The following is a 61,127-nucleotide window of genomic DNA, read 5'->3' as shown; positions in this document are numbered from 1 at the left end:
GTCTTGAAAGGTGTAAGCCCCTATGGCAATTTTGATGTACATTTTATATTACAGTGTGCTGTTAATTATTACAATGAACTCGAAGAGGAATACATGAGAATGTGACAAGTTTAGTTTATTGAATGGTTATTGTTTATTTATTATTGCTATGAATGTCATGAAATTGGACAATAATAATGGTTTGGTAACAAATTATATAGTATGAATATCGGGGTGCCACAATAACTAATTGGCTCAGACTTCCAAGATTCACATGGTGGATGATGGCAAGAGGTTCAACAAAAGGAAGCGTAAGCGCGACCCCTAACTTGAGAAAGATGCTAAGAAGCCGAAAGACGCTTGGTGGCACTGTGGCAAGCCAGGGCACTTCAGAAATGAATGTTGGTCATATAAGAAGAAGCCAGAAGCATCAAATGCCAAGAACAAGTTCGTGGCTGTTATATCCGAGGTAGATGCTGGTGACTGGTGGATTGACTCAGGAGCAACAAGGCACGTCTGCAACGACAAGAGCCGTTTTACTACTTATGAACAAGTAAGTGATGAAATAGTTCTCTACATGGGCAACTCTTCAACTGCTGCTATGGCAAATGGATGGTGGATCTAGAGTTCACATCTGAAAAAGTCTTAAGTCTTAATGATGTTTATCATGTATTTGATGTCAGGAAAAACCTTGTATCTGGAAGCCTGCTTAATAAGCATGGTTTCAAGTTAGTATTTGAGTCGGACAAATTTGTCCTGTCTAAGGGTGGAATTTTTGTTGGGAAGGGCTACATGTATCAGGGAATGTTCAAACTTAACATTATCAGTAATACATCTGTTTCTGCTTATATTGTTGATTCTCTTTCTTTATGGCATGCTCGTTTAGGTCATGTTAATACTAGGAAAATGCGTGATATGGTTAACTTAGATTTAATTCCAAAGTATGATATTGATATGTTCGAAAAATGCAAATTTTGTGTGCAATCTAAAATCACTCACATTCCATTTCCTAAAGTAGATAAAACCACATCTCTGCTTGAACTTGTGCATAGTGATGTATGTGACATGCCTAGTACTTCCACTAGAGGGTGTAAGAAATATTTTGTAACATTCATTGATGATTTTTCTAAGTATTGTCATATCTATATTTTGCATGCAAAATTTGAGGTGCTTGACAGATTCAAGATTTTTAAGATAGAAGTAGAAAATTAGTGTAATGTCAAAATAAAGAGACTTAGGTCTGATAGAGGCGGTGAATACCATTTTCTAGAATATTGTGAAAATGTTGGTATTATTCATGAGAAGTCTGCACCCTATATACACCACAACAAAATGGTGTAGTTGAAAGAAAGAATAGGACATTAACAAAAATGATTAATACTATGCTTTCTTACTTCAGTTTAAGTTCTGATTTTTGGGGTGAAGGCATGTTCATTGCTTGTCACATACTCAGTAGAATTCCTCTTAGGGGAAGAAATGTTACTCCTTATGAACTTTGGAAAAACAAGAAACCTAATCTAGGTTACTTGAAAACGTGGGGCTGTGGAGCAATAGTTAGATTGCTTGAACCTAAAAGGAAGAAATTAGGTGAAAAAGAAATTGAATGCATATTCCTTGGCTATGCTATACATAGCAAAACATATAGGTTTCTGGGAGTAGAGCCCAATAGTTCAGTGGAAACAAATACCATAATTGAATCACGTGATGCGGTATTTTATGAGAATTGTTTCACAACCATTCCAAGGTTAGATTCTAATCAAAGAAATGAATCATCTCCTTTGATGTCTACAGAGAAAAGTGAACGACATGAACCCATTGAGCTTAATGAACCTAATGAGTCTATTGAACTTAATGAACCTAATGAGGAGTAAGAGGGCTAGGACTGAGAAGTCATTTGGCGCTAATTTCATTGTTTACCTTGTAGAAGGAACTAGGAAAGCTTATTTTAAGCAAACAATGATTTCTTTGAATATGGATTCAGATCTATTAACCTTTGAGGCGGCTATGAAGTCTCAAGATGTTGCTTTTTAGAAAGAAGCAATAAATGATGAGATGGATTCTATCATGGGTAACAATAGCTATATACTTGCTGATATGCCACTTGGATCTAAACCAATTGGTTGTAAATGGATTTTCAAAAGAAAAATGAAAGTTGATGGCACAATTGACAAGTTCAAAGCAAGTTTAGTTACTAAGGGTTTTACTCAAAATGAGGGTATCGATTATTTTGATACATATGCTCTGGTGGCCAGAATCACCACCATTTGAGTGTTGATTGCCTTAGCCTCAATCTATGTCATGAGCTAAACTCGTCCCTAAAAGTTTGGATCATAACCATCCAGTAATCCATAGATTACCGGAGGCCTCAAACGAACGTACAAAATGTTTATACTAATGGGGCCATAAACGTAAGAATAACATAAATGACGAAGTCTATTGTGCTGTATCATTATGATCAAAAACAATATACAGTTTGTATCCAAGCACATTCATCAATCCACATGGCCATGCAAAAACTTGTGTACCAAGGAAAATTCTATATGTATGGTTTACGTAACCCAAGACCATAATGACAAATTCGAAAACAAAAGTTATAGCATGATGTGAGTCGAAAGCAAAAGCTCCATCTTGGAGGCGTGACTCGACTGGTTCGCAAAAAGACTCCTGAAGCTGACTCTAAGGGTGAGATCCATGCTACGGATCACCTACATGTGCACACATAAAATGGAGTGAGCGAAGCTCAATGAGTAATAATACAGTAAAACAGTGTAAATAGCGGAACATAAGGTTCTCACAATTTTCATAGTCATAATATGGAACGACCTTGGGCCCATCATATAAACAGCATGGCCTTAGGCCCATTACGTAAATAGAATGGCCTTAGGCCCATTATATAAATAGAATGACCTTAGTCCCATCATATCATAACGGTCTCAGGCCCACAAAAGGTACAGAACGGCCTCGGGCCCACAAATTAACAGCTGTTTAGAATGACCTCAGGTCCAATAACATATTATTATGTCATTAACAGAACGGCCTCAGGCCCACTTATGATACAGAATGGCCTCGGGCCCAAACATGTCATAACATAAACAGAATGACATTGGATCCACATTGCACATGTCATATAACATTTATGAAGTTCGTTCATTTCGATCAAAACACAATGTCGGCACAATTCACCATTCATGGCTCAAAGTACACAATTAAGATCATATATGTACGATACTATTACTCACAGTGCGTTTGATCTTGCGGCGTTTCCTCTGACACACAACCTACACAAAACATGTCACACACACATTCGATAAATAATTTGTTCATTATATACACTTTTGTTTTGGCGATTCACAACCTTTTCCAATGGTTTTAGATCATCATTTCATACTCCGGAGGGTCTACATAAGGTCAAGAATACATTCAAAAGGTCGGAAAGGTCAACACAAGAAAGCAAGATTTTCTCTCCTGCCTGGTCGCACGTGCGGCCGGTCTAACTGCTCGAGTGGTCATGCTCCGCTCGTGCGGAAGTGTGAGCCACTTGAGCGTGAATAATTAAATTCACAAATTTTGTTCGTGTTCTACTCGTGCAAAGCTCATGGCCGCACTAGCGGCCTGGGAAAAAACCAGGCAGTCCAAAAATGGTACAAAATGGAATCCCCCAAACTTATTTCCAACCCCAAATTCATGCAAAACTAACCTAAAAACATGATATACTAGCATGATAAAAGTGTAATTTCACTTCAAACATATCAATCTTGCTCCAACATCAAATTCATGATCTCATCTTTTTCATATATTCATAAATTACATCATCAAGCTCAAAACACATATGAACATGGTGAATCTTCTAACAAAACTGGGTTGTATAAACCATCTAGAGTTTATTTCATGCATCAATCATAAGATTGATCTCAAAGCATACAAGGTTGAAAAGATTTCATAATTTTATTTTAAACCATTACACAACCCAAAACCTTAACTCAAAATTCCTAATTTCCTCTTGATTTCAAGCAAAAGATGAGATATATACTAAGATTCCAAGTAGATTACCATACCTTAGTTCAAATCTAGGGTTTGCCCCTTGAATCTCTTGCAAAATCCTAGCTTCTTCTCTTCCTCTCCCTCTAACTCACTCTCTAGCAAGTCTCTCAACAAATATGATGAACACAAGAGCTAGACCCACATATGACTTAACTCATAAAACTTAACTAAATCATTATGAATCATAATTTTTCAAAATTTTCATATCAAACACATAAACACATGTATAATTAAGCATAAAACGGGTTGGGTTATCACAATATACAAGCTTGAAATCCGTCAAATGGGTGTTAAGACCGCTTTCCTAAATGGAGAGTTAGATGAAGAAATCTACATGCAACAACCGGAAGGATTTGTTGTACGGGGTCAAGAACACAAAACGTGTAAACTCGTGAAGTCACTATATAGATTGAAACACGCTCCAAAACAGTGGCATGAGAAATTTGACAAAGTAATAGTGTTAAATGGTTTTAGGATACATGAATCTGATAAGTGTGTGCACAGTAAGTTTACCGACAATAGAGGTGTAATCATATGCCTATATGTAGATGACATGCTTATTTTTGGTACTGACAATGATGTCATTGAAAGTACTAAAAGTTTCTTGTCGTCTAGCTTTAGTATGAAAGACATGGGCTTGGCTAATATAATTCTGGGTATTAAGATCAAACGAGATGACAATAATTTGATTCTTACCTAGTCGCACTGTATTTAGAAAATTCTTAAGAAATTTAATCAATATAATTGTACACCCATGTCTAAACCTTTTGATTCAAATTTGTAATTACATCCTAAATACTAGAAGGGCTGTTGATTAGCTAGAATACTCAAGAGTGATAGGTAGCCTGATGTATGCCATGACTTGCACTAGACCTGATATTGCATTTGTAGTGGGAAAACTTAGTAGATATACTAGTAATCCTAGTAGTGTGCATTGGCATACTGTTAACCGAATACTTGGTACTTGAGGAAAACGATAGACTATGGAATAATCTATAATGGCTATCTAGCAGTGCAGGAAGGATTCACGGATGCTAGTTGGATAACTGACCGTGAAGATCACTCATCCACGAGTGGTTGGATTTTTACTCTTGGTGGAGGAGCTATCTCTTGGGGTTCTAAGAAGCAAACATGCATAACAGACTCAACCATGGTGTTAGAGTTTATAGCATTGGCTTCTTGTAGCAAAAAGGCAGAGTGGCTAAGGAATCTCATGTTAGAGATTAAGATATGGCCAAAACCTATGCCACCAATATCTTTGCATTGTGATAGTGAAACAACTTTATCACGAGCCTATAGCCATGTCTATAATGGAAAGTCCAGGCATATAGGACTGAGACATAGCTATGTCAGACAGCTAATCACAGAAAGTGTGATTACCATTAGTTATGTAAAGTCAAGTGAAAACTTGGTGACCCCTTAACAAAAGGACTTGCAAGGGATTTGGTGTGGAAAACATCAAAGGGGATGGGTCTTAAGCCCACTTACCATAATCACTCTTGGTAGAAACTCGACTCAACGCTTGAAGAAACATCAAGTCTTGAGTTTAATGAGCCCAAGTACACCATATGTTGTGATTGCAAGTACTTAGTTTTATTTCATTTTCACCCCAAGGTTGAAGTGCTTGGTACCTGTAATGTGAAAAGAAGAGAATGAGTTAGCAAACTCTTAATAAGCTTATAACTGGGTTGTTAGGGTACTGTAAATTACAAGGGTACTCTCAGTAAGCTTACCTATGTGAGTGTATGAGGTGGTGCCGCTTCCTATGAGTCTAAGGGCTTGATTCTAGAGCGCTCGTGAAACAAGATATAGACACAAGGCCAATCCACGTGTCGGTTTGTTTGAATACTTGAGGTAACCTGTACTGTGTGTGAGACATGTCCGGTTAGTAGTATAAGATCACTAGTTCAACGACAAGTCTACCATGCCATCTTGACTAACTTTGAGGTGTCTTCACTATGTGAATGATTCAAATCCTAAGATATCTTCACCTATGCATAAGGCTGCCAAGTGAACCAAGAGTCATCATCTGGTATTTTGAAAATGGTGGGGGAATTTTCAAAATGATTTTCAAAATCTATAGTTTAGTTTTTGGGTGTTTTCAAAACCTTCCTTGTTTTTCTTTGGAAAGCTTGAAATAAGCTTGGGGAGTTTGTCCCACATTGGAAAGAGAGCAAAACATGGAGCACTTAATAAAGTGCTACATAGAATATTCCTTTGAATATGGAATTGTGGGATGGATGCTAGTGTGCATCCACTTACACCGTAAGGATGGTGCTTTGCGCCATCCGCACACGCACACGCACATACGAGTGCGCATGGTGCGTGTGCAGTGGGCTGTGTGGCATTTCATGGCGCACTTTACACTTAGCACGGACTCATTGGGGCAATGAGGGAGTTGTCCTATTTGCATTGGACATGTTAGAGCGATGACGTGGACCCAACAAGGCATGGGTAACATGAAATACAGTCAGCTCAGCGTGGCAGTGACATGGCATCCGTTGGCGTTAAGTTAATCAACCGATCAAACGGTTGCGTGTCTGATCTGCATATAGTAACAAACTGAACTTGCATGCATATACATAGCGATGAACATTCCCAGGGCTTGGCAAATAACTTGTCCACAACAAGTGGCAAAGAGCTCAGTTAGTACAAAGTTATTGACATGATTCCCAATAACAAACATGTTCCAAGATGTCATCTTAATACATGATACAAAAGTATAGGATATTCATTCATGATAAAACAATAGTATAACTTTCTAAACATATCATATGTTTACATTTTGAATCATAGCTTTAAGAACATAACTTTACTACACTACTACTCATAATTGGCTTCGTGAACAAGGGTTTAAACGTCCTCAAGCTTGACCTATACAAGACAAGAACAAAACATGAAGCATTTGGACAATTCTTAAACTTCTTGTACCAGTTATCATGCAATTAGCCTTTAATTCTCTTTTCTATTCAAACATGTTTCAAGTGGGTTCCTAGTGTAAGGACATCCAAATCACCAAAAACCAATTCAAAAGAGTTGAAAATCCTAAGTTTCATCACCTTAGCTAAATTTTCTTCTTTCCCTCTAAGTTTTTCATTCCTAGATCATTTTCATCCTAACTTTTCCATGATTCATGATACTAAATGAATCTGCTACAAGATTTAGGATAGAAATCTCACCTTAGAACACTTTTAGGATGAGTTCTTAGTTGAATCTTCTTAGGTTCTTCTAAAAGGATAAAAAGAATAATTTGGCTTAACCATGAATGAGGTAGAGGCCATGTATATATAATAGATTCATGATACAATTTAGAAAACGATATAAAGAAGGAAACAATAACTAAATCAGTGATTGACATAATCACAAATTATATACATAATACTAAAAAAAAAGATATTCCATATTCAACACTCCCCTTCAAGCTGGTCTGAAGATATTGAACAATCGTAGCTTACCAATGGATGATTGGAGTAATGTTGTCCTACAGACTTTATGAATATATCTACTAATTGCTGAGGGGAAGAGACAAATGATGGACTCACAATACCATTCCGAACCTTTTCTTGAATGAAATGAATATTAACCTTTACGTGCTTAGTACGCTCATGAAAGACAGAATTAGGGGCAGCATAATAGCAGACTTGTTGTCGCAAAATAGGGAGGCAGGATCAGTTTCCTCAAAACCCAACTCTGCTAGGATAGAATGAAGCCATAGAATCTCACATGTTCCCTATACCATAGCTCGATACTTAGCTTATGCAGAAGATCTAGAAATAACTACTTGCTTTTTATTCTTCCATGATGTAAAATGATCACCATAGAAAGTACATAAGCCAAAAGTAGAAGACCGATCAGTTCTAGATCTTGTATAGTCAGCATCAGTGAAACAAGAGAGCCTAGATTGAGGAGCGCCTGTAAAGAATAATCCCAAGCCAGGAGAGGTCTTCAAATATCTCAAAATGTGATGAACCACATCAAGATGTTCTGTATGAGGTGAATGCATGAATTGACTAACAACACTGACTGCAAATGTCAAGTTAGGTCTATTTAGACGTCCAACTAGACACTGATACATGCCTGGGTCCTCTAACAACTCGCCAGACTCTGATGTGAGCTTGACATTAGGATCCATAGAAGTAGAAGTAGGTTTACACCCTAACATACCAGTATCCTAAAGTAAGTCAAGAGTGTAATTTCTCTGAGATAAGGAAATTCCTTGCCGTGAGTAAGCCACCTCAATCCCAAGAAAATACTTGAGACTCCCCAAATCCTTAATATCAAAGGTGTGTCCCAAATCCCTTTTTACTTGATTAATGCCTACATAATCATCACCTGTGAGAATAATATCATCCACATAAACCAACAAGACTATACACTGACCAGTTGAATTACGAAGGATGAAGCAAGTATGGTCGAAGTGGCACTGAACAAACCCCATGGAGATGATGATATTACTGAAATGACCAAACCAAGCTCGTGGAGACTATTTCAAGCCATATAATGATTTGTGCAATCGATACACTTTTCCTGAATACTCCTCCTTAGCCCAAAAACCAGGAGGAGGTGTTATATAAATCCTCTCAAGAAGATCCCCATAAAGAAAGGCATTCTTGACATCAAGTTGATGAAGAGGCCAAGAATGGAATCCTACAAGAGAGATGAGAAGACGAACCAAGGTAAGCTTGGCAACAGATGCAAAAGTGGCTCCAAAATCCTTTCCAAGAACTTGGGTGAAGCCCTTGGCCACCAAGTGGGCTTTGTAATGGTCAACGGAGCCATCAGCTAGATACCTAATAGTGAATACCCATTTGCAATCCACAATACTCTCGCCAGAAGGTAAAGGAACTAGATCCCAAGTATGATTTTGTTCTAAAGCTGTCATCTCAACCTGCATAGCCTCTACCCATTTTGGATTTTGATGGCCTCTAATACAGAACGAGAAATGGCCTTGGATTCAATTTTGCCAAGAAAAGAGCGATAAGTAGGAGATGTATGCAAAGAAGAAAAAGTATTAGGAAATGGGATGATTAGTACTACTCAAATAACCCTAACGGTTGGGAGGATGTCAATCCCGAGGGGAATTATGACGAGGAGGTGGAGAGGATGTATGTAAAGGAGAAGAAGTACCTGACCCAAAGACTGGAAAGATTGGAAGGGGGAGTTGAGAGCGAGGGCAAAGAGAGTATACCTGCAATGAGGGGGGTGAGGGAGGCAAAGGTGGAGAATGAAGAGAGAGGACAACCACATCCGTAACCTTGTCCAAAACAGGAATATGGCGAACACTAGAAGGAACATGAGTGGAAGCCTACAAAGGAGGGTTATTACCAAAAAAAGGGATATTCTCACAAAAAGTAACATCCAAAGTGTGGTGAAAGGCACGAGACACAAGATCAAAACACTTATACCCTTTTGACATGGAAGAATACCCCAAAAATTAATAGACATGTCATCTAACTTGGTACAAGCGAGACTCCGATCTTGAACAAAATGGGTACATCCAAAGACACGGGGTAGGAGTGAAAATAGAGTAGTGGGGCATAAGAACATGAATCAGAGTAAGACCATGCAACACACGACTAAGGGTCCTATTAATAAGATAGACAACGGTAAGGACAACCATATGCCAATAGGACTTTGGGACACTCATACCACAAAGGAGACACCGCACAACAGATATAATATGACAATTTTTATGTTCAGCTACACCATTTTGCTCAGGAGTCTGTGGACATGTAAGTTGTTGAAGAATACCAGTCTGATTAAGATGGGAGCGAAAAACATTGGAAATATATTCCCCACTATTATTAGAATGGATATTCCTAACAATTGTACGAAACTGAGTGTTAACCATTTACAAAAGCTAAGCAAAAATGGGAAACATGTCTTACTTACGACAGAGCAAATATACCCAAGTGTATTTAATGTGTTCATCAATAAAGGTGACATAATATCGATAGCCAGAAAAAGCAAGAACAAGAGACGAACCCCAAACATCGGAATGTATAAGGTCAAAAGCACTAGGGACACGAGTCATATGAGGTATGTAACTAGTACAAGTATGTTAAGATAATTCGCAAACCACACAATGAAACTCAGAACCTTTGCAAGCTTTATTTAATAAAGGAAAAAGTTGACATAAGTGTTGAAAATTTACATGACCTATATGTGCATGCCACAATTCTAAAGTTTGAACGTTAAAAACACAAGATATAGAAGCAGGCAAAACAGACGCCCGAAAACTAGCTAAAGTAGAAGGAGGTTGGTTTGGTGGATCCCCAAAGTAGTAAAGTCCATTGCACTTATATCCCCTGCTAAAAATTCTCTTCAATCTCAGGTTCTGTAATAGACACGAAAAAGGTAAGAAAATAATAGCACAATTGAAGGACTTGGCAAGCCGACTAACGAATAGTGGATTATATGCAAAATTAGGAATATGCAAGATAAAGAATAAAGTAATATCAGGAGATAAAGACATTTGACCCTTATAATGAACTGAGGAGAAAGACCCATCAACAAGACAAACATATTGGTCTATAGTAGAAGGAACTGGAGATGAAAGAAGGGAAAACTCACCTGTCATATGATCATTAGCCCCAGAATCCAAAACCCATGAGAGACCAGCAGACCGAACATGAAAAGCAGTAAAAGTACCTGTAATGAGAGTAGCAGTAGTAGAGGAGGATGAGCTAGAAAAATTAGTAGTCAAAGTCCTAAGTTGAGTCTGAAGCTGGCCAATCTGAGCCTATAATTGCTATAAAATAGGAATACTTAGAGACCCAGAAGCATGATAGGCCTCCACTGAAGCAGCAGTGCGAGGTGTGCCAGAACCACAAGGGCAAGAAGATTGTTGCCTCAACTCAGGATAAAGTTTGAAGCAGCGAGCCTTGACGTGACCAAGAGCTCCACAATGATGATAGGTAACTGAACCAGCAGAATCCCAGGAACCAGAGTTTGCGGCAAGGGCCATTTGGTTAGATAAGATAGGAGTCACTGGAGTAGTGGTGTGCGGAATCAAACGTCGAAGACGCTCATCACTATCAGTGGTGGCAAAGGCCTTATAGAAGGATGGCATGGGCAGTGTGTTTAAAATCTGAGTTTGAAGAGATTCAAATTTAGAGTTTAAACCCATCAGAAACTAGTAAGTGTGCTGGCGAGCAAAGTGACTGGACACAAGAACGGCGACGTTTGCTGGTAACTCAGTCAAGGGCTCATATTGAGCCAATTCCTCCTAACAAGCCCGAAGGTATCCAAAGAACTCTTACATAGAGAGACCCAAAGTAGACTGGGAGGTACGAACAATGTCTTGATAGAGCTCAACGATGCAAGCATCATTATGAGCGTGGGTATACATCTGAGACAAGGCACACCAAAGACTCAAAAGAGTGTCACAATAAAGAAACATGTGGTAAATCTGGTCTTCCATGGAGTTGAACATCTATCCTAGAATAGTGCAATTATCTATATCTCACTTGGTACGTGTAGGATTAGTCGCTGCAGGCAGAATAGAAGATGAGAGCCAATGGGCCTTTCCCTTTCCCCCTAAATAGAGTTTAAGGGAGCGACTGCAAGCAGCAAAATTTTTCCTATTCAACACCACACTTGTAATGCAATGAATAAGAGTGTGATGAGAAAGAGAAAAATTAGAAGTCATCGGTACAGGTTTGGTGGGCATATTGGAATCAACATGGGATGGGTTAGTCATGGTAGATTAATAAGGGCTAGAAAACATGAAATCCCAACACAGTCTAAAAAAATACAAGAAGTCGAAAAAAAACTCAACGGCTAGTCTAAATAAATGCTACCAAACAAATCTGGTAGTCCACTAAATAAAAAAAGCCAAAAAGTGCTTAATACATCAGCACCACACCCTAGAAAGGGAAAAAAAACAAGGACTGAACTGCCCTAGAAGAGCTGTCAAAGCATTTATAGCCAGGAAACACCCTGGTCGGCAGCCAACAAGACCCTCAGCAACACTAGGGCAGCCTGTTGAGGGGTGTAGAGGGTTGGGTAAGTGATTTTTGGGGGTCTAGGCTGGCTGGGTGGGGATGTCAGGTGAAATCAAGGGCTAAAAGGGGACTATCGACACTTAAGGATGAAGAAAAAAGATGAGAAAGTGGCTGGGCAGAGAACTAGGGTTTTTGTGTTTTGGCTCTGATACCAAAAAGAATGAAAAGAATGATTTGGCTTACCCATAAATGAGGTAAAGGCCATGTATATGTAATAGATTCATGATACAATTTAGGAAACGATATAAATAAGGAAACAATGCTAAATCAGTGATTTACACAATCACATATTATATACATAATACTAAAAATAAAAAGATATTCTATATTTAACACTTTTCTTTTCTCTTTCCTTTCATTCTTTTATCATTTTCTTCTCTCGTTTGTTCTCTCAACTTCCAACAGATTTCCTTTTTGTTTGATTTAGAGACTTAAGGTTTTATTTGGTGTGGCTAGGGCAAAGGTGTAACATCATTAATTAACTAGTTTTCCTTGCTTAGGCTTAGTTAATTAAGTTTAGAGTTAAATAATCTATTCCCATCCTAATCATACTTGGTCTAATTAATCCTCCACTAATCATACTTAATTATTACTAATCCTAATTAACAATATAACAAATAACAAGAAATGGTCAAGGTTGTTAGACTAAGGTCTTTAAGCTCCTCACTTAAGGCATAGGCGCAACCTATGGTTTCCAAATCAAGTTCTAAGCTATCCCCTAACTCAAAGCACATAACAAAACAATTCTTAACATAACCTTTCATATTCTTCTTCTCTTCTTGTGACACCCCAAAATCTACACTAAGGGTTGTGATCAAGGGAAAGTCGCTAATGAGTCCTATGACCAATGACCAAGTAAGATCCCAGATCGCTAGAGGAGTCAAATTAGCTTCCATTCTAAGTCCAACTTTCTTAGGTAGCATATTACCCTTTTGACAGATCTTAAAAGGCATTGACGTAATATCTCATAAGCAACATAGGGAACTACATTAGTTTTAAAAAAAGAAGCATATATTAATAAGAGAATAGTTACAAATGTCCTTAGTTACAAAAATTAGTTCCATCAATATTACATCCCAAAAATAAAAGTTCATATGGACTATACAAAACACGGGAAAAACAAATTCTAACTTCTCTAGGACAGCCAAAAGCCTTCGAAAGTTTCTGGCTTGTCGTTTTCTGCTACAAGATCCTTTTCGGTATCTAGCATGAAGCGCCATGAGCTTTTAACGCCCAGTAAATGCACACATCCCTTTTCCCTAATCTAATATACAATAACAATTACAACAATAAGGGAAAAGAACATGACATTCAAGTAAATAACAAGGTTACAAGGTTAGTTGTTAATAGTCTAGAAATCCCCTAAAGAGATTTCATCATCCCAACCACAAGAATCGGACGTGAATTATTCAGTATGTCCCCTCTTTTGTTGCTTTGCAGATCTTACCCCGGATGCCTACCAACGGTTACATACAACATAGCACCAATCGAGGACCTCAAAAGAGATGGTAAAATAGGGCCTTGTCCATTATCTCCTCACACCAAACCACTTAGGGTTTGAATATAACCGCTCCATTCAAGGGTTCTGAACAATCACTTGTGCAAGACTTTAACTTTCCAAAAGAGAATGGCTTGGGATTATTCTTTACAGCTGCTCCTCAATCTGGGCTCTCTTGTTTCACCGATGCTGACTATGTAGGATCTAGAACTGATCGACGTTCTACTTTTGACTTATGTGCTTTCTATGGTGATAATCTTATATCATGGAAGAGTAAAAAGCAGGCAGTTGTTTGTAGATGTTCTGTAGAAGCTGAGCATCGAACTATGGCACAGGGAACATGTGAGATTCTTTGGCTTTGTTCTATCGTATAAGAGTTGGGTTTTGAGGAGACTAGTCCTGGTTCCTTATTTTGTGACAAGTTTGTTGTTATGTTGTTATGCTGTCATCTAATTCTGTCCTTCATGAGCGTACTAAGCATATAGAGGTTGATATTCATTTCATTCGAGAAAGGTTTGGACTAGTATTGTGAGTCCATCTTTTGTCTCTTCCTCTCAATAATTAGCAAATATGTTGACAAAGTCTGTAGGACCAACATTACTCTAGTCATCCATTGGCAAGCTACGATTGTTGAATATCTTCACACCAGCTTGAGAGGGAGTATTGAATATAGAAATTAAAGTACAAAGAATCTTCTTATTTTTAGTATTATGTATATAATTTGTGATTGTGTTAATCACTAATTTAGTGCCTTATTTATATTGTTTTATTGTTTATATTGTTTCCTAAATTGTATCATGAATCTATTATATATACATGGCCTCTACCTCATTCATGGGTAAGCCAAATTATTCTTTGCATCCTTTTGAGAATACCACTCATAGGAACTCGGGTCATAGAAGAGGTTTGAGAGAGTTGAGAAATCTTGAGAGCGGTATTAATTATGAGGGTCAGGCAAAAGAGGCAAGGGTCATTAATGGTGCTGTTCATTAAAGATTTTGAGTTGGAATGTGTCAAGTTATTAGATGATGAGTAGTTTGGTAATCGTCACTAAGTTGCTTATTAGTGTAAATAATATTGTGTTAGAGAGGACAAAACTGATTTTAGGTTTTGTGCCTCTTCCCTTCATATTACTCTCTCTCTCTCTCTCTCTCTCTCTCATCTTTATTCTTTTTTCTCTCTAAATTTCTTCTCCTTACAATTTTAACTTGGTATTAGAGCAACAAAAATCTTTGATTTTTTTGGTTGTTTTATGTTCTCTCTCATTTTCCTATTTTTTTCTTTTTCTTTTTCTTTTTCATTTGATAATGTTAAAAAAAAAAAAAATTAGCCATGCTCGACTGGGGCTGGGGAATTCCTAGAAGAAGTTTCAAATTTTTCCTCCCACTCTTTGCCTATGTTTTTGATTTTTTCTTAAAAATAGGTCGTTTTTCAGATTCTCGATTTCCATCTGTTTTTTGCTTGAATCAAGGTCTGGGTTAGTCCTACTAGGTGCTGAATGGACCCCTTGAGGCTCTTATTAACTTTGGTTTTTACTTCTCTGGTATTTCTAAGTGTTTTTCAACCTTCAAGTTCTATCAGGTGTGTTGTTTTGTTTTTATTTGGGTTGTTTCTTGCTGCTGCTGGTTGGTTTTTAGTGGAAAATCATATTCTTCTATCATCTCCTCAGTTTTTTGATATAGTAGTGTGTTCTTGGTCCATGGGTGAAGAAGGTGATATTCCTCTCAGTTGTGAGACTAAAAATTTGAGTCCTACTATAACACTGGATGACTCTCATTCCCTTCAACTTACTACTAAGCTCAATGACACCAATTACTTGGTTTGGTCTCGTTCTTTTCAATTGGCTATTACTGCTCGAGGCTTGTTAGTGTACATCAAAGGTGTTACAAAATCTCCCATAGACGATGCACCAGCCCGTAACAAATGGAACAAAGAGAATGCTCTTGTCATGACCTGGTTACTCAATTCTATTCATCCCAGTATTAGTCAGTCTTTTGTTTTAATGGATATTGCTCATGAGATTTGAACTGCCGCATATCAGATCTATTCTTAACAAGGTAATGATGCACAGGCTTATGAATTGCAAAAAAAAATTCGAGGGTTTGATAAGAAGGATAAGACTCTTGTGGAGTACTATTTCGAGTTGAGTAGCTTGTGGCAGGAACTTGATTACTATTAGAATTTCCAGGCTGTTTGTTCTCAAGATGCTACTATGTTCCAACAGATGGTATCCAAAGAGCGTGTTTATGACTTTTTTGCTGGTCTCAACATAGAGTATGATCCGATTCGTGTTCACGTTCTTAGCCGTGATCCGTTTCCTACCGTGCGTGAGGCTTATGCTTATGTTCTACAGGAAGAGAGCCAGAGGAGTGCTATGGTTCATTAGTTTGTCCAAGATCACTCTACCTTAGCCATTTCTTCTGCACCTATAGATGGGAAATTCGGTCAGCCCAAGTTTGGGGGAAAATGCTCCTCTACCGATCGTGATCAAATTATTTATGATTACTGTGGGAAAGGACGTCATGATTGGGACCATTGTTGGAAGTTGTATGGTCGTCCTCCTCGAGGATGAGGTAGTGGTCGTGGTAATCGTAGTGGTATTATTCGCTTTCATGCTCATTTCTCGGAGTTCTCTCTCACCACTTCTAATGATTCTGTAGCCCTTTCCCAAGATGAGCTGCACACTCTTCAATGTCTGATGGCTCGACTCAACTCTCCTACTGCCACTGCTTCAGATTCTCCTTTCTTCAACTTTGCGTCCACATGTATTCTTCTGAGTGCCCTAAGTGTTGTCTCATCATCTCCTTGGATTATTGACTCTGGTGCTTCCGATCATATGACAGGTTTGTCTAACCTCTTCCACTTACCCCCCTTGTTCTGGCAAGGATAAAGTGAGAGTTGCCGATGAGTCTTTATCCTCTGTATCTTGGATGGGCTCGATTTCTTGCTCCCTTTCTATTTCTCTATCCTCTGTGCTACATGTCCCAAATTTCTCTACTAATTTTCTCTCTGTTAGTCATCTTACCACTTCTTCAAATTGTTTCACAACCTTTTATCCTTATCATTGTGTCTTTCAGGAATTAGATACAGGGAGAATGATTGGCAATAGTAAAGCACATGAGGGTCTGTATTTTTTGGATGCTGGCACTTCTTCTCCAAGCCAAGTTCTTCATACTGCTGGCACTCCTGGACTTTTTCTTTTACATCAGTGGCATCAGCGTTTAGGGCACCCCTTTATTTTTGTTTTGGAAATCTTTTCCCTAATTTAGTAAAGGATTGTCATTGTAATAATTTTCATTGTGATGCTTGTGAATTTGCAAAGCATAAACGTTCTTGTTATCCTTTAGTTAATAAAAGAAGTTTGTTTCCTTTTATGGTTATTCATTCTAATGTATGGGGTCCTTCTCATATTTTGACCATGTCTGGTTATCGTTGGTTTGTTACTTTTGTTGACTGTTATTCTCATGTAACTTGGGTTTATTTGTTTTGCACCAAAAGTGAAGTTTTCTTTTGTTTTCAAACATTCCATAGGATGGTTCAAACTCAGTTCAACACTTCCATTAAGGTCCTTTGGAGTGACAATGGCACATAATATATTGATGGTGTTTTTCGTACATATCTTGAAGAACATGGCATTTTTTATCAAACCAGTTGTGTTGGTACCCCTAAACAGAATGGTGTTGTAGGATGGAAAAACAGTCATCTATTTGAGGTTGCTCGTGCTCTTATGTTCATGATACATGTTCCTAAACCATACTGGGGGGATGCTATTTTAACCATTGCTTATCTTATTATCCGCATGCACTCTAGTGTTCTTCAGTTTTAGCGCCCTCTCTAACTTCTTCCCCACACTTTTGTGTCACCCATCTCTTTTGGTTGTGTCTGTTTTGTTCATTCTTCTCGCCCCACTTGGAGCAAACTTGACCCGAAGGCTATGAGCTGTGTTTTTCTTGGTTATTCCTCTACCTAGAAAGGCTACAAGTGTTATGATCCTCACTCTCGTAAGTCTTATGTTATTATGGATGTCACCTTTTGTGAGTCTAAATCTTTTTTCTCGGGCTAATCTCTTCAGGGGGAGGTTTTTACTATAGAAGAGATTGTTTCTTCTGATCCGGTTGATCTAGTGCTTTTTTCCCATCATTTGTAGTGAGGGAGAGGAGAAACAATCTTGTGAGAAGTCACAAATTGAGTGTGTTTAGGGAGAGTTTAGTAAGTTGGATAGACCAGATCTCAAGACCTACTCCCAGCAACAAAAAGAACAGTGATCTCATGTGCTTCCATGTCTATCACCATCTTTTGATCCAGTTACTAATCTCTCTGTGGAACCTTCAAGTAATGAGCCCTTGGTTACTACTTCTAATTCTGTTCCTGTTAATGAACTTGATTTACCTATTGCTATTAGGAAAGGAGTTAGAACTTGTACTCAACATCCTATTTCTAAATTTGTGTCATATGACTCCTTATCTCCATTATACCGTGCGTTTGTTTCGTCCTTGTCTTTTGTATCTATTCTACAGGGTTGGAAGGAAGCACTCAGTGATTCCAAGTGAAAATAAGCCATGGCAGAGGAGATGAGAGCTTTGAGTAAGAAGGGCACTTGGGAGTTAGTTTCTCTACCATCGAGAAAAAGACCTGTGGGCTATAAATAGGTGTTCATAATTAATTAGAGAGCAGACGGAACCATTGAGAGATATAAGGCAAGACTAGTTGCTAAAGGGTTTCACTCAGACTTATGGCACTGACTATCAAGAGACCTTTGCTCCGGTGGCCAAGATGAATTCTATTCGTGTCCTTGTTTCCTGTGTAGCAAATTTGGAGTGACCATTGCAACAATTGGATGTAAGGAATGCTTTTCTCCATGGCGATTTAGAAGAAGAAGTGTATATGGATGTTCCTCATGGTTTTTCTTCTGTAGCCATTAATGGGAAGGTAGTAGCCTAAACAAGGCCTTGTATGGTTTAAAGCGGTCTCTTAGAGCTTGGTTTGATAGGTTTCTGAAAGCAATGATTAGATTTTGGTATATGTAGAGTCATGCGGATCATACTATGTTCATCAAAATGTGTGCCAATACGATAACAATACTTATTATTTACGTGGATGACATAGTTTTGATTGGTAATGATGTGGTGGAAATGTCCCAAATCAAAGCTCGACTCTCTAAGGAATTTGAGATTAAAGATCTTGGTGCTTTATAGTATTTTCTTGGGATTGAGATTGCTAGATCAGACAGGGGTATCTTCATCTCTCAAAGAAAGTACATTTTAGACCTTCTTGAGGAAGTGGGGATGTTAGGGTGTAGACCTGCTGATTCCCCTATTGAGGCCAACCACAGACCTAGTAGTGATGGAAACCATATTGACAAGGGAAGACATTAGAGACTTGTAGCAAGATTAATATACCTTTCTAATACTAGGCCAGATATTGCGTATGCAGTGGGGGTATTGTAAGCCAATTCATGCATGATCCTCGAGCAAGTCATTTGGATACAGTGAATCGAATCCAAAGGTATTTAAAGTCAGCTCCGGGAAAAGGGATCTTGTTCTCTAATCATGGATATTTGAGGCTAGAGGCCTTCACTGATGCTAATTGGGCTTGACCAATTAATGACAGGAGATCTACCTCAGGTTATTATACCTTTAGAGGAGGGAATTTGGTGACTTGGTGAAGTAAGAAGTAGGCTGTTGTAGCCAGGTCGAGTGCAGAAACTGAATATCGGGCCATGCCAAACGACATTTGTGAGCTTATATGGCTTCAGCTTTTGTTGACTGACTTGGGATTGTTAAGTAATGGGCCAATGAGATTGTACTGTGACAATAAGGCTGCTATTAACATTGCCCATAATCCAATTCAACATGATATGACTAAGCACATTGAGATTGACAGACATTTTTTCAAGGAGAAAATCAACAGTGGAGTACTTTGTATGCCTTTTGTAAAATCAGCAGATCAGTTAGTTGATACATTTACTAAAGGGTTAGGTAGGAAGGTATTTCATTCTATTATGTGCAAGTTGAGATTGAGAGATATCCATGCACCAATTTGAGGGGGAGTGTTAAGTTATTAGATGATGGGTAGTTTGGTAATTGTTACTAAGTTGCTTATTAGTATAAATAATATTGTGTTAGAGTGGACAAAATTGATTTTAGGTTTTGTGCCTCTTCCCTTCATATTACTCTCTCTCTCTCTCTCTCATCTTATTTTTCTCTTTCTAAATCTCTTCTCCTTACAATTTTAACTGAATGTTAAAGGGCAGTGATAAAGGAGTTTTTGAAAGTACATAAACTAGACATTGTGATGTTTCAAGAAACAAAGAGTGAGGTGTGTGATAGGTCTTTTATAAAGAGTGTTTGGGGAACTCAGTTTAAAACGTGGACTGTTTTACCTTTTTATGGGAGGTCAGGAGAAATTTTGATTATGTGGGACGAGAGAGTAGTTACGGAGTGTGAGACACTCTTGAGTTTTTTCGTTGTCTATTAGGTTTCAGAGTAAGAATAATAATGAATGGTGGCTGACAAGGGTCTATGGTCCTAATAATCCTTGCAATTGACAAGAGTAGTGGGAAGAGTTGACAGATTTATTTAGGCTTTGTTCTCCAAATTGGTGTGCGGGGGGTGACTTCAATGTGGTTAGGCTCATTTCAGAAAAGCTTAATGGGGCAGCTACAAATAGAAGTATGGGGGATTTTGACTATTTCATTAGAGAGTGTAGGTTGATTGATCTACCCTTAAGTAATGCTCTGTTTACTTGGTCTAATCTTCAGAAGAATCTTGTGTGTTGTAGGTTAGATAGGTTTCTCCACACGTTGGGTAGGAACAGTTGTTTCCCAATATTAGGCTAGAGGCATTGCCAAGGGTTGTTTTGAATCATTGTTTGGTGGTTTTTGAGAGTTGCCCCTTTAAGTGGGGTTCATCTCCGTTTAGGTTTGAGAATACATGGCTGGAAGATCGTTCTTTTAAGTCTTATTTTTGGAACTAGTGGGAGAATGGGGAAGTTCATGGGTGAGAGGGATTTAAGTTTATGAGAAAGTTATGAGGGGTCAAGGAGAATTTGAAATTGTGGAAGCGTGATGTTTTTGGTCATTTGAAAGAGTTAAAAGTGAAATTAGTAAGGGACATTGAGGAGTTGGATGCTAAGGAAGTCAGGGAGGGGTTGTCTAGAGTTTTGAGAGATGAGTGAAATATGCTTAGATTGAGATTGGAAGAGCTAGTTTTTAAGGAACAAATTTATTGGGGGCAAAGGGCTAAGTTGAAGTGAGGAAAGGAAGGAGATACCAATTCTAGATTTTCTCATAGAGTTGCATCGAGGAAAAGGAGAAATAACTTTATTAACACTCTAGACGTTGGGTAGGGACGGGTGGTGACTAAGGATGATCATATTGTTAATGAGATTTTTAGTTTTTATTCGAATCTCTATTTTGATGGGGGAGTGGAACGTCCAGGGATCAAAGGCATTTTTGGATACCTCTAAAATTAGATTGCTCGAAATATCTGTTGATGAGAGTGAGGTGCATCAATCTGTGTTTGAGTGTGAGAGAGATGAGGCTCCAGGATCGAATGGTTGAGAGTGAGGTGTATCAATCTGTGTTTGAGTGTTAGAGAGATGAGGCTCCAGGATCGAATGGCTTTTCAATGGCAGTGCTCCAAGATTGTTGGGTTATCCAATTGCTTCCATTGAAGCTAGACATATGACTCACATTCCCCTCCATTGATTTACACAAATAAATAAACCTAAATAAATCGTAGACATACGACTCACATTCCCTCCATTGATTTACACAAATAAAGATACCCAAATAAATCGTAGACATACGACTCACATTCTCCTCCATTGATTTACACAAATAAATAAACCCAAATAAACAAACCCAAATAAACCGTAAGCTCTTATACCAGTTGTTAGGAAAAATAGATGATTTTGCACAAGTAAATCAATCAAAGGAAATAAAAACTAATGCAGAAAAATTAAATCAATAACGATACAAGAATTTTTATGTGGTTTCCTTAATGTAAGGTACGTCCACGAGATTGAAATCCAATTCCACTATCAACCAAAAGTTTTCAAATGATTACAAACAAGACACGAATGGTCTCACAAACCACCCTTCGGTGAATTCTAAATAATCACAAAATAATCAAGAGGAAATACCTCACCAAATAGATGAACAAAAGTCTTCGAAATAGTTGAAGAATACCAAAATAATAGACCCAAATTAATCTCCACTAAAGCAACCAAATATGCACATAGACAGTGTTTCAAAGCAGCCAAAGAATTTTCAAGCACCAGCCGAAAGCACACCCACCGAAAAGGACCAAAACCTTATAGTAGCCACTGCATACCTTGGAAGAACAAAAACAATATACATATATATTGTTGATTATTGGGTTTTTATTAAAATCCTAACTGTTACCAAACAGATTATTAAATACCCATTAGGCCTCTAAAAGTTAGATATAATATATAAACATATATTATAACCAACACCAAATCAAATTTAAAATATTTTTAATAAACCAATTGAGTCTCATACTCCAATAAAAAGATATACCAAACAATTCTCCCTAACAGTGAGAACATTGAACTAATGTGTGTTATTGCTTGCGGGAACTTGGATTGCATCCAAAGAATATTGGATTGTGTCGTTGCTTGACTTAATGGACTTTCTGTTAGCCAAATTTGTTTTTCTAGTATGCCATGAATTTTGCTTATGTAGATTCCAGTGCTGACGTTCAAGACAAAAATGCATGCTGCCTAAAACTTTAGTAATTGATTTTGTTGAATTTGGCTCCTAGTTATTGAACTGCTACCAGTGAACAACAAAATTTCAGTTCCCAAATGAAATTCAGTTGACAATATTGTCAGCATAGTAACCAAAAAATGATTAAAGAATTCTTAAACTTGTTTACATTTTCCTAATTTTTCTTAGCATCATGATTAAAGAATTCTCAAGTTTTAATCCCTCAATCTCTATCAACTTAGGTTTCTAAGTACAATTAGTACATTTGACATAGGACTTGGAATATCGTTATATCACTTTTGTGTATCATGTATCGTATTGTATTGTGTATAACATATAAATATAGATAAAAAATAAGTATTTTCATATAATATATAAATATATTGCAAAAAATAAACTATTAAATCATATAACTAATGACCAAATTGGTGAATAAGGTATATAAATTCAATCAAAATAGATTTATGATAGTAATTTAATTTCTTGTATCAACAGGAGTGTATTAGTCATTTTTTCTTGTGATTTTATTTGAATTTGGGTTTCTTTTATATGAGATTTTTGATAATATAGTTTATGACTCTTCAATGAGTGTTAGCTATGGGTGATTGATAGTAGGAAAAGTAGCCAATGGGGCCAAAGGTGAAGAAGCATGTAAAAATTAATTAATCGTGCAATATGAGTTGAATGGCGATAGGATAATACGATACGGAAACGTATCTCACGATTCAAGTCACCAATGATATGAGTTCTCGATACACATCTTTTTTCATACGATACGATACATATCGTACGATTTTGACTACACTAGAACACACTATTTCTTATTTTCTCGAATTGAAAGAAACAGAGTAGCTTTTTTAGCATCCCACTTTTCTTGGTTTGCAAAGGAAGTTTTCGGAATTCCATCAGCTTTAAGTAGAGGAGAAAATGCTACTTGTGTAATACCCTAATGAGATCATGCGATCAAGTTTTGTTGATTGGTACATATGATCAAGTGTGATGGTCGCACCCTCCTACCCTTTCTTTTACTGAAAAAATAAAAAGAAAAGAAGAAGAAGAAGAAAGATTGCTATATAGATGTATGATCATGTTCAATTCGCAACTTTTCCTTCAGATACAACTTACATCTCAGTTTTGGATCCTCAATCTGTTTTTCTGTATAAACCTAGTCTCTTTTGAACTGATTCTCAAGTTTTGAACTCTCAATCTGTATCAACTTAAGTTTCTAAAAGGGAACGCCTATAAAACCTATAAAACTAGGAACTTCAGGACTATTGCTGTGGCCAGCGGGTATAAAATCATTGATTTATTTATCAATCAAACTCATAGATTTCAGATTGACCAACGGATCAAGCCTACACTATATGGAATGAATCATAGTGATTGGGTAAGTTTTGATTGTTCAGTATTCCTACTAGTCAGTTTTCGTTGGACGGGACCCTAAGGAAACAAAGTAAAGTAGAGAATAGGCATCATGGTCATCTGATGGGCAGTTTCACATTCTTGCTCGGGTGAGACGTTGATTGATCTCACTTCTCATTTGAGTTGATTATGCCAATTGTGGAGACATAAATTTTTATAGAGCAAGGACCACAATAATTTAATTTGAAACAATTGTCATATCATTTTGGCATGGCCTTAGACAGAGGTAGAATCGCAGAGCACATTCGGAAATCTAATCTATGATGGTTGAGCTTATAGACTAATACAAAAAATAAATGGAAAACATTTGGCCCTCAATCCAGCAAAGAAAATTCTATTTGACAAATTTTGTAAACAAGGACAGAACAAACCCCTGTACATCTTATCTTCTTCTTCTTTTTAATTTTTTTTATCTGTTGCATAAAAATATAGAGACAAAAAAAGTAAAAGCTTCACTATATGAGAGTGAGGAATAGAATTTCATTTTTTTTTCCCTTCAGTTTTTGTTTAGGCTTCTTCAAGTAATTAGTTATTGTTTCTTGAAATGTGTTACTTTTTATATATATCATTTCTTATGCTATTAAAAAAAAAGAAGAAGTGCAATCCTAAGCTTGGTGGATTCATAACACGCCTAAAACTTTTTGCCAATGTGTTTATTAAATTTGTAACACAACCACATTATGGGCTGCTCAACAAATTTATGAATGTATGAGTTGTATTCATCATGATAAGTCCCTACTATTTAGTCTTTCAATCTAAACAGTCATTACATTGAACATATGTTATGATCATCAGCACGATGCCCAGACACATGAAATGTTCTGAAGTGCGACTCTGTAAGTAATGTTAAATTGCAATTTGTGATTCCAATAGCGTACACCAGCCTTGATTTGATGACATGCAAAGCAAGTCGAAGAAGATCTGCTCATAGATGAAATTTACAGGCCATAAAGACATGTAAATGCAAATAATTTGTAAAGCAGATTGTCCAGTCCATATATGAAATTCGTTCTTGCCTTTCATTTAAACCCATGGGCACTGCATACAGTGGCTGACAACTATGATAGACATAGAAACTTAGAAAAAAAAATTTAAATTTCTTTTGTCCTTGTGTGTACAAAGAAATGTTGATGGAGCGGATCTTACCAAGCAATTGAGGGAGCTGATTAAAAAAGAAAAAGAAGAAGAAGAAGGTTTGGAGAAAGATGTTGGGTGTAGTTGGATAGAGGTCACAATGCACTAATAATTGTGAGTACCAATTGAAGACGTGGACAAAAAGAAGAGAGGTGACACTATTCTCCATCTAGTAATTTAGTATATTCTCCATCTAGTAATTTAGTATATGCAATATTCACCATCTAGACTTCATTAAAACATTTAATAAATTTTTTTTAATTACACATACCAGGGAAGAGGTTAAAGAGTTCAAAAACAATGGGCTGGTTTTCGCACCACATGAAAGGCACACAATTGGTTTTTGTGCTAGATTGTCAACACGGATAGTGAGAAATTGATTTTTTTTTCCTTTTCTCTCCAAATAACTCAATTCAAACAAAGTGTAAGTCGTTGGCCACATTACTAGACAAAACACACAATTGGTTTTTGTGCTAGATTGTCAACACGGATAGTGAGAAATCGATTTTTTCCCGTCTTGCTCTCCAAATAACTCAATCCAAACACAGTGTAAGTTGTTGGCCACACTATTAGACAAAATACACAATTGGTTTTTGTGCTAGATTGTCAACACGGATAGTGAGAAATCGATTTTTTCCCTTTTCTCTCCAAACAACGCAATTCAAACAAAGTGTAACCTGTTGGCCACATTACTAGACAAAACACACAATTGGTTTTTGTCCTAGATTGTCAACACAGATAGTGAGAAATTGATTTTTTTTCCCTCTTCAAATAACTCAATTCAAAGAAAGTGTAAGTTGTTGGCCACACTATCAGACAAAACAGACAACTGGTTTTTGTGCTAGATTGTCAACACAAATGGTGAGAAATCGATTTTTTTCCTTTCCTCTTCAAATAACTCAATTCAAACAAAGTGTAAGTTGTTGGCCACACTACCAGACAAAACAACCAGGTACTAACTAGGCCACTGTTATGCTCAAAGACTTCTCACAACTCAATAGCATAAAATATTCTAAACACAAACACTACTGGGGATGGAAGAGATGCAGCAAAATCCATAAGACACTGACAGCTGTGTATGGCCTCGGTAATTTATTTTATAATTAGTTCTATGACATTAGTATTATAAATTATATATAATATCTTGATATTTAATCAGAACTATTAATCTTTTTTTGAATTTTTTATTTTCCATCTCTCCCACCCACTATGTCAATCTTGCTAACAGTCACCTATTCCTTTTCAATCATCAACCTACTACTCATCAATGCATAAGATCCCACTTGGAAGCTTGATTTTATAATAATCTTCAAAATGTAGAGAAGCTTGTGGACTGATTATGATTTGCACAAGTTAAGACATATTTAACCAACTTTCACTTATTGTAACAGTAACAAATGTAGAGGCTATAGGAGTCGAGATTTCTGTCAAAAGCAGTGTCACAATTGACCTAGACCAATGAATTTACTACAAGAAAATCCCAACTTTGCCTTGCTTTAGCTTTCCAGCGACTTTAGTGCAAGAAAATTCTCAAACTATCATCAAAATGACCTGAACTCCACTGTAGTTAATGTAACACCCTGTCCCACATCGGAAGTTTGCATGGGTGATCTTGGGTATATATAGCACCACTACCTTGCTACTAAATAACTTGGACTTAAGCTTTTGGGTATTGTTGGTCGACCCACAAGTTATTTGGGCCAGCAAGTAGTGGGGCGTTTCAAATGGTATCAGAGCTGACCCATGCACACAACCATGTGGGCCACTTATTATGGGCTGGCCACGAGCTTGTCGTGGTATTCTGATTGATTATAGACCCTCGCGAGGACGCGAGGATTTATAAGTGGGGGAGTTTGTAACACCCTGTCCCACATCGGAAGTTTGCATGGGTGATCTTGGGCATATATAGCACCACTACCTTGCTACTAAATAACTTGGACTTAAGCTTTTGGGTATTGTGACTTAAGCTTTTGGGTATTGTTGGTCGACCCACAAGTTATTTGGGCCAGCAAGTAGTGGGGCGTTTCAGTTAATCTGTTAAGCAATCCTCGTTTGTAGTTTGACTATGCAAAATGATGAATTTGGGCTTGCTTTGCCTGTTAGTCTTGGAAGCATCAAAGTGGGACGACAATAACAATAGTTTTTCCGAAAATAGTGATGATTTGATCACTTGGTTCAGGATTCCATAGATTTCATGAGAAAATCTTTGTTCAAATAGTCGACATATCTATGTGTTTTATTTTCAATGTCATTGTCCATTTACCAAACTTTTGGAGATTTGAAAGAATTTGAAATCCAAATTCAAGAGCTTACAGTGCACACTGGCTAATAGTATTATTACTAATGTCGATACTCTATTTCAGCAGATGGAGGGCAATAAGGACATCCTGGTGGTGGCAAGTCCATGTTATCTTGCACAATGTTATTATTCATGCCGATTATCTCTACAGCCATGGAGTTTGCTCACAGCAGCTTTATCCTTAGTCCGGTTTGCAGCATTTTCCCGTATCTCTTCTTCTAATGGAGAGGCCTACTTTCCTTTTGATATCGAGTGATGCTACCTGACAGTATCTAGTCAATCTACTGTTAGCTTTCATAGCCCCCTCTCTGTATCAATTATCATCAATGATGCCTCTTCTATCTCTTCTCAACTATCATCAACAATGCCTCTGCTTTGCCTCATATTTCGAATAGTAAGCAAACTTCAATTTGTAACTCTTCATTTACAGTAAGAAATGAATGGACTATATTCATTGTTTTTCTTTTCATCTATTTTTAGTGATTTTTTTCTTAATATTTGAGTCAATTTATTTTATTTTTTAGATGCAAAACTGATTACATGCATTTAAAAACTACAAAGAATTGATTAAAATATAAACAAAAACTCATCTAAAAAAATTTTTCAATTTCTTATTGTAGGTGTTGAATGTTTTGCTACAGTAATAACTTCTACTTTTAACAATCAAAAAATGAAGATTTGCAAACTATTTGGATTAGACAATGAGGAAAAAAAATGTGTTATCTCACTTAGGCAAAAAAAGAAAATAAATGATTGTGTTTTCTAACTATCATGTTTGGATGGATGACAAAGGAAAGCATGTGAGTAGGGATGGTCATGGGTCCGGTGTGGGGTAGGATGGTCACATGATGTGAGAGAAGGATATGAGTGTGAACTTTTTTTTTTCTTTTATATTTTAAGTGACATTCTTAATATTATAAATATTTTACAATCAATGAAAATAAACGATTATGTTTTCTAACGATCATGTTTGAATTGATGACAAAGTAAAACATGTGAGAGAAGAATATGAGTGTGATTTTTTTTTGCTTTTGTATTTTAAGTGAGATTCTTAATATTATAAATATTTTACAATCAATCAAGTTATTTCTCATTGTAATTATAATCCTATGCATTAGCGTTGAATTTTTAGCTTGAAAAAAGTAGTACAATATATATTTTTTTGATCAGCAAATGTTAGTTGTTAGATTAGCACCTATGGGAGAAAATCTCCCCATCCTTGGCAAAACACCTAAATACTTGCACTCCCTTAATTCAAACCCCCTAAAGGGAATTGAACCCATGACTTCCTTGAGATTAAGTCTTAAGGAAGGCATGGTGGCCAACTAGGCTAGGCCTAGTTAGTTAAAAAATAGTACAATATGATGACTAACTTTTAAAATACCATACTTGCAGTAGGTTTTGTTAATTCTATTTCATCACCAACAATATTAAGAAGATCTAATTTGAAACAAAAGTATCATTTTTGTGATGCTCGAGTACGTAAAACCGCCTCGTTCCGCTTTGATTTATGTTGACATTATTTTGTTAGAGTGTTGGGTTTAACGTGAGGCCTTGTCAACCGTCTGAAATTGTCATTTTTGAAAAATTTTCTCGAAATTCTTGTTCTTATCTATTTCGGTGTCGAGGTTCCACTTGTTCAAGAGGCATGAGGTTGGATCCGGGAGTTTTCTGCCTAGCTGGGGAGGTTTCTGGTTGGAAGGCAGAGCCATACGTGAGGGGAGCTTGGGCCACACATGCCGAAGAGGGCCGCACCTGCGAAAAATAGGGGTGGTCTTGGTGCAAGATTGCTTTATATGCACGTGCGGATGGGGGTGCCGCACGTACGGAATAAGCTGAGTTCGAAAAATCTGTTTTTCTTTCTTCTTGGGCTGAGTGTATATCACTTTTACACATTTCTCTCTCTTTCTAAAACACTTTTCTTTCACTTCTCTCCACATTTCCTACACCAAACTAGATTAAATCCTTGATTTCTCCAAATCCATTAACATTTTGACCCTAGTTCCTTGATCAAAGTTGGAGAACTCTTCGAGGGCTACATTATGTATGGTGGAGATCGAGTTTCAACACCGTTAATTTTGGGGGTTTCATCTCATTTTTTTTTCAAAATTTGAGGTAGAGATTTTCTGAAAGTTATATATATATATATATATATATTTTTGCAAGAATTTGTTGATTTGGAACTCTTTTGGGAAGTATAGAAACTTTGATTTTGACTCATGTGTTGTGAAAGATTTTAAAAGTGAGTTTCCATAATGTTTTTCTAAAAATCCTTGGGATTGTGAGTTATATTATTGTAGAGAAGTGTTAGCTTGAATTAATTCCTTTCAAAATGAGGTGGAAAACCTAGTTATGGAAACCCTAGAGATTTGGGAAATTTTGAGAAAATGTGGTGTTGTTATGGAATTGATATTTTACCAATACTATGACAAATGTTGCCATGAGGAATTTCATGGTATATGAAAATTAGTGGGTTTGGAAGTTTGTTGTTCAAAATGTTGATATAGTCATGAAATGACTAAATTATTGAGAATGTATGAAGTGTGAAAATGTTGCTACTCTTCAACGGATTTAAATAAATATATGGTTGTCTTGTGAAATGGCATTGGAAAGAGAAATGGGAATTGTGATCACAATGGAAATATTGTGTGGAATAATTGAAAATGGAAGAATGTTTCATGGCATTGAGAACAGTTGCATTGGCATATCCATTCTTTCGGTTGTCACGAACTTTAAATTAAGATATGAAAACTTTTGCATTGAGAAAGTGAAAATCTTGCATTGAATTGTTAGGGTAAATACGTTGGTAAGTTCGGATAAAGGGTGTAGATGAAATTGATTAAATTGGCCTGAGTGTCCAGGGTGAAAGATCGAAAACATGCGCAGAGGAGGTACCACGTGCCTTTCAGTTAGCTACCGGTAAAGTGGAGTTTTGGTAGTGCTAGTTATGCCTACATGCAGACACTAACCTAGGAATTACCCGAGTCGTATTTACCGCCCCTCGAACTTGATTTAAAATTATTGAATTGTTGAACTTCCAAGATTTCATTGTGTATGATGGTTTTCAAAAAGATGAAGGTGTAATCTTCTTCTAAAAGCATGGCATGCCATATACATTTCATCTTATGAGAATTGTATAAAATATATATACTTTGTTAAGAAGTTCTTACTAGGCTTTATGCTCACCCTATGGGATTTTGTGCAAGAAAAGATGTGGTGATTCCGCTTAACTAAGGGCGTGGATGTTATGTTGAGAGCACAAGGCTCTTGTTTTGTTGTGATTATATTTTTGCAAGCCAATGGCTATATTTGTATGGGTTTGAGCAACCATTTTGTGTAATCGGGTTTAAGCCTTGGACTTTGTAGCCTTTGAGGGCACTTATCTATTTTGACTAGATGTTTTACATGCTATAAATTCATGTACTGATGTCATTGAATTTATATCCGCATGTGGAACTATTTTGTAAACATCTTTTGATCATGTATTCAAGTGTTGGAGATTTACTTTTGTTATTGTAAGGAGCAGTAGTTGTTGTATTCTTATTGTGTATTTTTGTGGGGCGTTACAATTTTATACTTTCACTTTCTTTTTATGTATATATAAGTATGCTTATGTATGTGTTTTTCTTCTTAATTCATTGGAATATAAACAAAGTGGGTACTAATTTTTCTCTGTCTTTATTTATATATCTATTTTCAAGTTTTTACAGAAGTGAATTATTTCTTATTATGTGACATTGTAGAATAGAAAACTATATCTCTAATTAAGTGTAGTCATCTTTTAAAAGCACATGTGTCAGTTCAATGACGTGGAGTGGATCCCTCAAGTATTCTCGTAGCATCGATACATGAAAGACGTTATGCATATGTTCCATTACTGGGGGTAAGGCTACCCGATACGATACCAGATTGATCTTTTCGAGGACTTCATAAGGTCCAACATACCTTGGCGCCAATTTGCCCTTAACACCAAACCGAGTTTGACCCTTCATCGGGGTCACCTTAATGAACACATGATCTCCAACTTCATATTCCCTATCTCTTCTTCGAACATCGGCATAGCTCTTCTGCCGACTCTGTGCAGTTTTCAGACGATGCTGTATCAGTTTCACTTTCTCGATCGTTTCTTGCACAAGTTTTAGTCCCAATAATGGTCTGTCACCTACTTTAGCCCAACATATCGGAGAGCAACACCTTCTTCCGTACAAGGCTTCGTAAGGAGGCATTCTAATACTTGAATGGTAACTGTTGTTGTATACAAATTCAGCTAATGACAAGTAGGTCTCCCAATTCCCCTGGAAGTCTAACACACACATTCTGAGCATATCTTCTAGAGTTTGGTTAGTCCGTTCAGTTTGTCCATCTGTTTGTGGGTGATAGGCACTACTCAGTCTCAGTTCAGTCCCCAAAGCCTATTGCAAACTTTGCCAAAACCTCGACACAAACATTGAGTCCCTGTCAGACACAATAGATACTGGCACTCCATGTAATCTCACAATTTCAGTCATATAAATATTGGCCAATTTATCCGCATTATAAATAGTTTTGACAGGCAAAAAATGGGCAGACTTAGTTAAACGATCAACTATAACCCAAATAGAGTCCATACCTTGGGAAGAGCGAGGCAATCCCACAATGAAGTCCACGGTAATGTGCTCCCATTTCCATTCCGGTATTGGGAGTGGTTGTAGCAAACCAGCGGGTCGTTGATGTTCAGCTTTAACCTGTTGGCAATGTAGACATCTAGCCACGAAATCGGCAATACTCTTTTTCATTCCAGGCCACCAAAAATTCTGTTTCAAGTTGTGATACATTTTCGTGTTCCCCGGGTGCATGGCAAACTTACTGTTGTGAGCTTCGGTCATAACACGTTTTCTCAAATCACAACAATCGGGTACACAAAGACGGTCCTGAAATTTCAACACATCATTCTCAAACACAAATCCTGGCCTCGGCTTCAAATCAAATTCCTCCGTGATCTTTTTCAAGTATTCATCCTCGCACTGTTTCAGTTTGATCTCGTCAAGAATTGTAGGTTGAGCGGTAATAGCAGTTGACAACCCACCTTGTTCTAGGTCAATCGGCCATTCTTTTCGGTTGGACAACAAACATGACAGATTTGCACTGGATTTTCGGCTCAAGGCATCTGCTACGGTATTAGCCTTTCCTGGATGATATAAGATTTGCAAATCATAATCTTTGATTAGTTCTAACCATCGCCTCTGTCTCATGTTCAATTCGTTTTGGGTGAAGAAATATTTCAAGCTTTTATGGTCTGTATATACCTCACAAGTTACCCCATACAAATAGTGACGCCATATTTTCAAAGCAAATACCACGTCTGCTAATTCAAGATCGTGTGTTGGGTAATTCTTTTCATGAGGTCGGAGTTGTCTAGAAGCATAGGCAATCACCTTTCCATTTTGCATTAATACACACCCCAAGCCTTTATAGGAAGCATCACTGTACACTTGAAACCCATCAGTACCGTTAGGCAGAGTTAAAATTGGTGCAGTTACTAACCTAGTTTTCAACTCTTGGAAAACTGCCTCTCTTTGTTCATTCCAGTCAAATGGCACATTTTTTTGAGTTAACTGAGTCAATGGCATGGCAAGCTTAGAAAAGTCTTTCACAAACCTCCTGTAGTAACCTGCAAGTCCCAGAAAACTTCGGACTTCTGTCACATTTGTCGGTCTAGGCCAATCCACGACAGCTTCAATTTTCTGAGGGTCAACAGAAACACCATCCTTGTTGATTACATGTCCCAAAAATGCCACACTGTCAAGCCAGAATTCACACTTGGACAATTTAGCATACAGCCTCTTCTCTCTCAAAATCTGCAAGGTAGTTCTTAGATGATTCTCGTGTTCTTCCCTGTTTTTAGAATAAATCAAAATGTCATTAATAAACACAACAATAAAGTCATACAGATATGATTTAAACACCCTGTTCATAAGATCCATGAAAGCTGTAGGTGCATTGGTCATCTCAAACGGCATTACTAAAAATTCATTATGTCCATATCTAGTTCGGAATGCAGTTTTCTCTATGTCCTCGGCTCTAACCTTTAATTGATGATACCCAGACCTAAGGTCAATTTTGGAAAATACTTGGGCTCCCTGAAGTTGATCAAACAAGTCATCTATCCGGGGCAGAGGGTATTTGTTATTGATTGTTACTTTGTTCAATTTCCGGTAGTCTATACATAGCCTCAAAGACCCATCTTTCTTTTTGACAAATAGGACCGGAGCACCCCACGGTGAAGTGTTCGGACGGATAAATTTCTTATTCAACAGCTCCTGTGGTTGGGTTTTCAATTCTTTCAATTCTGAGGTAGACATTCTATAGGGAGTCTTGGAAATAGGTTGTCCCCGGAAACACCTCAACAGTGAATTCAATTTCCCTATCAACTAAGTCCTCAGGTAAGTCATTCAGAAACAAATCGGGAAATTCACAAGCAACAGGGATAGTTTCTACATTAGTACTGTCAAATGGTGCAGTCAGTATACAACACAAGTAACCCCTACATCCCTTCCTAAGCAGTTTCACAGCTTTCATAGCAGAAATCAGATATGGGGGAGGGACTACCCCATCCCCAGTAAAAATAAATTCAGGCATACCCGGTGGTCTAAACACAACAGATTCATATCGCCAATCATAATATCACATACTGGATAAACATGAGCACACATCATAGAATCCCCAGATGGTGTAGACACAGATAACACGTATGTCATAAGTTCTAATGGTCTAGTCAATTTCTGAGAAAAAGCATGCGATACAAAGGAATGTATAGAACCAAAATCTATCAGTACACATGTATTTTGAGAACATACAGAGAGTGTACTTGACACCACAGTATAGGTGTTTGGTACGTCACTGGGCACTAAAGCAAACACTCGGCCTTATCTCAGAGGCTCGTTCCCAGCATTGGCTTTTGCATTTGTTTTGGCCACAGAGGCGGATCCCGCTGAACTTGCTGCAGGACGGCTAGTAGTCTCAAACTTGAGCGGGCAATCTTTCACTACATGGCCTGATTGGCCACATCGGAAACAAGCACCGGATACTCGGTAGCACACACCCCTGTGCCTTCTACCACAATCAGAACAGACCGGGATAGATCCACTACTCTGACTCGAGCTGCTTGTAGACCCCGTGTTTTGTTTCTTATTGACAAATGACCGGCCTCTTTTAAAACCAACCCGGATCTTTTTCCTCTCCACTCAGTTGTTGTAGTTACTGGGGCTTTGCTTTGTTTCATGGCGGCTAGGGTGGCTTCTGCCATTAAGGCTCTGTCTAGAACTTCCACATAAGTAGGCAATTTCAGGACGCCTACTCGATCAAACACCTCTAAATCCAGTCCACCTTCAAACTTTCGTGCTTTCTTGTAATTAGTATCCACCATATGTGGAGCAAACCGTGCCAGTCCGGTGAATTTAGCTTCATATTCTGCCACAGACATCATTCTGTGTTTGAGTTCCTGAAATTCAGACACTTTTCGATCCCTGAAACATTGGGAAAAATATTTATCATAGAAAATAGCATTAAACTGTGCCCACGTCATATTCCCGTTGCCACTTCGGATCAGTAACCACCACCTGCGGGATTCATCTTTCAGAGTGTAGGTGGCTAGGAGGACTTTCTGGGTTTCAGAACAAGGAAACACCTCATATAGTTTCTCCATTTCAAGCAACCACGTCTCAGCTTTCAAAGGTTCAATTCCACCATAGAACATTAGCGGTTTCATTTTCATGAATTTCTGTGTCAAGTTGATGATGTCATTATTATCTGCCTCAGCATGTGCCGGCGGAAGCGGTGGGGGTAAAGGTCGCTGTCTTTGCTGTTGTGTCAAAGTTTAAGTCAATGCTGCAAGCATCTGTTCCATTCGGCCCATGCGAGCCTCTGAAGATTCACTTACATCACTTCCCCTTGCATTCTCCATCTTACTATACAGACATCAAATGATAATAAACATAGGCATAATCTTATTCGTTCCTTTCAATTCATTTGTTCAATTCCGCCTGCATGTGTGAGTGTGTGGTAATCTAAATGAATATGAAATGCCTGCATGTGTGAGTGTGTGGTAATCTAAATGAATATGAAATTGAATGTAATATGAACAAATGAATTGAAAGGAACGAATAAGATTATGCCTGTGTTTATTATCATTTGATGTCTGTATAGTAAGATGGAGAATGCAAGGGGAAGTGATGTAAGTGAATCTTCAGAGGCTCGCATGGGCCGAATGGAACAGATGCTTGCAGCATGACTGAAACTTTGACACAACAGCAAAGACAGCAACCTTTATTCATATTATTCGTTCCTTTCAATTCATTTGTTCATATTACATTCAATTTCATATTCATTTATATTACCACACACTCACACATTTAGACTTACATCACTTCCCCTAACTCTTATTAGGACATCCTAAGCTCATACGGACTTGTGTGTGCGGTACAACATGTGCTCTGATACCACTCTGTCACGACCCAAACCCTCCAACCTATGATCAAACTTGATAATTTGATGGACAACAAGATGAATGACCATAATGTGAGTGAAATTAACACATGCATGGAAGAAATCTTAGAATTCAAACTCAAAGCATGGAAATTTATGCATGCATGCATGGATGGACTCTCAAAACCACACTTTGAGCTAAATCTTGACTTAAATACCAATTTCACCATGAACCTAGCAAGAACAACTCACATTCATAATTAAAAGGATGAATTCTCTACCTTTAGGTCTTCAATTTCAAGCTTAGTAGCCTAATCTTCCAAGTTGCCTTCAATTCTTCTAAATTCAAGCAAAATTCTAGATGAACTCAATCTTGTTCTCCTCCTCTCTCTCTCTCCTACGGTTTGGTCTAAGGAAGAATGAAGGAATGATGCAAAAAGATATAAAATCTATTAATGGCCTAAAGTGCCCACTAGTGGCAAAGATGCAATTAATTCAAGTTGATGTAATTTAACTTTATTTAATCATACCAAATCAAATTTAAATTAAATCTACCATAAAATCACATAAATTCTAATTAACACATAACACTAATCCATTTCGGAATCGAGCGCCGATAAGGCTTTCAATTCGCAGTTCAAAGTCAAAACATGAACAGATCGTTCTACGCTGAACAGATAGAACACAAAAATCAAACAACACACATGCAAATTAATTCCAAATTCCTCATAATCTACTGTTAGGCATAATTAAGTGCGAATTAACATTAATCAGAGGTCGGGGTTATTACAGTTTGAATGGGAGTGCAAGGGCACTTGAGATATATCAAAGGCCGGAGCTAATGCAGGAAGACAATTTATGGTCGTGTCGAACTGTTGTAGGAACTGGCCGAAACTAATGTCGGGACAGTTTAAGGTTATGTCGGACCGTTGTATGAGCTGGCTGGAACTAATGCCGGGATAGTTTAAGGTCATGCTAGACCGTTTGTAGGAGCTAACCAGAATTAGTGTCGGGACAATTTAAAGGGGTCATGCTAGACTAATGTAGAGAACTAGATGTTGATCCAGCAAGCGTTGCACATATAACTTATAACATGGTGCTAAACGATGATGGCAACAGATAACTGAGTGTGCCAGAGAGCGGTTTGGAATATACGCCAGAGGGGGCGACTTGGATTGTACGCCAAAGGGAGCGGCTTGAGTGGTGCGCTATAATAACCCCGACCCATGATTAACCGTTAAACCATGATTAAGGATTCTTAATGAGTAATCAAGATGAAATTCTGAATTAATTACATGTGTGTTACATTATTTGAGTTTCTATCTGTCTATCGTAGAAAGATCTGTTTGTGTTTCCGTTTTGTTTTACGAATTGAAAGCCTTATTGACATCCGAACACAAAATTAACTTGATTTATGTATTAGTTGGATTTTTAAAATTTTATGATAAGTTTGATTAAAATTCAATTTGGAGCCCGATTAAATTAGAATAATTAATGTCCATTTGATTAGCTTTAACCACTCACCATTAATTATGCCTATATAAGGCTAATATGTGCTTCAACTCCTCTCTTTTCACATCTTTGAGCCTTCTCAAGAAAACAAAACGTGAGAGAGAGTGAGAGACCTAAAGAAGAGAGTGAATTCAAGGAGAGATAAGAGAATTGTGATAGGGAGCTAAAAAGATGGAACGTTTGGCTTGTAGGAGCTCAAGATTTGGTGGTTAGACCTCAAGTGGAGGCCTTAGGTGAGTATTTGGCTCCCCATCTTCGTATCTAAGTCTTTAATCGAGAGAACCTAAGGAGATTTTGTAAGCAAGTATAAGAATTGAGCTAGAAATAAAGAGACTTGAGCCATATCATGCATGTATGCACATTTTCTTACATTTCGAGTTGAATTGACAAGAATTCTCACATGCATCCTTCAATTTTACCTTAGTTTTGAGATTTTATCATGTTTTCCATCACTTTCCCTTGTTCGAGCGTGTTTTGAAAGGTTTAAGTTTGTAGAAATTACACACATGTGCATATCATGAGTTTCAAGTTTAATTTTGCACAATTGACAAACTTTTGGGCCTTGATTTCATGAAATGATCTTGAATTCACAATGCTTTCCAAGTTTAGACTTGTTTTCTCAAGTTTTGGGCCCAAAGGATGTGTTTTGTTTGGTTAAATTCGAGTTTTGAAGCTTGGAAGCAAATATGTAAATTCTAGATTCTATCTCTCCGCTCGAGCGACAGATCTCGCGCTTGAGCGACCACTCTGTATTTTGCACCTCTTCTTGAGTGACTAAAAACCGGCTCGAGCATAAAATGCATGCTCCCAGAAGTTTACATGTTTTGCAGACCACTCAAGCGACAAGAGTTGCGCTCGAGCGAAGACCTCAGTCTCACGTTTGAGTGACTGTCGAGTGGAGAAATCAAGCAACCAGTACTTTTGCAGAGTTTACAGACCGCTCGAGCGAAGAAAGTTATGCTCGAGTGACCACTCACATTTTTGAACCTTCGCTTGAGCGAAGGAAGTTGCGCTCGAGCGAAACCTTTATTTCTAGCAACTTTGACTAAGTGTTTTCAAGGGCATTTTGGCATCATCATCGCATCCTAGGCATTTCTGGGCCATGATTAAGAGATAATAATGAGGATAAGGACTAAAAACACACTAAGAACGAAATAGAATAAGTTAAATGAATTACCAGTGTGTGTTTCAATATGTGTGTCTGTTATGTTTATGTAGGTCACGCGCCACAAGTTATCTGATTTGTCCGCCCTATCTGTTCTGCAAGTGAAGCCATTTGTAAGTAATAACTTAGTAAAGCTATGTTCAACTTTATTTATTTTCTATATGATGAAATAAGATCTGTTTTTTGAAATGCTATGTTTTGTATCAATGAATGATTGTCCATATGTTGAAAAGTATTCATGAAATCCTTAGCACAAGGCCCTTACCCGGGGGTAATAATACCGTGGTCTCATAGCCCTTGCCCTGGGGTAACAATATCGTGGCTTAAGTGTGTTATCTACTCCAGTATCGAAGGTTCCTTAGTGGAATTGGTAAGCATGAACCCTTTTATGCTCTGTATTTGATCTGTCAGTGCTAATGGATGTACCATGTATGATTAAGCATGAACTCTATTTTCTGTATAGGATTTGAATGAGAACATGAATATGAATCTGTTTCTGATATGAAGTATGTTTTCCAAGTCTGATATATGACATCATTCATTTACCCCTTTACCATGTTATTATTCACTAGGCTTTCGCTCACTGTTTATATTATGTATGTAGGTGAATCGGCGCGTGACCAGGACTAAGCTGCTGCCTGGAGAGTTTTGGTCAGCCAGTCACTGTGCCTCCTGGGGAGGTTCCTTGTTGAACAGTCAAGTTTTGTGAACCACGTTAGGATGTTTTGTTATTTTATTTTTGTTTATCTATACGCTGGGCTAAGTCCCTTATGATACTAATTGTGTGGTGGCACATAATGTATGGAAGTTTGACATTATGTATATGTATAGAAGCTTAAATTTTCTGTCCCATGTATGTCTACACAACTCTATGGACATTGTATTTTGTATAGTTGCTTTCATAGCCCCTTACATTCTATGATATTCTGATCAGAGGCCTTTGGTAATCCAATGATTATTGGTCGGTTACAATGCTAAACCTGTAATGACCCAATTTTTTTTTTAAATAGCCAGTGCATAATTTAACTGAGCAAATTTTCGAATTTGATTACTGTGTAAATTCTCTGCGAAAACAGTTTGGTTTTGTATTTTTTAAAAATAGTTCCCGATCACAGAAAATTATGAAATTTTTATATGTTGTTCCCATATGAGTCTATCACGTTGCATAAAAATTTCAGAATTAAATGATGAGTATTTATTTTATGAAAATGCACGGACTGATTGGTGTTCAATTTAATTTATAGTAGAATTTGAAATTGAGTTTTGGGTGTTCGGATCACGATTTGAGATAAATTTGTTGGGACTATTTTGGTATATAATTAGACCATGTTTGACTTATGGGTGAGACCCATGATTTAGATTTAATTTAATTTGAGTTTGTTTAATGACTTATATTTAACTGTTTGGTCTTTTTTAATTAGGTGATTGGTAGTAACTACCTTAGGAGTTGTTATTATTTATTATATAAGATTATAATAAATATTTGATGATGAGTGCTGAATAAAGAAAGGTGGTGGAGAATGATGATTTGGGGGAGCTCACAGATGGGCATTGATCAAAAGGAAATTGAGTGGTTGACAGAAGGGATCTCCAAAAGAAAAAGAGATAGAGATAATATAAAAAAATGACTTTTGTGTAATGGTGGGGGTTTTTGGTTGAGAGCATTTTTGAGAGAGAAAAAAAGGTTAGAAAAAGGGAGAGGCACACACATAGGGAGATAAGGGATATCATTGTTTTAAAGTTAAAAAAAAAAAAAATACACATCAAGAGAATATATGATGACTTTCTCTCTCTATGGGGCTAAGAGAGGTTTTCGGTGGAAATAAAAAAAATAGGGTAAAAAAGAAGTTCACATGGCTGGCATCTCTATCTCTCTTGGTGGGATATTTAAAAAAAAATAAAAAAACAATAATGGCATCGGCCCACTCTTGAACCTATTTGGCAGCTTGATACAGTTAAATGAGGGAATTGAAGTGAGCAGATTTATGGAAAAAATTGTGAAAAAGACCAACCTCTCTCTCTCTCCCTCTTTATTTCTTCATTGATGGTCAATCTTTGAGCTTGAAATAAGAGTCTTTAGAGTGAGATTTTGCCAAAGTGTTGTACATGAAAGTCTAAGAGCTTGTCGTGATCTTCGCAATGGTGATCTCGGATCCATGATCGGGTGATGTTGGCATTTTCGGATTAGCTTTTCTTCATATTTGAGTTAGGGACTTTCTTCATATTTTTATATTAAAGCTATGTTAAGATTATTTTGAGAAAATATGTCATTTACAATTTGTAACTTAAGACAATTTAAGTTTTTTTTTTTTTTCAAATAAACTAGGGAAAATATCGCCTCAGTCACTACAACAAATAGCACTTTTGGCTATTAAATTTTTAGTCGCCAAAAGTCAATTTTTAGTTGCTGAAACTTTTTAGCGACTAAAATTGTTGGTCGCTACGTTAGTCAGTGACCAATTGTCTGGAAAGGTTTTGGCAACTAAAAAGAATTTAGTCACCGAAAGTCATCAATTGCCAACTAATTTTTTAGTTGCCAAAACCTTTTCAAAAAAATTAATATCGCATTTTAAGCGACAAAAAACTAAAATTATTTAGGACGACTAAAGTTTTAGTCGCCAAAAAGTTTTCATTGTTCATCTTATTTTTTTTATCTACTAAATATTTTAGTCGCTTAAAGTCTGATTTTGTTTATGGCTACTAAAGTTTTAATCGCCAATTTTTTTTTTTTTTTGGCTACTAAAGTCTTAGTCGCCTAAAGTCTACTTTTTTATGGCTACTAAATATTTAGTAGCGATTTTTTTTTTTTACATTTGTCATTTATTTTTAGCTACTAACTATTTAGTCGCTAAAAATATTTACTTCCTTTTTGGCTACCAATTGTTTAGTCTCCAAAAACATGATTGTATTTTTTTTTAATTATTTTGTCCACAACTTGTATGTATTCCATGCAACCTGTACCATGTATATAAATAAAACAATATATATATTATCAACCATTCTGCAATTTGCATTCATTTCACTTCCAACCATCTAAAGAGGAATAACTTTTAATGTCAAATTTCATACAAACTAAATATATTTCAACTTAAAATAATAATTCCATACAAAACAGAAAATCATACCTGAATTTGAACATGAAAATATAGCATCACAGAATCATGAGTGCAATTCATCTAGTAAATTGTGTGCAAGATGAGGGGAGAGAGGGTGATAGAAACTCACAAAAATTTAGATGCTTCCCACTTTGTAAATATGCGGCTAAAGGCTCCGTATATGTGAGGCAGTGGCCCCGTTTGGTGTAGCTGTAAGAAGATGATTATAGATTATGGCTTAATAAATTATAGATTATAGCTTTAAATATAAGCTGTTAACTTGTTTGGTGCAGCTGTGGGATTATAAATTTAATCAGTAGAATAGTGTTTGGTTGAATAAACTGTAAAATAACTTTTTGCTGTATAATGTCCTTTTTACCCTTATAAGATATAAAATTTGTGATTTCATTTATAATACATTTTTGTCTATTTTTTTCATTTTATTTATTTTTTCTTTTCTTTTTCTCCTTATTTTCTTTTCTGTTCTTTCTTTCTTTCTTTTTTCTTCTTTTCTTCTTTTCTTCTTTCTTTTTTAATTTATTTTTAATTTATTAAAATTAATACCAATTAATATTCATGTTCTAATTTATATTAATGTTGTGATTTCAGAACATATAATTTTTTATATATTCATTTTAATTATTTATATATTTATTTCTTTTCCTTATTATTATTATTATTAATTAGCATAAAATTATTTCATTAATGAAAGTTAATACAATTAGTATCAATTAATATAAAAATTGTTATTATATATATATTTTTATATTAATGTTGGGAACAGGCTGAAAATGGAGCGCAGTCGATTTGGAATGGCAGAGGGAGCGCCATCGATGACCTAGCCACCGTCGAAACAACGTTGGAGATGCGCGAGCCGTCGATTGTCATCGTCACCATTCTATCAAAACCCTAGCCCCCTTCTCTTTTCATTTTTTTTCTCCTTCTTCTTCTTCTCCTTCCCCTGAAACCCTAAACATTCCGGTCTACCAAAACCCTAGCCTGGTTCTCCGACTAGATTGCGAAGATACAGAGAGAGAGAGAGCTCTGGTTCATTGATGCGATGGCAGTGGTTCTCTGACCAGATCGCGATGCTAGGTGACGGGAGGGTTTGCCCCTAAATGCGATGGCTGCAGGAGGGTTTGCCCCTCTAGTTAGGGTTTCATATCGCAATGGTGGTGGTGACGGAGAGAGAGTTTTAGATCGTGAGAGAGAAAGATAGAGTGAGAAGAGAGATCACAAAGAGAGAGAGAAGAGATAGCGAAGAGAGAGAGCTCTGGTTTGCCTTCGCTGGAAATCACTCTCATCGGAAATCGCTGCCGGAAATCGTCTCTCTCTCTCTCTTTATCTCTCTCTCAAGTAAGCAAATGAATAGTGTTTTGAGAAATAGGTTTATATAGTTGGGTTTTTGGTAATAGTTGAAATTGACGAGGGCATTTAAGTAATTTTGTATGCCCTTCATTTAGTCTCAAACGTGGAAGTTGTTGGGAGCAGCTTTTGATTCCAACCACTTTTCTTTAAGGAAAAAAAGCTACAAAATCAGAAGCTAATAGGGGTGAGCAGCGAATATATCAATCTGTCAAAACTGATCGAACCGAACCGATCCGCCGCATTTTGGACGGATGCTTGATGATGAGCGGGCGATTGCGGATTGATTTTCTCCAATCCGCCAATCTAGCGGACGGATGGCGGATTTGAGATTCCTTTAGCCGCAATCGAACCGCCAAACCGCGACCACCGCTAGTAATTTATAAGACTTTGTGTTTTCAGTTTGTTTAAATATTTTGTTTGTGTTTTCAATTAAAAAAGAGTTTAAATATTCTGTCAAAAAAAAGTTTTCAACTTGAATATCTTTTTTGAATTGAAAAAAATAAACGTATTATTTATCTTTATTTTTTGGTTTTTAAATCTATGTCTAAAAATAATAAATAGAAAATATGATATATGTTGGTTGGTTTTTGTTTTCAAAAATAGATATAGATGTAACAATACAGAGACATACAATCTCTACTACTGCTCTGTTCACGGTTTTGGTAGTTTGAATTTTTTTTATATTTTAAGAACCGCAAATTGTAATACTTTATGTAGATGAGGCATGCTGTCATTGTAGTATGTGGATGAGACATGCAGTGATTGTGATATTCTAAAGTTCAAACTTTCTTTCTTGGATGAGGCATGCAGTGATTGCAATATTTTTTTAAGTCATTGATTATAATACTTTCTTCTTCTTTTTTTGAAGAAGCGCATAAGTTGAATTATGTTGAAAATTTATAAAATTTTAAACCGCCAAACCGATTTGCATCGATCTGCCAAACTGTCAATCCGCTCAATCCACATCCGTTGGATTGGCGGATGGATGCAGATTGATTTTCTCCAATCCGCCAATCTGGCGAATGGATGGTGGATTGGAGGTTCCGTGGCCGCAACCGACCCGCGCCCATCCCTAGAAGCTAATGAACAAAAGTTTAAACAAACAGTCTGAAATAACTTTTTGGAAGCTAAAATTTATAATCGGGTGTCTAATATCTAGAGCAAACAAGCCCACTGGATAACCAAATTGAGAAAACAAGTATTTCAAAGATATTCCAGTCTTGCACACTGTAAGTTATGCATACCATCCTCATAGTTAAGCAAACTGATAACTTCAAACCAAGTCAACATTCAACAAAGGTCAAACTAACAAAAGTAAATGTGATTATACAATTATATAATGTCGCCATTTGAAACATTTTGCAACTAAACATTTTGATCGCCAATTAATTTTATAAATCCCTCCAAAATTTGAAATGTCTCCCTCTAAATATTTTAATTCTTTGGCAACTAAAATTTTTTTTAGTTGCTGAAATTAAATTTTTTGGCGACCAAACTTTTGGTCGTCAAAGATAAAAAGTAAATTTTTGTTTTTTATTCGGCGACTAAAAAATTTTAGTAGCCAAAACTAACTGTACAGCGACTAAAATATGTTTTAGTAGCTGAAAATAAATTTCTGACGACCAAAATTTTGGTTGCCAAAGTTAAAAAGTAAATTTTTGTTTTTCATTCGGCGACTAAATAATTTTAGTAGCCAAAACTAACTATCTAGCGACGAAAATATTTTTTAGTCGCTGAAAATAAATTTTTGGCTACCGAACTTTTGGTCGCCAAAGATAAAAAGTAAATTTTTGTTTTTTATTCGGCGACTAAACAACTTTAGTAGCGAAAACTAACTATATAGCGACTGAAATTTTTTTCAGTTGCCAATTGTGATATTTTTAGCGACTAAATTTTTTTTTAGTCACCAGCAATCAATATACCCTGACTAAAAAAATTAGTAGCTAAATATTGTACTTTTGCCGACTAATATAATTTTTGGTCGCTAAGTCCACAACTTTTGGCGGCTAAATTTTTTTTAGTTGTGAAATTTGGTCTCCAAAAGTATAATTTGTTGTAGTGAGTGTATATTTAAAAAAATATTTTTAAATAAATGGTATTCATTATGAACGTTAATATCTATTTGTGGCCAATCATTTGAAACATTTGAATTGACCTGTTGAAAGGGAATAAAAATGAAAAAATAAAATTCAATGCCATTTTAATTAATCCATTTGTATTGTTGTATAAATTAGCAAGTTGCAACCCAAGTTGTCATTTGTTTTGCTTTGGTACAATGGAATGTGATTGGAGAAATTGCAATTAAGTGGAACATTGAAAAAATAATTATATTATAGCTGAATATTTCTTTTTTGGTGAGATTATGATACATAGGAAATACTTATATCAAACACAAGAAAAGATAACCCATAACAAATAGTTGTTTATGACTTCAATAATTGATTCTATAATGAGTGATGACATACAAACAGAAAATTTGTATACCAAATTTGTACGGGGATAACATGGCAAATTTACGTCCATTCATTTTAAATTAAAAAGCCTTTTAAAGTGATTTGAAAATTTTAAAATATCATTACCACATTATTTTTATAAGACTTTTTGCATGAATTTTTTATTTATAAATCACTTTATTTCTATAATAAGTTCCCATATATTAGTATTATAGACTATATTCATTATCTTAATATTAATCATATATATATATATATATATAATTCTTGCATCTCCCAACCACTTTTTATAAGTTAGTTTTTAAGATTACAATTTTTAAATTATTTATTTGTTGTAACTTTTCATTAAAAAAAAATTGGACCTATTTAGTTAAATAAGTTCTCAAATAACCTTTTTTTTGTTTTTTTTTTTTCGGTGTGTCTGTATGTTAGCCAAATATCCAAGATTCTTTCAAAAGATGTAATAATGACAAAACAGATGGGTTCTCTTATCAATACATATTTAATATTTTCAAATAAAATAAAAAATTTACAATTTCTTACTTAAGACAATCTAACTTCTTTTTTTTTTTTTTGGCAAAATAAACTAGGGAAAATATCACTTTTGTGTGTACTTTAAAAAATATTTTCAAATCATTCTCTTTTTTTATGATTTTGTAATTTATTTTTGAAAATACCTGACATGTATTTCCCCTATTAAGTTAAAGATTTTAAATAATTAATAATTTAAAATTGCTACCGAACACAATTTATGAACATTGTATATTCAATCAAGTAAGTTAAATAAGTTGGGTTGCTGACAGTCAATAATTGTGCGTTTGGCCCCAAGTCCATATCCATAAGAATACCACTGTAATTATTAATAAGTAGTACACCCGTGAAACTAGAAGAAGAAGAAGAAGAAAGAACACTTTGGGGACTATGGCGGAAACTGTAGCTCAATCTTTTGTAACCTTTGTGGTGAAAAAGTTGGGTGAGTTGCTCCTCCAGTAAGCGCTAAACTTGCGTGGGGTGAGGCCTCAAGTTGAGCAATTGCAAGCCCAGCTAAATCGGATGCAATGCTTCTTAGAAGCTGCAGATGCAAGACCAAAAGGAGGAGCAGAGGAGATTATAATCCGCAACTGCGTTGCTGAGATCAGAGAAGCATCCTATGATGCTGAAGCTGCAATTGCAACTTTTCTTGTCAAAATTGCATTTCGTACTAGTGGGAGATCAGATCAGTTCCCTTTCGTTCTCAAGAGGTATTTGTGTATCTTCAAGGAATGTTTGGCCCTTCGTGAGGTTAGGTTGGAGATTAACAATATTAATACCAGGATCGACAAAATCCTCACAACAGGTTTTCAAACTCGTGGAATACTAAATTCTGCAGGAGTAGGTGAAAGTTCATCATCAACTTCTATGGCTGAGAAGCAGCGACAATTAATGCGATCCTATACCCATATTGTTGAGGACGATGTTGTCGGCACAGAAGAAGATGTAAAAGCAATAGTGGATCTTTAGGTGAAGGAGAAGGCACGTTATAGAGTTGTTTCCATTTGGGGGATGGGTGGTCTTGGCAAGACCACCCTTGCTAAGACGGTTTACAAACACATTGAAATTAGGCGTCATTTTAAATGTGTTGCCTGGGCCTATATATCTCAACAATGTAATACAAGGGAAGTTCTTGAAGGGATTCTTATCAAACTTCTCTCTCCATCAAACGAAGAAAGGAAAGCAATTGGAAAGTTGAATCATGATGAGCTAGTCAAGAAACTTCATCAAGTCCAAAGTGAGAACAAATGTTTGGTGATTCTCGATGACATTTGGAAGGATGCGGATTGGGATAGTTTGAGTCCAGGCTTCCCAAATACTACAGAGGTAGGCAGCAAAATATTGCTAACAACTCGCAATGAAAATGTTGCTAAGCATGTAGATCAACAATGCGTGCTTTATAAATTGAGGCACTTAACAAAAAAAGAGAGTTGGGAGCTGTTTGAGAAGAAAACATTTCCGAGAAGAAATGAAGGTACTGGTAATTATTAACATCTTGCACGATCTAATTAATTATTTGTGCTTTTATGTTGTGTTTGGTTGGGAGATTTGGAGAGGGATTTGGAAAGGTAAATGGAAAAGGTAGGTGAAATGTGAATAAATCATGCCTATATTTCACATAGTTTCACACACCTTTTCCCTTTCCCTTTCCAAATCCATCCCCAAATCCCTCAACCAAACACACCATTAAAGTTTCAAATGTCTATCTTAAACTACTTTCCTTTCGGATTTGAATTCTTTCAATTTGACAATTCAATTTGAGAGAATAGTTTGGTTTTGATGGGCTCATTTTGGACCAATTTCGGTAAATTCAAATCGTTCATTTTTTTAGAATTCATTAGGCAAAATATTCATACAAAACTAACTAGAACAAAACAAAACATACATACCTTAGGCCATGTAGTTATGGTCTAGAATTCAAGAATAACTAAGGCCCTGTTTGATTAATAGCAAAAGGATTAACAATTTCGTGAATTAGTGTAGGATTAGTTATTCAATTAAATTTTTGAGATAACAATTTATTAGATATTTATATTGTTTTTTTTTTCTCTTTTTTCATATATTTATTTCATACTTGAAATTATGATCCCCGCCCCTCTTAATATAAAAAATTCATCAATTTCATCGAATTAAATGTCTGTTGACATGTAATCTAGTTGATAAAATCTACAATAAAAAATGGGATTGTGAGTACATAAGTTAACAATCTCAATCCTATACTATAATCTTACAATGTGCATCTCAAAGGGGCGCATGTGGTATCTTCTTCATAACTCTCCTGAAAAGTTTTACAAAGAACATAAACCATTAAATTTTATAAATTTTCTCACCACAAAAGTCATAACTTCTCACCACAAAATATCATTAAAAAAGTCAAAACACATAACTTCACTATTAGTAACGTTAAGATGCACAACATAAATTAGACCCACTTGTTTATCATTTTTTATTCACCATTGGTAACTTTACCATATAGTAACATAACACATTACAACTATTCATTACTTTCATCATATAAAATCATAACCTTCTTACAATATGCACCTATGTCCTTAGGGATGCACGCTCTAGATTTGTCTAGATAACAAATATAATATATGAAAATAACTTATGTTACAATATTTTGTTAGTAGAACAGACTATAATACTTAAGCTCAATTCGTGTTTAACTTGTTCAAAGTTTGTTTGAGATAAGTTTGTTAAAAGTTTATATTATTTTCATTTTTTATGTAAGGTTTAAAATTTTGAGAATTTTCTCAAAATCAATTTTTAAAAATAGTTTCACCCAATTCATTTTCGTGTATCATTTTAATATATATATATATATATATAGGTTTGGGAACAAAGAATTTTAGCCTAGACACAATGTTAGTTGGACCTTATGTCAAGTGATGAAACTTACATATAATTTTTGTGTTGTAATTAACAAATTCATTGGTATGTTTATTTGTTTCTTAGCATTATTGTTTGGGGGACTTATGTGTTAAGTCCTAATAGATGAACTTATTGTCTAATAGGTTCTATGATAATTAATGGCGTTTTTCATCAAATACTATTTAAAAAGTCACTAATTGTTAATTTTTAGCGACAGATTGAAAATTTTGTCACAAAAGCTGTCACTAATTATAAGTTTTAGCGACAGTTTTAAAAAAATCGTTACAAAAAATCATTAATTTTTAACTTTCAATGGCAGTTTGAAAAATTTGTTACGGGACAAAAAAAGTCACTAATTGTTAATTTTTAGCAACATATACAAAAAATCATCACAAAAAATTATTTTTAACGATAATTTTACTAAGACTTATTTTCAATAGGATTTGATGAGAATTAAGTCTAACTATTACGACTAAGGGTAAACTACCAATAGGTCCTAATAGTTGGACTTAATTCATATCAAGTCCTGTTGAAATAAATCCCAGTAAAATTGTCACAAAAAATAATTTTTTGTGACGATTTTTTACATATGTCGCTAAAAATTGACAGCTAGTGACTTTTTTTGGTCACGATTTTTATAAATTGTCGCTAAAACTTACAATTAATGACTTTTTTGTGATGAATTTTTCAAACTGTCACTGACAGTTGAAAATTAGTGACTTTTTTGAGGCGATTTTTTTTTAAACTGTCGCTAAAACTTATAATTAGCGACTTTTTTGTGAGAAAATTTTCAAACTGTTATTGAAAATTAACAATTAGTGGCTTTTTTATTAGTGTTTGATGAAAAACATTTTTAATTATTATATGATCTATTGGACAATAAATCCACTTATTAGCACCTACACGTAAGTTCCCGTAGGACCTATTGATAGATTCACATTGCTATTTTTATTTAATATAGATACCTCTTTGGCCTTTCTGTTTTTAATATAGATACACATTGCTATTTTTAATTTATATCAGTACCATCCATATAGACTAGTACAAACTTACCAACAGATGCACTTTTTCCCCATCTAATCTTGCAGGATTCACATTAAACACAAAAATGATTGAGTTAGGAAAGGAAATGGTCAAGCATTGTGGTGGTGTTCCATTGGCGATTGTGGTATTAGGAGGACTTTTGGCAACAAAATACACACTGGAGGACTGGGAGAAGGTGAGTGAAAACATTAGTTATGACTTAGGCAAGGGCAAAGGCCGAGCAGGAGTCCCAATAACAGAAATTTTAGCCTTAAGCTACCAAGACTTGCCTTACCATCTTAAGGCTTGTTTTTTGTATTTGAGCCATCTTCCTGAAGATCATGATATTCGTGCAAAAAAACTGATTCAAATGTGGATGGCTGAAGGCATTGTGTCGCCGTCATCGATACCAACACGAATAGGAGAAGTAGGAGAGAAAACAATGTTGGATGTTGGAATGAGTTACTTGGGTGAGTTAGTCCAGAGATGCATGGTTCAAGTCCAATTAACAAGCTTTAGAAAAAGGATTAAACTTTGTCGCCTCCACGATCTCATGAGAGACTTATGCTTGTTGAAGGCCAAAGAGGAGAATTTTCTAGAGATTGTTCGCATTAAAGCCTTTGGTCATCAGCTTGCTTGGGCAGACTCTGCGCTGCCTTCTTCATCATCACCATTAACAACAATTCGCAGACTTGCCGTGTACTATTTGGGTGACCCTGATGCCAACTCTATAAAAAGTGAAAATGTTATTCTCCTATCTGGACATGAAATGAAGAATTACAGCCATATCCGATCGTGCCAATTTTACTCTTTTGGCAATGAATTGGAAAGTTCTCGTTGGCAAAAATTAAAATTATTCTTTAAGGATCTCACATTGCTTACCATTTTAGACCTTGGAGGAATTCCTGCACATAGGAAAATTACTCCATATGCGGAAGATATAAAGTGTCCGAGAGCAATAGGAAACCTAATTTCCCTGAGGTTTTTAAGTATTAGAGGTTCTAATATTCAAAGTTTACCTTCCTCTATGGGCAACTTGGGATTCCTTCAAACCCTAGATTTAAGGGTACGGAGATTGTGCAATATTTTAAGAATACCCAATGTCTTGTTGAGGTTGAAACAATTGAGACATCTATATCTTCCTTATGGAATCGAACTGTCTGGCATAAGTAAGTTGCGATTTGATGGTTTAAGCAAATTGGAGACGCTAAAAAACTTTAATGCAAAGGATTGTGATGTCAGATGCTTATCTAAACTGACAAATCTTCGAAAATTCAGTGGTGATGTAGCCCCCAAAGACTTGGTCGTGATGTTGAAATCCCCAATCCTCAACAATTCAAACTGTCTTTTGCAATATTCATCCTTCGAGATAAATGGAGATTTCCGAACGGGAGAAGAACAAAGCCTTTTAAGGCAACTTTTAGGATGCCACCATCTTCGCCAGCTTATATTGTTGGGGTCCCTGAATCTTAATAAATTTCCAGACCAATTCCCTCCAAATCTCACCCTGTTAATCTTGGGGCAAACTAAACTAGAGGAAGACCCAATGCCAACATTGGAGAAGTTGCCCAACTTAAGGACTCTCGACTTCAATTATAATTCCTACCTTGGGAAGAAGATGGTTTGTTCTTCTGCACCAACAACAACAGCACCATCCAGCAGCAGTGGTGGAGGTGGAGGAGGAGGAGGGGGCTATGGCGGCTGTGATGGTGGAGGTTTTCCAAAACTCAAATCTTTACAGCTCTGGTATCTTAGTAACTTGGAGGAGTGGAGGGTGGAACAAGGAGCCATGCCCTGTCTCTTCCGTTTAGTAATTCGTGGGTCCGAAAAATTGAAGAAGATTCCTTATGGATTGAGATTCATTACCACCCTCCAGGAATTGGAGATCAAAAGGGTATCTGAAGCACTAAGAGACAGGGTTAGAGAGGGAGGAGTAGACTTCTACAAAGTCCAGCACGTGCCTTCCATCTCAATTGATTGAGCTGTCTTCGATCTTACAACATTTACATCAGGTTGGTTGGTCCCATGCTCTGTTTCTTTCCCCTCTCTTTCCCCTCCTTTTTTTTTAAAGGGTTAATTTCACTCGTATTCCCTAAACTATCGACATTTTCTTTATTTCCTCTAAACTATCAATTTCATTTATTTAGTATCTAAAAATATTTATTTTTGAAAATGATACTTTAAGAATGAAGTTAAAAAAAATGGTGATATTTATGACTTTAATGATCCGAAACCATGTCAAAACAAAATTTTCAAATTATTATTGTTACTAGGTTCGAAAATTCTAACTTTTTGACCCAATGCATTCCTTCGCTTCTTGAAATTGAACAAATTGAGCAACACTTCATCTATGTTTTAATTTTCCAAAAGAAGTATAACTACCTTTCAAATTTCATGTTAAATAATAGAGAACACACATATGCATATATGTATGTCTCAAGATATGCTCTCTAATCTTATGATGTCTTGAGAGTTGCCACTATTGCAATCTCGTGGCTCAATTGATATGCAAAATCTCTGTTGTAGTTTTGCAGGAAAATGACGATTTGATCACTTGGTTCAGCATTCCATAGACTTCATGAGAAAACCAGTGTTCAAATAGTCTACATATCTAGATATTTTATTTTAATGGCATTGTCTGTTCGCCAAACTTTTGGAGATCTGAACAAATTTGAAATCCAAATTTCATGATCTTACTGTGCACAAGCCTTTTGCTCCAGTAGCGGCATCTGTTTCTGATCTTAAATGGGTTCATAAGCACAATTTTTTTCATATTAATATTGTTACTAACTCTGAGACTCTATTTCACTAGATGGAGGGCAGCAAAGATATCCAGGTGGTGGCAGCTACATGGTTTTTGGATTTTTGTTATCTCGCACAATCTTTTCATTCATGCCAATTATCTATACAGCCACGGAGTTTGCTTACAGCAGCGTTTTCCTTAGCCCGGTTTGCAGCATTTCCTTGCATCTCTTCTTCTCATGGAGAGGCCTACTTCTGATATTGAACGATCCTACTTGGCAGCCTCTAGTCAATTTGCTGTTAGCTTTGTGTCAATTATGTTACCTCTAGTGGTGTTTTTTCTTTTTGCTTGAGTGTTTGCAACACTTATTCATGTTGTTGGTTGTTTCTTGAACTGTGTTATTTTTTGTATGTATTAAAGAATGAAGTTCTTTTCTTGTGCCAAAAAAAAAAAAAAAATACAATACTGTGGAATCCTATGTTTTGGTGGGTGTCATAACACACCTAACACTTTTTGCCATTGTGTCTGTTTGGTCTCAGTTCTCAACAATTAGATATGTAACACAGACACATTATGGGTTGCTCAATGAATATATGAGTTGTATTCATCATGATAAGTCCTTACTATTTGGTATTCAATCCGAACAGATAGAAGTACATTGATGCCCAGAGACAGATGAAATGTTCTGAAGTGCTGCTTTTTGCAGTAATGTTAAATTGCGATTTGGTTGGTACAATTTATGTTTGCTAGATTTCGATATACATGACTTAAGAAGTCTGAAGTTTGTCTATAATCTAAGCATCAGTTGGGTTCGTGATCAAATTTGCGTGAGATTTTTTAACCATTCAAGCCATTGCCTGATGTCCAAATTGTAGGGTAAGTTAGTAGCATTCCAACAGCAGAAAGATGTTGGGTGTAGTTGGATAGAGGTCACAAGTTGAATTTTGAGGGCAAGTCTATGCATTTACTGACCTGCTTTGCTTAAGAATGTACATGTGGTGGTTCAGTTATTAATTCTGTGATCACATTAAGGCTATATTTGGTTTGGGAGGAATCATGGTTTTAGGCATGGTTCTAATACTTTTGCCTTTACAGAGCAGAAAGTTGATGATTTGTGCAAAACAATTGGTATGTTGCTTATATGTTAGTTTTGGAATTCCTTGATGTGGTTTATGCACTATTTATCATTGCGAACTATCTAAACACTTCATTAAGCCACAATCATCTCATTATGGGTATACACATTATTCGACAGTTTTTTTTTTTTAAAAGCTTTATTTCTAGTTGAAACAAATGGAGCCCAAGTGCAGAGAGTTTGATGTACCATATTATTCCCCAATAGCTTAAGCTTTTGGGCAACTGGTTGTCTAATATGTAGTCTCAAAGCTAAAAACTCTGATATTTGAGGTAGAGACAATTGTTTCAATTTTTACAGGGTCAGTAAGCTGATTTTTTGACTATATTTTTCCAATGTGATAGGTGCAAGCCCATATTGCTCTCAGGTCCGGAGGCGGAGTCAATTGAGTATAATAGATAGGCAGCATCAATGGCTGAGTGTAATAGATGGGCAACATCAATGGCTGAAAACTTCCTTTGACCTGTGAATGCGCACCCTTTCTCCCTTAAACTATAAAAATTTACTTGTTATACTGATTTCATGGCATACTTGAGTGTGTGTGTGTGAGTTTGCAATATTGTATACTCAATTATTATTTACCGTTCTGTATTTATTTTTTATTTGTGATAGAAACTGTTGCATCCTTAGGCGACTTATTAGTGAAATAGAGGACAGTGTGCTGGATTTCAAAGAAGGAATGGACAATTGTTATTCCACTGATTTGGAGCCTCCTCTGTTTCACTAATAGCAATTTTCCATTGAATGTAGTTTTCCTCCCATTTAATAATATTGAGGTAACTTTCCAAAGGGAACACCTGTAAAACTAGGGACTTCAGGACTACTAATGTGGTATGTGGATGTAAATCAAATTTTTTTTTTTTTTTTTTTAATTTGTTTTTTTCTAACTCATAAAAGTAGAGAATATGCATGATGATTATCTAGCTGATAGGCAATTCCACATTTTTGCTAATGTGACACCTTAATTGATCTCACTTCTCCTTTGAATGGAAGCTGTCAATTGTGGAAAAACTCAAAAACACTTTTCATAGCATTTCAATTTGGTGGTAATCTGAAATTTTGACACGACTTTTGACAAAGGTAGAATTTCAGAACATTGTTAGGAATCTAATCTCTGATGGTTAAGCTTGTAGACTAATCCACAAAATATATGTAAAACACGAACTATGTGGCCATCCTCAAGCCGCATCTCCATCCACATGGGGGTCCTCCGTCCTTGTACTCTATTAGGCGGCCATTTGGTGACTTTCTGATGATTTATAAAGTCTGCAAATTGTGTATAGAAGAGTGATACAGCAGTTAAAGACCCAAAGGTACTGTGATCAGTTTTGCCTTTTTGAACTTCGTTGAGAATTGAATGTTAATGTTTATTCTGTGATTCTTGGAATTTGTGAGTCTATGGATTTTGTCAAACAAGTTGAACTGAAATTACAGAAATGTGTTTTCTTTTCACTAGTTTATAATTTGACTGGTTTCCAATCTACCATTTCATTTTATAATGCGTAGGTACATGTGTAAATTTAATGGATACACATCCAATCAGCAAATTTTCTGCCAGTCTTTTCAACTCAACTATTAAGACATTATTGCACAACTCAATCTAGAATCTGGACATTGAAGATGCAATGCTGGGACATTAACAGATGCTATGTCATTCTACCTCTGTTAGACCTATGTAGGCCATGGTTGTTACTTCGACAGAAGAGTAATGCACTAATTGCCAATGCCAAGTTCCAAAGGGACTAATTTTAGATGCCATGAATTAGTCCTTTCCATGTTACTCAAATGTGTGAGTTCATAAATTGCTTACCAAAATGCTTGTTTATATTTGCTAGATTTGTTCATCCTTAAAGTTACAGGTCTCTAGTTTATCCCTAACCTAAACATCATTTGGTACATGACCAAACAAGCATGAGATTCTCAAATCATTCAATTCATTTCTTATGTCCAAGTTGTGGGGTAAGGAGTATTCCAAACGGAACGCATTATAGACACATCCATGTGATCCATTATGAATTATGTCTCTAACCAAGCTTTTTTCACCACACCCATCTGCAATTCTACGCTAGCGACTACCATCAAAACAAACACAATTTTCCTTAATTTCCTCACTAACAATTCCCACACTAGCAATCTCTTCACTAACAATCCCTTCACTAGCAATCTCTAACAATCTCATTCATCCTACCTCCTAAAACAAACGGGGCCTTATAGTAGTTCTAAAATGATTTCTTTTTGATTTCAATGAAAAAAGGATAAAAGAAAAAAAAGGAATAAATTACAAATACACTCCTTAACATTTGTTTAAAATATAGATTGTCTTTCTTGATTTTGGACAATTCTCATCGAAAATTTTTATTTAACAGAACCAATAGAAAATAACAAATTCCTAACTACTCTCATATATAATAATAAAATTATATGAATTGTTGATTAAAATATAGTTGTACCATCATTAAAAAGTGATAATTGATTTGATGATTTATTCATAAAAATAATCATTTGTTATGCAATTAAAAATTTGAAGGGACAAAATATAATTTCTAAAACTATAGATTATAATTCATATTTTAATTAAATTTCAAGGGTGTATTTGAAATTTACCCAAGAAAAAAAAAAACGTAACATAAAGCAAGAGAACGAAAACCCCCACTAGTTAGCGGCCACCCGTTTCCCCACCCTTGCCACCAGCGGCGATTCCTCAGTGCAAACCAATATTTGTGCCAACATGTCTTTCTGCAAATTCATAGTTAATGAGCAACATGACAGGCTAGTGGAGATGAAGGCTTCTAAATGGATCATATAAGCTAATAAAACAAAGAATTTTGTAAACCAGAGATCAATATGGTTAACTTTTAAAACAATTTTCACAGAAATTCAACTTTCATTGGTCTCAAAATTGGACATGGCTTCTAATAGAAGTAGAATAACGACCTGCGCAAGAGCTTCTATTTCCCTCTCTTGGATTGGACTTTCTACGACTTCAACTTCATGGTGATTTTTTGTAGAATGAAAGCAAGAATCTTCGCATTGTTGATGCAATGTTGGAACATTTTATGACTGCTCTGTGATTCTAATGGAATTAAGTAGGTCATGATTGTTGCTTGAATAAAACGGTGACTAATTTTTTATGCCATGGATTTCATGTTTGATGGAATGCATTTCCAAGATGCACTCAAAAGCCTCCTTGCTTTAAAAGGACTACAAGAACATTGAACGAATGTGTGTCATTGCTTGAGGGAACTTGGATTGCATCCAAAGACTATTGGATTGTGTCGTTGCTTGACTTAATGGACTTTCTAATAACCAAATTTATTTTTCTAGTATGCCATGAATTTTGTTTATGTAGAGTCCTGTGCTCATGTTCAAGACAAAAATGCATGCTGCCTAAAAGTTTAGTGATTGATTTTGTTGAATATGGCTCCTAGTTATTAAACTGCTACCAGGGGACAACAAAATTTCATAGTTCCCAAATGAAATTCAGTTGACAATATTGTCAGCGTATTAACCAAAAAATGATTAAAGAATTCTTGAACTCGTTTACATTTTCCTAATTTTTCTTTGCATCACGATTAAAGAATACATAAACTCTTTTGATCCAAGTCTGAAGTTTTAATCCCTCAATCTCTATGAACTTAGGTTTCTAAATACAATAAGTACATTTGACATAGAGCTTGGAATCAATTGAGTTTCACGAGAAGAATTCTTTTGAGGCAGCGGAATAAATCACACGAGACTAAATATTGTTCTAGCAGACGAGAATTCTTGAATCCATAAAAACACCCTTGAATCTACAAGGAAGATAGAAGAAAAACTCTTTAAAATACTATTGATTTAATGACCTCTATTACATATGCTTGTAGGCTTATTTATAATAAACTACCTAATACTTGTAGGAAAAGTAATTCTAAAATAAACTAGGAAATTTGAATCAACACAAATTAGAAAACCTAAGAGAATATGAAACTAAAATTCTAAACTATTTAAAATCTTAGTCAAATTCTAATTCCAAAATAATAAAATTAAGATTCCTAACAATTCTAAAATATTTATACTGAATTACAAGAGTCCTAATAAAATAATATATCAAAAATATTAAAACTAAAAATACAAAAATTATTAAAAGCTTGTCCTACATCAAGCTTCTCTTCTTTGAAAGAACTCGTCCTCGAGTTCATATTAGAGATCTGCCATCGTCCATGCCAAATATAAAGATACTTGGAATATTTCGGGTGTTTGTCCCTCTTCCAAAAATTATATGCAAATAAGTCTACTTTCTGAAAGTTATTCTCTATATGCTTCAACTGGTTGATAAGATCAATTAGACAAGCTTGAAAATCAAATTAAATTGCTTTACACCAAGAAAATCAACCAAATTTACTTTATGTAGAACTTGCATGCTCTCTTGATGTTGCACCATCCCAGATTCAATTGATCCTTCAATTATCAACCTCGGAATATCAAGTGTAGCATCAACCAATTTCTCTATTGCACGCATCGGTTGTATTATCTCTTCCCCTGTTTTCTCTTTGTTACTGGGCTCAATCAGATTTCCTTCTTTTTCAATATTTTTATAGTTTGTTTGTAAAACTTTCTTCCCAATATTCAAATTACCATGTGTTGATGCATTATCAACACTCGAACAAGACTTTGTATATTCTTCATTAGTTTTACAAACAATCTCACCACCAATAATATTTGGATGCGAGTTCTTTTCTTTTGCAACTACAATTTCATTGCAAATTTTTACCAACTCCATGGAAGTATCTTAATTTGTATATGACAATATATCTTCATGATCATGAAAGTAAAATTTTCTTGCTAAAAAGTTTTTCATTATTAACCATGAATGAATTTTGTCTTTACCTTTGCAAACTCGATAATCTTGTAATCCACTCCACCACTTCAATGCAATTTTAACAAGTTTGTAGAATACAAATATAACCTTCTTTTCATGAGGAATCTTCATGAATTCAAAGAAATTTTCAAGATCAAGCAACCAATCAAGAAAATATTCTTTTTGAAACTTACTTGAATCGTTAAAATATGAAATTTTTGAAAAATGACATGAGCTAACAGGTTGGTGTCAGGGTGAATCCTCTAGCGCAATTGCTATAAACTATTGGTTGTCTCTAGTTGACGATTAGTCCCAAATCGGCAAGTAGATTACAAATCTCATCGCGAAGTTTGTGCACCTCTAGCTTATGTTTCTCAATCGCATCCCATATGGCTTCCACCCTACGATCAATGTCAATAGGGATTGTGTGTTCTCCATTGTCTTGTGTCATTGAGCTAGGCGAATCCATGCTCTAATACCACTTGACGCAGCAAAATAAATCACACAAGACTAGATATCGTTCTATTGAAGATATAAGAAAAACTCTTTAAAATACTATTGATTGATTGACCTTCATTACATGTGCTTGTAGGCTTATTTATAATAAACTAAACCTAATACTTGTAGGAAAAGTAATTCTAAAATAAACTAGGAAACTTAAATCAACACAAATTAGGAAATCTAAGAGAATAGGAAACTACAATCCTAAACTATTTAAAATCCTAGTCAAAATCTAATTCCAAAATAATAAAAGTAAGAGACCATAAATAATTTTAAAATATTTATACTAAATTACGAGAGTCCTAATAAAATAATATATCAAAAATATTAAAACTAAAAATATAAAAATTCTTAAAATCTTGTCCTACATCATCTTTTCTCGAATTGAAAGAAACATAGTAGTTTTTTAGCATCCCAATTTTCTTAGTTTGCAAAAGGAAGTTGTTGGAATTCCATCAACTTTATGCAAAGGAGAAAATGCTGCTTGTGCAATACCCTAATGAGATCATTCGAGCAAGTTTTGTTGATTGTTACATATGATCAAGTGTGATGGCCGCACCCTCCTATCCTTCCTTTTACTTGAGGAGAAAAAAGAAGAAGCTACATACATGTATAATCATGTTCAATTCGCAACTTCTCGTTCATATACAACTTACATCTCAAGTTTTGGACCCTCAATCTATATTAACTTAAGTTTCTAAAAGGGAACATCTATAAAACATACAAAACTAGGAACTTCAGGACTATTGCTGTGGCCAGCGGGTATAAAATCATTGATTTATTTATCAAACTCATAAATTTCAAATTGACCAACAGATCAAGCCTACACTATATGGAATGAATCATAGTGATTGGGTAAGTTTTGATTGTTCAGTGTTCCTACTAGTTAGTTTTCGTTGGACGAGACCCTAAGGAAACAAAGTAAAGCAAAGTAGAGAATAGGCAGCATGATCATCTGATGGGCAGTTTCACATTCTTGCTCGGGTGAAACGTTGATTGATCTCACTTCTCGTTTGAGTTGATTATGCCAATTGTGGAGACATAAATTTTTGTAGAGCAAAGACCACAATAATTTAATTTGAAACAATTGTCATACCATTTTGGCATGGCCTTTGACAGAGGTAGAATCGTAGAGCGCATTTGGATATCTAATCTTTGATGGTTGAGCTTACAGACTAATCCAAAAAATAAGTGCAAAAACATTTGGCCCTCAATCCAGGAAAGAAAATTCTCTCTGACAAATTTTGTAAACAAGGATGAAACAAACAAGCTCCTGTACATCTTATCTTCTTTTATTCTTTTTAATTTTTTTTTATCTGGTGTATAAAAATGTAGAGACAGAAAAGTAAAAGCTTTACTATATGAGAGTGAGAAATGAAATTTCTTGTTTTTTTAATTTATTTTTTATTTGAGTAATTTGTTTCATAACTTATTTTGACCTATTTTGGGAAGTGGGTTATAATCCACTTCCCAAATTATAACTCACTTCCTCTCTCACAAAAAAGCTGCTTATAAGTAGCTTTTCACCAAAAAGTTGATTATAACCATCTTCCCAAAATAGGCCTTTATTGTTTATTAACTGAAGACATGGCAGATTGGCATGTGATAGTAAATGCTACTCCCTTGGAGATGTCTTTTCTATTTTGCTCTCAAGAATGTAGTTTTTCATATTAGACAAAATTAAGGTAGTTTTCTAGAAGGCACACCTCTAAAACTAGCAACTTTGGGGCTTAAATGAATTCCTACATTTTCTTCCCATTAACTACAGAAAACTATGAATTATCATCATTCATGTTTAGTGAACAAAATAAACCACAATAGTAGGATACTCAGAAACCAAAATATTCTGGATTTTAAATCAATGTGAATATAGTCATCCAATTTGAAGAATCGCAAAAGCTGTTAATTAAGCATCCGTTATAATAGCCTAACAATGCATAAGTTAATTAGTTGATATTTTGTTGAATATACTTCTTCATTCATAAAAAGATAGTTATCCTAGTCATTGGTGTTCACATTCCAATTCATTTTGGATATTGTGTCATTGGAATTCTATCAGCTTTAAGCAGAGGAGAAAATGTTGCTCGTGCAATACTCTAAAGAGATCATGAGATCAAGTTTTATTGATTGTTATATAGATGTATGATCATGTTCAATCCACATAACTTTCCCTTTAAATAAAACTTACGTCTCAAGTTTTGAACCCTCAGTCTATATTCTGTATCAACTTAAGTTTCTAAAAAAAATAACGAAAACTTGAGAAAGTGCATAGAATCAATTGTGTCATGCTACAAGAGAAGAATATGACAAAGTA

The 61,127-nt window shown here is 35.8% G+C and overlaps 2 protein-coding genes and 1 long non-coding RNA gene across 3 annotated transcripts; 2 read left to right on the top strand and 1 right to left on the bottom strand.

Annotated features, from left to right (window-relative positions):
- Window positions 1–25,677: 25,677 nt before the first annotated feature.
- Window positions 25,678–27,582, top strand: LOC114318112 (uncharacterized). The gene is made up of 2 exons (XR_014345726.1): window positions 25,678–25,901; window positions 27,178–27,582. It is a non-coding gene; the product is annotated as an uncharacterized LOC114318112 (long non-coding RNA).
- Window positions 27,583–34,137: 6,555 nt separating this feature from the next.
- On the bottom strand, window positions 34,138–34,848 carry LOC145803498 (uncharacterized). The gene has a single exon (XM_082896781.1). The coding sequence runs from the start codon at window positions 34,846–34,848 to the stop codon at window positions 34,138–34,140; it is 711 nt and encodes a 236-aa protein (XP_082752907.1).
- An 11,129-nt stretch (window positions 34,849–45,977) lies between these two features.
- On the top strand, window positions 45,978–52,950 carry LOC114318152 (putative disease resistance RPP8-like protein 2). The gene is made up of 3 exons (XM_082898367.1): window positions 45,978–47,174; window positions 49,663–51,609; window positions 52,410–52,950. The coding sequence occupies exons 1-2, from the start codon at window positions 46,712–46,714 to the stop codon at window positions 51,576–51,578; spliced, it is 2,379 nt and encodes a 792-aa protein (XP_082754493.1). The 5' UTR covers window positions 45,978–46,711; the 3' UTR covers window positions 51,579–51,609; window positions 52,410–52,950.
- The last annotated feature ends 8,177 nt before the right edge of the window (window positions 52,951–61,127 follow it).

Source organism: Camellia sinensis, chromosome 12 (assembly GCF_055761805.1).
Source record: "Camellia sinensis isolate YWXY chromosome 12, ASM5576180v1, whole genome shotgun sequence".
Taxonomy (NCBI): domain Eukaryota; kingdom Viridiplantae; phylum Streptophyta; class Magnoliopsida; order Ericales; family Theaceae; genus Camellia; species Camellia sinensis.
Note: the sequence above shows the minus strand (reverse complement) of the source record. Positions and strands in the feature narration are given on the sequence as shown.

Excerpts from the sequence above, each read along its gene's own strand:
- LOC114318152 (XM_082898367.1), top strand. The coding sequence starts at position 46,712 with ATGGGTGGTCTTGGCAAGACCACCCTTGCTAAGACGGTTTACAAACAC. Across the intron at positions 47,175-49,662 it reads ATTTCCGAGAAGAAATGAAG|GATTCACATTAAACACAAAA; the intron begins GTACTGGTAATT and ends CTAATCTTGCAG.
- LOC145803498 (XM_082896781.1), bottom strand. The coding sequence starts at position 34,848 with ATGTTCTATGGTGGAATTGAACCTTTGAAAGCTGAGACGTGGTTGCTT.